General features: G+C 35.2%; 5 protein-coding genes across 5 annotated transcripts; 4 read left to right on the plus strand and 1 right to left on the minus strand.

The window, feature by feature from the left end:
* Positions 1 to 12,206: 12,206 nt before the first annotated feature.
* On the plus strand, positions 12,207 to 14,019 carry OR8J1 (olfactory receptor family 8 subfamily J member 1). Its single transcript, XM_002755340.7, has one exon. It carries the CDS (start codon positions 12,227 to 12,229, stop codon positions 13,190 to 13,192), a length of 966 nt encoding a protein of 321 aa, XP_002755386.3. The 5' UTR covers positions 12,207 to 12,226; the 3' UTR covers positions 13,193 to 14,019.
* Positions 14,020 to 23,252: 9,233 nt separating this feature from the next.
* On the plus strand, positions 23,253 to 24,253 carry LOC100407358 (olfactory receptor 8U8). The gene has a single exon (XM_002755263.7). The coding sequence runs from the start codon at positions 23,253 to 23,255 to the stop codon at positions 24,210 to 24,212; it is 960 nt and encodes a 319-aa protein (XP_002755309.6). The 3' UTR covers positions 24,213 to 24,253.
* Positions 24,254 to 32,516: 8,263 nt separating this feature from the next.
* LOC100412995 (olfactory receptor 8U9) lies at positions 32,517 to 34,360 on the plus strand. The gene is made up of 2 exons (XM_009008121.6): positions 32,517 to 32,632; positions 33,142 to 34,360. Exons 1-2 carry the CDS (start codon positions 32,630 to 32,632, stop codon positions 34,114 to 34,116), a joined length of 978 nt encoding a protein of 325 aa, XP_009006369.4. The 5' UTR covers positions 32,517 to 32,629; the 3' UTR covers positions 34,117 to 34,360.
* Positions 34,361 to 38,355: 3,995 nt separating this feature from the next.
* LOC100896532 (olfactory receptor 5AL1) lies at positions 38,356 to 42,585 on the plus strand. The gene is made up of 2 exons (XM_009008199.5): positions 38,356 to 38,562; positions 41,313 to 42,585. Exon 2 carries the CDS (start codon positions 41,366 to 41,368, stop codon positions 42,317 to 42,319), a length of 954 nt encoding a protein of 317 aa, XP_009006447.4. The 5' UTR covers positions 38,356 to 38,562; positions 41,313 to 41,365; the 3' UTR covers positions 42,320 to 42,585.
* Positions 42,586 to 49,275: 6,690 nt separating this feature from the next.
* LOC100407718 (olfactory receptor 8U3) lies at positions 49,276 to 50,479 on the minus strand. The gene has a single exon (XM_002755264.6). The coding sequence runs from the start codon at positions 50,268 to 50,270 to the stop codon at positions 49,311 to 49,313; it is 960 nt and encodes a 319-aa protein (XP_002755310.3). The 5' UTR covers positions 50,271 to 50,479; the 3' UTR covers positions 49,276 to 49,310.
* Between the last annotated feature and the right edge of the window lie 18,049 nt (positions 50,480 to 68,528).

The raw sequence follows: 68,528 nt of genomic DNA on the forward strand, positions 1-68,528 counted from the left end.
TTGTAGCAATTGTGAATGGGATTGAGCTAATCGTTTGTCTCTCCATTTGTCTGTTATTGGTGTATAGGAATGCTTGTGATTTCTGCACATTGATTTTGTATCCTAAGACTTTGCTGAAGTTGCTTATAGCTTAAGGAGATTTGGTGATGAGACAATGGGGTCTTCTAAATGTGCCATCATGTTGTCAGCAAATAGAGACAATTTGACTTCCTCTTTTCCTAATTCAATACCATTTATTTCTTTTTCTTACCTGATTGCTCTGGCTAGAACTTCCAATACTATATTGAATAGGAATGGTGACAGAGGACATCCTTGTCTAGTGCCAGTTTTCAAAGGAAATGCTTCCATTGTTTGCCTGTTCAATATGAAATTCACTTCAGGTTTGTCATAAATACTTTTTATTTATCAAGGAGAACTACAAACCACTGCTGAATGAAATAAGAGAGGACACAACAGATGGAAAAATATTCCATGCTCATGGTTAGGAAGAATCAACATCATAAAAATTGCCATACTGCCAAAAGTAATTTATAGATTCAATGCTATCCCTATCAAGCTACTATTGACCTTCTTCACAGAACTGGAAAAAAACACTTTAAATTTCATACAGAACCAAAAGAGAGCCCACATAGCCAAGACAATCCTAAGCAAAAAGAACAAAGCTGGAGGCATCATGCTACCTAACTTCAAACTATACTACAAGGCTACAATAATAAAAACAGCACGATACTAGTACCAAAACAGTGATATAGACCAATGGAACAGAACAGAGGCCTCAGAAGAAACGCTGCACATCTACAGCCATCTGATTTTTGATGAACCTGACAAAAACAAGCAATGGGAAAAGGATTCCCTGTTTAATAAATGGTGTTGGAAAAACTGGCTAGCCATTTGCAGAAAGCTGAAATAGGACCCCTTCCTTACACCTTACGCTAAAATTAACTCCAGATGGATTAAACATTTAAACATAAGATCTAACACCATAAAAACCCTAGAAAAAATCCTAGACAATACCATTCAGGACATAGGCATAGACAAGGACTTCATAATTAAAACACCAAAAGCAATGGCAATAAAAGCCAAAATAGACAAATGGGATCTAATTAAACTTAAGAGTTTCTGCACAGCACAAAAAACAGTCTTTAGAGTGAACTGGCAACCAACAGAATTGGAAAAAACTTTTGCAATCTACCTATCTGACAAAGGGCTAGTAGCCATATCTACAAAGAATTAAAACAGATTTATAAGAAAAAAAAACAAACAAACCCATTCAAAAGTGGGCAAAGAATAAGAACAGACACTTTTCAAGATATTTATGAGGCCAAAACACATGAAACAATGCTCATCATCACTGGTTATTAGAGAAATGCAAATCAAAACCACATTGAGATACCATCTCATGCCAGTTAGAAGGGTGATCATTAAAAAATCTGGAGACAACAGATGCTGGAGAGGGTGTGGAGAAATAGGAACACTTTTACACTGTTGATGGGAGTGTAAATTAGTTCAACCATTGTGGAAGATAGTGTGGCAATTCCTCAAGGATCTAGAAATAGAAATAAATTTGACCAGCAATCCCATTACTGGGTGTATGCCCAAAAGATTATAAACCATTTTATTATAAAAACACATGCATACATATGTTCATTGTGACACTGTTTACAATAGCAAAGACCTGGAACCAACCCAAATGTCCATTAATGATAGACAGGATAATGAAAATGTGGCACATATATACCATAGCATATCATGCAGCCATAGAAAAGGGTGAGCTCATGCCCTTTGCAGGAATATGGATGAAGCTGGAAACCAGCATTCTCAGCAAACTTACACAAGAACAGAAAACCAAACACTGCATTTTCTCACTCATACGCAGGTGTTGAACAATGAGAACATGTGGGCACAGGGAAGGGAATATCACGCCCTGGGGTTTGTAGGGTGGTGGTGGGGCTAGGGGAGGGACAGCGGGGGGTGGGGAGGTTGGGGAGGGATAACACTGGGAGAAATGCCTGATGTAGGTGATCGGGGGATGGAGGCAACAAACCACCATGGCATGTGTGTACCTATGTAACAATCCTGCAAGATCTGCGCATGTACCCCAGAACTTAAAGTACAGTTACAAAAAGAAGAAAAAGGAAATCTTAACTTCTTAAAGTCGACATTCCTCTCAAGGCTAAGGAACCCACTTGATCAAATGCACTGTAATATGGGAGGAGCAGAAACATGTCCTGGTCTCTTCACCAAACTGATCTCCACATAACCACATTGCTAGATTAACACAGCCTGTTCATTTGTCTATAAAATGCACTGATGGATGCCCCAATGTGGTAGGCTAATATTACCATTACTGCTCTCTCATCAGTTCAATTATTTGCTAATTAAGCTTTATTTGTGGTTGTTCTCAAAACAATATATTCCATTTTTATTTTTATTGTAATTCTATGATATAATTAATATTATATAAACCAGTGATACATGAATGCAAAATTAAAAATTATTTATTTGATTAAAATCACATTAAAAGGCTTGAAAGATTCAATAAAGTCAACTCTCAAAAAAAAAAAGAGTGGACAGTTGTAGACCTACTCTCATGGCATAAAAGCAAGGTTCCCCATACCTGGCTTTAGATCTGCTTCTATATGCTGCAGAAAAAATTCAGAATAGCCAAAATAATCTTGAAAACAACAATGTTAGAGAACTCACGATACCTACTCAATGCCTGCCTATAAACCTACAGTACTGGGGATAATGCAGCACTTTATAAAGATAGATAAATAGATTTGTGGTACAGAATAGAGTACAAAGCACATGTACACATGGACATTTGGTTGATTATCTACTAAAATGCCCACTTAACTTATATGGGATCTTATACAAATAGGATAAAAAATACTCCACATAGTTAAGTATTAATGGTTAATATGCACATGATAAAGATGCCCAACATCCTCAGCTATCAGGGAAATGGAATTACAGTAATAGCGGGATACTATTTTCCATCAACTCATTTGAGTGAAATTTAAAATATTTTATTACCAAGTACCAAGTGTCAACATGATGAAGAGTATTAACTCCTAAAATTATCATACTTGCTGATTACCATGTAAAATGTACTTCAGTTTTTTGGAGAATAGTTTAGTGATTATAAATAAGGTTAAATGCATTACTACCACATGTTCACGAGTTCATCTTCTAAATGTTTTCCAAAGGGGAATGAAAACATGTCTAAAAAACATGTACATTCATGTTATTGATAACTGTATTCGAAGTAGTACAAAATGGAAATATATCAACTATTCATAAGCAAATAAAAATTATGCTGTATTCCTAAAATAGAATACTACTCAATAGTAGAATGGAATGAGCTATTGTTATATGCAGCAGCACAAATGAATTTCAATAGCATTAACCAGACACAACCTACTGTATTTTTCCTTTTACATGAAGTTCTAGAACAGACAAACTAATATGTGGTGATAGAAATCATAGCAATTTTAGGCATGTCAATTCCAATAAACTAAGGTTTTGCTACCAATGTCAGCCATTTACTCTCCCACTAATTGGGATTATTTTTTAAAAGAGGTCTTTTCCCCTGACATACAAATTTTAGAAAATCTTAGAAGAGGGGTAGTTGCAAGACTTAATGGGAAGTGGCAACTTTGGGATGGAATTTACTGGAATGGATTAAAAATTTTGCATTGCTTCAGAGCTAGAAAAATTTTATGTATCAAAAATGACAGTAGCCTTACATTGAGTATAAATAATATTTAAAAGCATGTGAATATGTGACCATTTGTGATGTTATTTGTAAAAAAACAGAATATACACTTATCTTTTGAAGTGATAAACTAGTACTTTATATTCTTTATCATATCACTTTTTGTAAGCGTTGAATATATTCCATTTGTTTTTCTGTGTTCTATTGTATAGCCTTAAGAAGTGTATTAAACATATATGAATGTATAAAATAGAAGCAAATGCCCCCTATGGTGTAATGCTGCCTTATATATAAAACTGTGTAGATACGTTAAAAAGAAATCATAACAATTGTATCCTGAGATATAGTATGGAGAAATTTGCTGCAAAGTGACATTGGGGAACATTTGGGGATGATTAAAATATATTTTTAAAATGTCAACTACATTTAGTTGGCATTTTATTGTATGTAAGTTGTTGCTCTTTTAACAGAAACCAATATAGTATGACCCTTTTATTTATTTTTCCAGGTTTATTGAGTTATAATAAGCAAATAAAAATTATATATATGTAAGGTATACAACATGACAATTTTTTATTTTGTTTTATTTATTTATTTATTGTAGAGATAGGGCCTTGCCATGTTGACCAAGATGGTCTTGAACTCCTGGGCTTCAATCTTCTGCCTCAGGTTCCCAAAGTGCTGAGATTACAGGCATGAGCCACCACATTCATCATCATGATGTTTTCATAAAAGTATATATTGTGAAACAATTACCAAGGGATGAAACCAATTTACATACCCATTATCTCATACGGTTTTGTGTGTGGAGGGCAAGGACATTTAAGATCTATTGTGTCAGCAATTTTCAAGTGTACAATACAGTCTTATTAATATTAATCACCATGCTGGACGTTAGCTATCCAGAACTTACTTATCTTCCATAATTTATATTTTATACTTAACTTACATAATTTATATTGCACACTTACATTTAACATACTACATTACATAACTTACCCTTTATACTCTTTGATCAACATCTTCAAGTTGCTTCTACTCCTCAGCCCCAGCAACCACTTTTACTTTCTGCCTCTATTAGGTTGGTTTTTTTAGATATCACATAAGAGTGTGATCATGAAGTAAAATGTTACCCTTTTAATAGCATCTTTAACTTGCCTCTCAGCTTTCCTCAAATTTCTATATAATACATATAAATGAAATTTAAAATATATATATAATTATATACTAAACATATCCCATAATTTACTTAACAAACTTCTTAACTGTGTATTTCATTTTCAATACTTTATCTTACTGAAAAAAAATCTGATGAAGATTTTATTTATATATTTAAGTAACTTGTATTACTTGTGTAGAACAGATTTCTAGAAGCAGTTTTCTTCTCAATGAAGATTCCATCTTTTCAGCTGTTTTGGGCCTAACCTGAGAGGTTTAGAATAATTACGTTTCTCTGTTCATGACAAATAATTGGGTTTTAGTTTAGATCGTGAGGTCTGGCTCCAGCCAATGGAGATCAGACACAGCAGTAAGGACAACCCCAAATGCATAAATTTGCATGTTTTCCTTTGTTCTTTGTACTCTCATGGCACGATGGCTATCAAGGTTAACCTTCCTGCAGTCCAGGAAGTAAAAATTGTGTTTCTGAAAGATCCTTTGTCTCAGTGCTGATTTTTCTTTGCCACACCATGCATCTATTTCTGACATCTATTTCCAATAGTTAGAAGCTGATGGTATCACAGTCAAATTAAAAAAAAAAACTGTATCTATAAATAATATATTTATTGTATCACTATCTCCATTGTCTCTCTTTACCTCTTATTTCAAAGTATAAAACATAAATTCCCTGATGCACGAAGGCATTTTTAAAAACACTAGACATTTGGAATATATGCATTTTTCTGCATGTAATACACAGACCAAGAAACAACTCTGTGAGGACACACTGAAAAGGTGGTCCCCTGCAAGCCCCGGTGAGCCACCCCAGAAGAATCCAGACCTGCTGAGACCTTGAACTTGAACTTCTATCCTTCAGTGCTGTAAGAAAACAAATTTCCATTGTTAAAACTACTCAGGCTGTGGCATTTTGTTATAGTCTTCAATATACCTTTCATCCTAATTTCTTTACCCAGTTCCAACCACCACCATTGGGAAATCACCACAGAATGGCTTAATGTGAATTTTTTTGTTTTCTTTTGTTCTTACAAAGCATACAACAGTTTTCTCTGTACATGGGTTTATATTGTACATAAATGTGATCATGCTATATGTCTCCATTTTCTGCTTTAATTTGAGGCCTGTGGGAGCAGATCTTTGTATATACAAAAAGGACTTAATTCTTAAATAAGATAATTTCCCCAAGGCATATTTCTTTCTAAACAATTCCATTAGTCATTACATGCATAAAAATGCATATGTCCTACATGTTAGGTGTCTTTAAAAATGACTTCGTGAGTCAGGGACTTTATGTTTTATACTTTGAAAGAAAAAGTAGAGGGAGAAAACAGAGATAATGACACAATTAACATATCATTTATAGATACAAGTTTTTTTTAAACTTTTGCTGTGATACCATCAGCTTCTAGCTCTTACATAGCTCATCTTGCAATAATGAGTCTCTGAATGGAAATGAGTTACTTTATTTTTTTTTTTTAATTTTTTATTTGATTATAGGTTTTGGGGTACATGAGCAGAGCATGCGAGACAGTTGCATAGGTACACACATGGCAGTGTGCTTTGCTTTTCTTCTCCCCTTCACCCACATTTGGCAGGAAATGAGTTACTTTAAAAGACACAGTTTAATCACCATGTCCCTTAGCTTAATAATAAACTTAAACTCACTTCAATAATACAGAATAAACACAGACAGCCAGAAGGACTCACAGGGTGTCTGATTGACTTTCTAGGGGGAGACCTTGTTAAGGAACCAGTCCCAGGTGGCATCTTCCCCAAAGACGTAAAAGGCAATGTGTATGTACAAGAGTTGCCTGTGCTTCAGAGTTAAGGTCTCAAAGGTTTTTAAAGCCCCACAACTCTCATTGTCACAGCCACGTATAAACTCTAAGAACCTGAAGCAGATTCTCCAGTAGAGGTGGGTGGAAAATACTTATTTTTTTTTTTTGTATAATGATCTTTAAAAGATCCAAAACCATATCTTAAAATGAGCCACTTCACTTTCATTTGGGAAGGCTCATTTCGTTTATGTATAATCAAATAATACAACGCTTAAACTTAAGTTTGGTTTTAGGATTTATAACTGTTTTTAGGAATACAGGGCATTAATTAGGATCAAGCTATTTATGTTTCCAAGTTAGAAATAGCATCATTATGTATAATTAAATAATACAATAATTAAGCAAATTATGTCACTACTGAAACAATGAATTTTTGCTCATGGAGACTGTTTACATCATGGTTTTAGTTTGTAATATTACTTACAATGAAAATTGCATGTTGTACAGTATAACTTATGAAAGAAAAAACTGGATATACAACTACCCGAAGTCAAAATGATGCCTTTTTTTTTTTTGAGAATACAAGTATAGAATGCAAGTGTCCTCAGAAAAATTATCCTCTCAATGTGATAGCATACAAGCAAATACACATAGATGTATAGTATGTAATCCAGTGCAATAATGGAAAATGTTTAAACCCTCTATCTTGTCATAAAAGGAATCTGTCAGTATTTTAGTTCAGAAGAAATAGCAAGGAAGAACTTCCATTCGATAACAAAAAGTAGGACTTCAATTTGCGGGAAGACATTTCCAAAAGCAGAAGTAAGACTTTAAGAAAAACTGCACAACCCTAGATTCATGGTGTGATGGGACAAAACCTCTATAACATTATCAAGAGAAATATAGAAAAAAAAACTCATTGCCTGTGTTGTCCTTAGTTAAACTAACCTAAAATAGAATGTTCAAAAATAACTTTACATTCTTTTCATTCCCTCTCAGATGGTCTAACAAAAGCAAATCTTAAGTACATGGAAAGTATTTTGAAAAAACACTTTTTAAAAGGCTATTACTGTTGACTAAAACTAGTAATAGGGTATAAATAATAATTATTTTGTTAAAAAGTTAAAGGCTATTATGGTTACAAATTAACCACTGTACAAATTTAAAGACAACTAACTGGTGTCCAAGAGTGGGAACAGTGGCTCACAACTGTAATCCCAGCATTTTGGGAGGCTGAGGCAGGTGGATCACCTGAGATCAGGAATTCAAGACCAGCCTGGCCACCACCCCATTTCTACTAAAAATAAAAAAATAGGCAGGCATGGTGGTGTATGCCTTGTAGTCCTAGCTACCTGGGAGGCTGAAGCTTAAACCTGGGAGCAGAAGTTGCAGTGAGCAGAAATCGCACAGCCACACTCCAGCTGCCTGGGTGACAGTGTGAGACTCCATCTCACAAGAAAAAGACAACTCATCTATCTTTCTACTCTTTCAATTCAATAGTAGTTTTGAAAAGACTGAACATGCCTAGAGAGTGATCACAAATGACATCTTTAAATACTACAAAATTAAAGTTCATTAGCCTCATTTGATGCTACCCTCATTTCCGGTTTTTAAATATATGGACACACTGCTACAAATGGTGGACAAACTTTTTTCAGAGAAGATTGTATCTCTCACACACACATAAAAAAAAGAAAGAAAGAAAAAGAAACCAGTCTCTGAAGAATCAATACCAGTGAGGACATGAAGGATCAGAAATAAAAAAAAGCCTTTAATGCATGTTTGTTAGGGTAGATGACCAGAAAAGTCAAGGGTATCTGATGGTAAATGAGGCAAACGCGTATTTAAATTATTCTAAAAAATAACTTGGATAACATAACTTAATTGTACGAAATGCCTTAACGGCTGTCATTCCTACCAGTCAATCTAAAAGAATCATAACATGGTTAACCAGGAAGGATACGATAATTAATACAAGTGCTTGCTCTAAGGAAGTTGAAGAGTGAGATGCATAGAATGGGAAAGTATTCACAGAAATTTGCACATAGTGTAATCTTGAGATCTGAAAGAGAAAATTATAGAATGAATATGGTTTTTGTGATTTAAAATGATTACTTTTAAGAATTAACTTTTGGATTTTTAAATAAATCATAAAGCCAGTAAAGCAGCAGATGTCATCAGAAACAGTAGCTAGTACAGTCTGCAAGCATTCATACTGGCTGATGTCTGGCATGTTTGCTAAGGGGGACAACAAAGTGGCTGAAGGCTGCAGACGGAATACTAAAATTGCAAACCCAGAGAAAGTCAGATAAGAAAGGGGCACTGGAGGGGACACAGAAGCACGACTACCTATTGTGTAGTGTTTGGAAATGAAAGGAAAACGAGAGAGTCAAAAACAGGATTGATCTTGAGTCAGAAATGATGCAAACTGAATAAAATACAAATTAGGAATTGGGGTTATACATTTTTATAAAATCTTGTAATATAACAAAAAACTTTATCATTATCTAGATTGATGTTTCCCAAGCCTAATCACATCAATATCATCCGGATTTAAATATTAGCCTACTTAAATGGTTATTTAAGTGTTTCCTAAGCAACTAAAACTGAATATATTCAAAATATCACTTTGTTTACTCCATCTTAAAACATATTGTCTCATACTCAAAAATGTGATGGCTGTTGCCCTAATCAAAATAAATCCCCCATCTGTCATTCTGTCATATATAACTTACATAACTTATTATGTAAATTACGTTGAGGAGATCATCTTGTTTCTGCTCCAGACTACCAATGTTACCATCTTTTCATCTTGAGTTTCTCCATTTTAGCCGAGGCCCACATTATTTTATACCAGAAGTCCCATTTCAACCTCTAAACTCATTTTTTATTGTTATTTTTAAATTTCTATTGCTGCCCTGCCTCGGGCTTTTTCAATCCTATAGTACATTATCTTTATAACAACAAGAGTAATCTTTTAAAATAAAGCTAATAATGGTATCACCTATTTTAAAATGTTGTCATGGTTTACAATTCAAGGCCTGTAGGTCTCTGTTGAGCTGCGGACATGGGCCTCTCTTCTGCAGGATGGGGTTTGTTAAAGTTGTTAAGAATAAGGCCTACCTTAAAAGACAACAAGTGAAATTTAGATGATGAGAGGGTGAAATGGATTACTATGCTCTGAAATGCTTGGTGATACAGGATAAAAATAAATACAACATGCCCAAATACAGGATGATAGTTTGTGTAACAAACAGAGATATCATTTGTCAGATTGCTTTTGCCTGTATAGAGGAGGATACGATATTCTGCACAGCATATGCACACAAACTGCCAAAATGTGATGTGAATGCTGGCCTGACAAATTCTGCTGCAGTGTATTGTACTGGCTTGCTGCCGGACTGCAGGCTTCTCAATAGGTTTGGCATGGACAAGATCTATAAAGGCCAAGTGGTAGTGACTGGCGATGATTACCATGTGGAAAGCATTGATGGTCAACCGTGCCTTTACCTGCTATTTGGATGCAGGCCTTGCCAGAACTACCACTGGCAATAAAGCTTTGGTGCCCCAAAAGGAGCTGTGAATGGAGGCTTGCCGATGCCTCACAGTACCAAACAATTCCCTGGTCATGATTCTGAAAGCAAGGAATTCAATGCAGAAGTACACTGTAAGTGTATCATGGGCCAGAATTTTGCAGACGACATGTGCTACTTAATGAAGAAGATGAAGATGCTTACAAGAAACAATTCTCTCTATACATAAAGAACAGCCTAACTCCAGACATGATGGAGGAGATATAAGAAAGCTTATGCAGCTATACAAGAGAATCCAGCCTATGAAACGAAGCCCAAGAAAGAAGTTAAAAAGAAGGGGTGGAAACTGCTAAAATTTAAAAAAGACCTCCCCTTAACACACCCTGTGAAAATATTCTCCCAAGTTATTATAATGTATCTTCTTGTTTAATTTATTTATTATACTTATTGCAGTGTGCAATAATCTTGCTTATATGTTTGTTTACCAGATTTTCATATGTTTCCTGTCATTGGACTAGCAGGTCTGTAAGAAGAGAGATAAGCAATTTATCTGAAGTTTGCATGTCACCACAGTAAGGTATTTAATAAACAGGTGTAAATAAATAAATGAGATGATTATTTTTAAAAGCAAGAGAAATTGTGATGTTTGGTTTCAGAATCAAACTGAGAGTAGATATTAACAAGGTTAGGAATTATTTTGGTTCATTTCATTCTTTTTTCACACTACAGAATAGTTTTCTATTTTTCTTTCTATTTATCTTTTTTTCAGAAGGAGAAAACAATGTAAACAGCTCTGGGATTTTAAAATTCAGGCATTTTTAATGATATTGTGTTAACCCACTGAAACTTAACTCCACATTTTTAGATAAGGGACTATGACAGCATTTCTTTGGGTCAGGTGCCCACACCAGTGGAACTATAAATTATGGCAGAGAAGGCACTCTAGTTGCCTCAGTTAGGGGTAGGTGATCATCCTAAATTTATAATGAACTCAAGGGAAATATTTAGACATATTAAAGTAGCATTTAAATTCCATGTCAAATATAAGTATTGTAGTTTTCACAGAAAATCTCTAAAATAATACTTATGCTTATTACAGTAATGAAAATATTAAAAATATTAAGATGAATAAAAAATCAACTAAAAAACAGATATACTTTATAAGTTGTAAAAAATATATAATTATAATATATGCTCAACATAAATGCTCAACATAAATAATATATAAATAGAAATTGTGATTAAACATAAAATACAATGTGAAAACTCTGAGGAGTGGTCCAAACTTGTGAAACAACAACCAAAAAAAAAAAGAAACGAGAAAGAAGGAACAGAAAGTAGTATTCAGTAAAGCATAATGTCATGAAATTACAAAAATGAAATTTTCACCAATATGATGTTATTTAAAACTAAAAAGAAAATGTGTCACCTGAAAAACAGATCTGAGGACATAGCTCTATGTATTTTAGAATTAATTTTAAAAAGATAGAAAAAGCAAACAGATGTGGATGGTAAAACGTATGAGTTACGTGTGCATAATCCAGATTATACTTATGGAATAAAGAAAATGGGACAAGACAGTATCTAGAATCATCCATACTTAAGAAAAAGCAAGAAGTCTCAGATTAGAAATTGGATTATTTGCAGATATAAAATGCCTCAAGCCTTTCTCATGCTCAACATAAATGATATAAAATATTAATTGTGGCTTCAAATGTTTGCAAACTAAGAATACACTCATAATTCAATAAGGTTGTAAGGAAGTAAATCCTCAAAATGTTTCATGATCATGTATTTAATTTATTATACTTTTCGATACTTGCTTTTTCTCTCTCCCAAATTATACTAAGTTCACTTATTAGACTTAGAAGCTTGAGTTTAATAATTGAGTTAGATTAATACGTAATTCACAGAAATGTTACCAAGAAATTGTCTTAGCCATATAATGGCAGTCTTACAAATAATTCTTTAAAGTTTTTAACCTCTCTTTTCCCCAAACAGATGAATTTCCCAACTCTTACATGGCTCCTGAAAATTTCACCAGGGTCACTGAGTTTATTCTCACAGGTGTCTCTGACTCTCCAAAGCTCCAGTTGCCCCTCTTCCTGGTCTTCCTGGTGCTCTATGTGCTGACCATGGCCGGGAACCTGGGCATCATCACCCTCGCCAGTGTTGACTCTCGACTTCAGACCCCCATGTACTTTTTCCTGCGACATCTGGCTATCATCAATCTTGGCAACTCTACTGTCATTGCCCCTAAGATGCTGATTAACTTTTTAGTTAAAAAGAAAACTACCTCATTCTATGAATGTGCCACCCAACTGGGAGGGTTCTTGTTCTTTATTGTATCGGAGGTAATCATGCTGGCTTTGATGGCCTATGACCGCTATGTGGCCATTTGTAACCCTCTGCTCTACTTGGTGGTAGTGTCTCGGCGGCTCTGCTTCCTGCTGGTCTCCCTCACGTACCTCTATGGCTTTTCTACAGCTATTGTGGTGTCATCTTGTGTATTTTCCATGTCTTACTGTTCTTCCAATGTAATCAATCATTTTTACTGTGATAATGTGCCTCTGTTAGCATTATCTTGCTCTGATACTTACTTACCAGAAACAGTCGTCTTTGTATCTGCAGCTACAAATGTGGTTGGTTCTTTGATTATAGTTCTAGTATCTTATTTCAACATTGCTCTGTCCATTCTAAAAATAGGTTCATCAGAAGGAAGAAAAAAAGCCTTTTCTACCTGTGCTTCACATATGATGGCAGTCACAATTTTTTATGGGACCTTGCTATTCATGTATGTGCAGCCTCGAAGTAACCATTCATTAGATACTGATAAGATGGCTTCTGTGTTTTACACATTGGTCATTCCTATGCTGAATCCCTTGATCTACAGCCTAAGGAATAAGGATGTGAAGTCTGCTCTACAGAGATTCATGACAAATCAGTGCTATCCTTTAAAACAATGTCATTTTAAACTCTACAGATAAATAAGGAGAGAGTTAATATAAGCTGCCATTATGGGAGAGAAAATGTAGGAAAAAGAAAAGGTAGGTATCTGACTTACAGGTTCATAAGCAATCATAGGAATTAACAAGATAGAATTTAGGAGGCTTGAATTAAAAACAAAACTGAAACTCTTTGAGTTGTGAGGTTAATGTAGAAAAAAAATGTTATTCACCAATTCTGCCTGGGATTAAGCAGGTAGAGAGTTTGAAATAAAAATGGTTTCCAGCAGTTAGAAAAAATATAAATTAAAAAATGTAAATAAGTTTGAATGAAGCAAAATAATACAATGAGAGAAGTAAAGTTGACTTTCTTATACTTTGGCTTCATTCATTGCCCTCCAGGTATAGCTGGGTATGATAAATTAATTCATCTTGAAAAATTGTAATTACAGATGATTAAGATCCTTTTCTTCAGCTAAGTTATTAAAATTGAACTAACAATCATATTTAAAATAAAACTTTCTAATGATTTCGTAATTTTGCTCAAATAATGAAATTCACACTAATAGTGAATTTAAATTTTGAGTGCTAACCAGAATAAGATTAAAATAATTTTATTCCACTTAATATAATTTATACAATTTTTAAATGACAGACACAAAGTATCATATTTAATATACTTTCCTGCTGGATTATTTATAAACTTTATGGATTCTGTAAAAATGTCTCTTTCTCCTTACTCCAAGTATTGTTCTTCTTTAATGTACAAAATGAATGCCTTGTGTTGTGATATGATTAAATTAAGTGAATGTTAATGAAAGGTTCTTAACATAATTGGAATGAAATAAATTTATTTTATAAAAATTTTATTCTGCTTTCTGATAGCTCTTGTTCACTGACTGTACATTTAAATCTCTTGTACTGCTTTGAATACAAGAGGGAATCCAGCTTTATCTCAGAATTATCAAATCAGAATCATAAGATAAAGGTCAATAAATTTATATGGAAATAAGTTTCATGGGGGATTTTTGATATAGAATCTTAAGAATGAATCTTGGGGTTGGGTGCAGTGGCTCATGCCTGTAATCCCAGCACTTTGGGAGACTGAGGCAGGTGGATCATTTGAGGTCAGGAGTTCGAGACCAGTCTTGGCAACATGGTGAAACCCCATTTCTACAAAAAATACAAAATTGGCAAGGCATGGTGACGCATGCCTGTAATCCTGGCCACTCAGGAGGCTGGTTCAGGAGAATTGCCGGAACCTGAAAGGCAAAGGTTGCAGTGAGCTGGGATACTTCCACTGCACTGCATCCTGGGGGACAGAGTGAGACTCCATCTAAAGAAAAATGAATGAATACTGACAAAGAACTGTACTGAACAAGATATATTACATTCTATGTGTATGTTCACTTTATTTATAAGTGTGTTTCAGTGTAGAAGAGTTTCTTCAAGTATAGGGAGTAAATCTTAAGTCAGGATAATTATAATACATCAAAAGAAATGTAAGAGGGTGGAGCTAGATGTTGGAATAGGATTCTCCAAGGATCACTCTCCACAGAACAATCAATTTGAACAAAATCCATGCAAAAAACATCTTCACAAGAGCTAAGAAAACAGGTGGAGTCTGCAGCACCTGCTTAGAGCATAGTAATAAGAAAAGATGCATTGAAGAGAGTAAGAAAAACAGTTTTACATCACCCACATCTCCCCTCCAAACCCAGGAAGCACATCATAGACAGAAACACCATCTGCTTTGAAAAAAGAAAAGAAAGTGAGCATAGGGTATGTTTTTGTCCCCAACACTGGGACTGCTATAATTAAATCTAGCACCTGGCAGTCCCTCATGGATCCAGGCTGGTAACTCCTGACTGAGATGTTAGCATCCTGCAGACTGAATCTCCTGGCCTATCCTGGTACCAGTCATGAACCTATAGCCATGGCAAAATGCACCTGATATCTTGCCTCTATCACAGATGGCCGACTACATTGACCTTGGGTTTTGGTCAAATCAGGCCTTGGTGGTAGCGGACTTTGATTGTACTCCAGTGCTGCATCAGGCTCAACAACCACCAGGATTCCAGCCCCGAGATGCAGTGACCACAGCAGTCTTGGATTTAGGGTACCACCTAGTACTGCAGCAACTACTGTGGTCACAGGATTAAGGACAATGACATACAACCTGCCCCAAATTTGTAAGCAGTCCTACAGTTTAAGAGAGTTCTCAGAAAAGAATTTTCCCAGACTGTGAAAACCAGAATAAATAATAAAAAGTCTCCCATCAAAACAAAGCCCAGGACTCAATGTCCTCATTGCCTAATTTTATCAAACATTAAAAAAAAAACTAATACCAATTCTCAAACTCTTCCAAAAGTTTAAAGATGAGGGAATATTTCCAAACTCATTTCGCAAGGCCAGCATTAATACCCTGATGCCAAAACCAGAAAAATGACACAAGAAGAAAAGAAAACTACAGATCACTATCCTTGAGAAACATACATGCAAAAATCCTCAACAAAGTACCAGTAAACTGAGTTCAATAGCATACGAAAAAGACCATCTACTATGGTCAAGTGGAATTCGTCCCAGGAATGCAAAGATGGTCCTACATATGCAACTCAATAAATGTGATACATCATGTTACCAGAAAGAAGAACAAAACCATATGATCGATTCAATATAAACAGAAAACACGTATGACAAAATTCAATATCACTTCATGATAAAACTCTAAACATATTAGTATAAAAGAAATGCAACTGAATACAGTAAGAATCTGCAGCTACTATCAGACCCAGAAAATGCTAGATCTTATTTATTCTTTCTATTTTTTGTACCTATTAACTATCCTCACCTTCCCACTTGCCCCTCAGTACCCTTCCCAGCCTTTGATAATCATCGTTCTACTCAATACCTTGGTGAGTTCAATTACTTAATTTTTAGCTCCCACAATTAATTGAGAGCATGCAAAGTTTGCCTTTCTGTGCCTGGCTTATTTCACTTAGCATAATGATCTCCAGTTCCATTCATGTTGATGCAAATGACAGGACCTCATTATTTTTTTTATGAAGAAATAGTACTTTCTTCATTAAATACAGTAGCTACTTATCAATTTAAAATTATTATTTAACCTAGTGTGAAGTTAAATTAATGGAATATTATTTTTATATGTTCATGTAACCACACTGGGCATTTCTTTTTTTAAATTTTTTATTTATTTTTATTTTTTATTTTTTCTAACAGAGTTTTTTTTATTGCATTTTAGGTTTTGGGGTACACATGCAGAATATGCAAGACAGTTGCATAGGTACACACATGGCAGTGTGTTTTGCTGCCTTCCTCCCCTTCACCCACATTTGGCATTTCTCCCCAGGCTATCCCTCCCCAGCTCCCCCACCCCGCTGTCCCTCCTCTATTCCCCCAATAGACCCCTGTGTTTAGTACTCCCTTCCCTGTGTCCATGTGTTCTCATTTTTCATCACCCGCCTATGATTGAGAATGTGCGGTATTTCATTTTCTGTTCTTGTGTCAGTTTGCTGAGAATGATGTTCTCCAGATTCATCCATGTCCCTACAAACGACACAAACTCATCATTTTTGATTGCTGCATAATATTCCATGGTGTATATGTGCCACATTTTAGTGAAGGAGAACAAGTATCCTTTGAAATTAATTTACAAAAAATATTTGGACCTCTGCACTAGCTATATACCCAGTGCTATAAAGAATGTCCTAGAAAATGCTTGATTTTATTTGGACCCTGAAGTTGAGAGTGAATGTTAAACCACTCTTTGTGTAATAATAAAGTTGTATCCATGTTCCTTTCAAGCAAAATGTGTTGAACAAACTAACAATACTATGAGTACAACTTTTTGGGAAGAAATTTCTGAATATCTTTTACTATTTTATTTGAGACAGGAACTTGCTCTGTCACCAGGCTTGAGTGTGATGATGTGATCATACCTTGCTGTAACTTCAAATTCCCACACTCAAGAGATCCTCCTGCCTCACCTCCCAAATAGTTAAGATGGCAGATATGCATCACCCACCATGTTTTTTGTTCTTGTTGTTTGTTTATTTATTTATTTTTGTGGAAACGGGATCTCACCATGTTGCCCAAGCTGGTCTCAAACTCCTGATCTCAAGCAGTCCTCCCACTTCAGTTTCCCAAAGTGCTGGGATTACAGGCATTAGCTGTCATGCTCTGCCTGAGTATTTTTCTTAATCTTCAGAAGTTTCTTCATAAAAGCATTAAGTAGATACTTTCCAATCCTGTTTGTTTTATACTTTCCTCTCTCTTATGAAATACTTTACATGGGTTTCATCTATTACTTTCATTTATTGCTCACCTTAAAAAATATAAAAAATAACAAGATAGTGCCTACAGCAATTAAACTAGACGCTATGAATTTACCATAGTATCTGTGAATATTTGGACACCATCATTACTTTTTTAAATAGAAAAAAATGGCTGTGTAAAATAATTGTTTATTAAAAGAAATGAGAAAACTTGCTTGAAAAGAGGGATAAAAGGGCAGAGTTAAGTAGGTAAAACACATGGAATTATTTCCTGTAGTCAAACCATTCAGTATGATATAATACCATAATGGTGGATAAATGACACCATCCATTTTTCAAATACCCATAGAATAGGTCTGAGGAATACTCATTTAGTAGGTTTCAGGAACCTGAAAAGGAATGCAGAATGTGACAAAACAATATATTGTATTAAAAATGCACAAAACTTGCCAGGCATAGCAGTTCATGTCTGTAATCCCAGCACTTTGGGAAGCCGAGGTGGACAGATCATTTGAAACCAGGAGTTCGAGTCCAGCCTGATGTGGTAAAACACTGTCTCTCCTAACAGTACAAAAATGAGTAGGAGCGGTGGCCTATGCCGGTAATACCAGCTACTCAGGTGGCTGAGGCAGGAAAATCACTTGAACCCAGGAGGCAGAGGTTTTAGTGAGCCGAGATTGTGCCACTGCACTCCAGCCTGAAAGACAGAAAAAGATTCTGTTAATAAAAAAATCATGAAGCAATTTCCCTGTAAAGGATGGGGTACATGTGCTGACCTAAGTAACATCTAAAAGTGTGTGAAAATTAAAGGCAGAATGAACTATACATTACTCTGTAATTATAAAGTTGTTTCTTATAGGGATCTGTTTCAATAATTCTGAAACCAGTATGGTTGTATACTAGAACTGAACAGTGAAATAAATGAATGGCAGGTAGTTAATCCCACATTTCACATTATTGGAGTAGGAGGTTACAGATTAGCATGGAGAGTATTCTAGAGTGATCCATGTGATAATCAATTAGTGTTAACGATGAAATGAACTTATTCTCAGCTTAATATATATACTAGATAGAAATAGTTACAAGTAGGTATATACAACATATATGAGTGGATATCCACATTTCTACCTCCTTGATCTGTCAGCTGAGAAGGCCTAAAGGCATGTGAACGATTCAGTGCAGCAGATTTAGAACCCAAATAATAGTTTCTAATAACATTATTCCAAAAAAGGAGGCAAGGAACCTTTGAGACTTAACTAGAAAAGAGGAGGAAATATATTTGATGAATTCAGAGCATATTATAGTTCCAGAATTTAAGGAAGCACTGAAAGAAAGTGAGAGAGAGAAAGCTAGGGAGGGAGGAAGGAAGGAAGGAAGCAAAAGAGAAACACGATGATAGAGCTATGTCAAAGTAACACAGGAGCAAAGTGAAAGGGTTTTCAATGATTAAAGCCAGAATAATTGATGTAACAAAAATAAATAATGTAGAATGTTAAAATTATTATCTCAAGTATAAAATAATTTTTTTAAAAAATTTTTTATTGCATTTTCGGTTTTGGGGTACATTAGCAGAACATGCAAGACAGTTGCATAGGTACACACATGGCAGTGTGTTTTGCTTCCTTTCTCTCCTTCACCCACATTTGGCATTTCTCCCCAGGCTATCCCTCCCCACCTCCCCCTCCCACTGGCCCTCCCCTTTTCCCCCCAATAGACCACAGTGTTTAGTACTCCCCTCCCTGTGTCCATGTGTTCTCATTTTTCATCACCCGCCTATGAGTGAGAATATGTGGTGTTTCATTTTCTGTTCTTGTGTCAGTTTGCTGAGGATGATGTTCTCCAGATTCATCCATGTCCCTACAAACGACACGAACTCATCATTTCTGATTGCTGCATAATATTCCATGGTGTATATGTGCCACATTTTTCCAATCCAGTCTATTATCAATGGGCATTTGGGTTGATTCCAGGTCTTTGCTATTGTAAACAGTGCTGCAATGAACATTCGTGTACATGTGTCCTTACAGTAGAACGATTTATAGTCCTTTGGATATATACCCAGTAAGGGGATTGCTGGGTCAAATGGAATTTCTATTTCTAAGGCCTTGAGGAATCGCCACACTGTCTTCCACAATGGTTGAACTAATTTACACTCCCACCAACAGTGTAAAAGTGTTCCTATTTCTCCACATCCTCTCCAGCATCTGTTGTCTCCAGATTTTTTAATGATAGCCATTCTAACTGGCGTGAGATGGTATCTCAATGTGGTTTTGATTTGTATCTCTCTGATGACCAGTGACAATGAACATTTTTTCATATGATTGTTGGCCTCATAATATGTCTTCTTTCGTAAAGTGTCTGTTCATATCCTTTGCCCACTTTTGAATGGGCTTTGTTTTTTTCCTGTAAATCTGTTTGAGTTCTTTGTAAATTCTGGATATCAGCCCTTTGTCAGATGGGTAAACTGCAAAAATTTTTTCCCATTCTGTTGGTTGCTGATTCACTCTAGTGACTGTTTCTTTTGCCGTGCAGAAGCTGTGGAGTTTCATTTGGTCCCGTTTGCCTATTTTGGCTTTTGTTAATTTTTATAACATATTGGTAGAAATACATAATTGAACAAATTAGAAATGGAAGAAAAGAAACAAATAAGTTCTCACAAATTTGTGTAGCTATTCTGCCCTCAAGGAGGGGAAGCATAACTCCCCACTCCCTAAGTGTGAGTTGCACCTACTGACTTCCTTCTGAAGAGCACAATATGAAAAAAAGAGAAGAGGAACTTTCAGTGGAGAAACCTGACAAGCACTATTTCAACCAGATGACCAAAGCTGACATGAGCAGTGATAAGTCATATTGATAGTACACAGAAATAGATATATATGGATAATGTGTATTTTGATATACACACCAATATATATTTTATATCTATTTCTCTAACCTATCTACAACCTACTTCACTATTGTATCTATCTAGATAAGCTTAAGCACATAGTGATAACACAGCTTTTAATCCAGCATCACAGTGCTCATTCCAGTCATCTCCATTGATTATTTTCAACTTCTTTATCTGAGAGTGGAGTACATGGTTTTCTTATCTCTAATCTAATTGCTTATTTATCTGTTCAAGCTTAGCATAGTTTTAGAAATGTCAGCCAATGCTCATCTCCATAGAATTCAAGTGCATCTCAAAAAGCTGTCTGAAGCTGTGACAATGTAATTCACACTCCCACCAAGTTTAGTAGTTTTCTAACATTAATTCTCCAAGATGCATCTATAAGTTCTGCTTTGCCAATAAAGTTTTTATCACTAATATTGCCCTTTGACCATGAATGAGTCTCACCTTAAAACATTTAGAACCATATATACTTCAAATGTAGAGCCACATTATTGACTACAGCATCACTCAAAGAAAAAAAAAAACCCAAGTTCACTAGGGTTCATCTGTCAATTATAAGTCATCTATTGGAAAAGAAAATTTTGTTGGCTGGCAAAATTCAAAATCTAGAAAGTGCAGATGTCTTAGATAAATGTTTATTCTTCTTAGATTAGAAAGACCTATTTTATCTTTAATGATTTTCCTAGAGGAAAATTAGATAGTGGGAGTCATTTTGTGTGCCTTAACTAAAATACGATTTCCTCAATTATTAAAATGACATTTCAATGACAGACTTGAGATTCTAGAAATTGCATATTTATTAGCGGTATTATGATTTTTCTTAAATATGAAAAAGTCACTAAACTAATGTTTTTCCTTTGTTTATACTGGCTCTATGTTCTCACATCATAATCTCCCATGACTCAAGAGAAAAGGTGAGATTAATAGCAATGTCCCCGTAGAGGCTTCTCTGAGGACATTGGAAGAAAAGTACACCTTATTTTAAACCCTCTAGAGCCTGAAAATGAGGATTAAAACAAATAAACCTTCCAGTCTCTACCTACACAAGTCAAAGTGTAAAATAACAATGTTGAGAAAACACAGTGTTTTCATTAGAGGAGTGGAGAGAACACTGGACTTTGCTTACAAGGATTAATGAGAACTACACTGTGGTGATGCGGGTACTCACATCCATACATTAGGCAGACCCATCTTCCATTTCTGTCAACCAATGGCACTGATGTAAGCACAGGTATCTCTATTTGACTGCTTACTTTTTGTTTGATTGCTTGTTGCAAGAGTCAAATCTATGTTACGGTCACTGAAAAAATATCCCATACTGTAAAAAAATTAGTTATAAGTTTAGCTTATTGATGAAAAAAAAAAACCCTGGAGTTTCACCTTTTCAAAAATAAAAACTTAATAGACAAAACAGAGGAAACAATTGAATTGAAACTACAAAAAATTTATTTGTAGTTTTTGTACAAAATTTTTGTACAAAATTTTGTGGTGACAGGTGCCTATAATCACAGTTACTCAGGAAGCTGGGGCAGGAGAATTGCCTGAACCTGGGAGGGAGAGTTTGCAGTGAGCCACTGTACCCCAGTCTAGATGTCAGAGTAAGACTCTGTCTCAAAAAAAAAAGTTATTTAGTAGAAATTTCATACATAATGAAATTTGACGGTTTTTGAAAGCATGTGTCATAGTGCCTCACATATATAATGTGCCTACTGAATGAATATTGCTGCTACTGAATAATTACAAAAGTAATAATAATGAGGTTTAGTTCCTTATGGTAAAATTAAATTCAGCCATGAGAATTCACCTACTTTTGAATATTATTAAAAGGTGAGGAATGACATTTTCAATAACTCCATCAAATATCAATCTGTGAGTGAACATTTGTTTTTAATATGCAGAACTCAGAATTCAGAAACCGACCCAGAACCGCACAGCTTCATGGAAACTGAACAACTGGCTCTTGAATGTTGACTGGGTAAACAACGAAATGAAGGCAGAAATAAAGAAGTTCTTCGAAACCAATGAGAATGAAGACACAACGTGCCAGAACCTCTGGGACACATTTAAAGCAGTCTCTAGAGGAAAGTATATAGCAGTTAGAATAAGTATTTCTTGAAAGTTATTATTTACCACATAATGTTGCTCAAAAAATATGTTTATTAATACAAACCACAAATAACTGAAATGGATTCTTTGATAAACTGAGCAAAAGCAAATACACAGAGCTATTAGTAAAGTCTGAAGAACAGTGAAGAAACACAGGCTCTTAGATTATTTATATATTTATTTGCATAGTAATTTTCAGGGCATGTAATTTATAAGTTTTCAAGGAAAGCTCTGTTCTCAATTACTAGATATAAAGATGGGAGAGAGAAGAAAAGGGAATCGAAGAGACATAGACATTTGCTAATATTTGGATATTCAATAATTCAATTATAAAGATTGGTCAAAATGAACAAGAAAAAGAGAATGACACACAACTTTAAATAGAGTAGGAAAACAAAAATCAATGCATAAAATGTAATTAAATCAGTTTTTAAAAGGTAAAAAAGAAATATAAACTGAATTGTAAAGAAACATAAATTTTCAAATCTCTTGGAAAGCAAATATCAAATTTACTCTAATTTACAGGATAAAATTATGTGAGGCTTATTCCCTACATTCATGTAGGTTCATGCATTAGATATAATGATGTTTATATGGTGTTACATTATTTTTACTCTCCATCACATTTCCAGAATTCTAGTATGTTAACAATCCCCATATTAGTTAAATATATTAATAAATAAATCTAATTAATTAAACTCTTTACAATAAAATAAATATAAAAACACCACATATAGGATTTACAGTTTTAAAATAACTTAGACTTAACTCTTTTCTCTACTTCCACATTTAGATGACCAGAAAAGACATGGCTCACATCAATTGCACCCAGGTAGCAGAGTTTATTCTTGCAGGCCTCACAGATCATCAGGAGTTGAAGATGCCCCTCTTTGTGCTATTTTTATCCATCTACTTCTTCACAGTAGTAGGCAACTTGGGTTTGATCCTACTCATTAGAGCAGATTCAAGGCTCAACACACCAATGTACTTCTTTCTTAGCAACCTAGCCTTTGTAGATTTCTGTTACTCTTCCGTCATTATACCCAAAATGCTTGGGACTTTCTTGTACAAACAAAATGTGATATCCTTCAATGCATGTGCTGCTCAACTGTGCTGCTTTCTCACCTTCATGATATCGGAGTGCTTGCTACTGGCTTCCATGGCCTATGACCGGTATGTGGCCATTTGTAACCCTCTATTGTATATGGTTGTAATGTCTCCAGGAATCTGCATTCAACTTGTAGCAGTTCCTTATAGCTACAGCTTCCTGATGGCACTGTTTCACACCATCCTCACCTTCCGCCTCTCCTATTGCCACTCCAACATTGTCAACCATTTCTATTGTGATGACGTGCCTCTCCTCAGACTAACCTGCTCAGACACTCACTTAAAACAGCTATGGATTTTGGCCTGTGCTGGTATCACATTCATCTGCTCTGTTCTGGTTGTCTTTGTCTCCTACATGTTCATTATTTTTGCCATCCTGAGGATGAGCTCAGCTGAGGGAAGACACAAAGCCTTCTCCACGTGTAGCTCTCACATGCTAGCAGTCACCATATTCTACGGCACCTTGATCTTTATGTATTTACAACCAAGCTCAAGCCATTCTCTTGACACCGACAAGATGGCCTCTGTCTTCTACACAGTGATCATTCCCATGCTGAACCCATTCATTTACAGTCTCAGGAACAAAGATGTAAAAGATGCCCTGAAGAAAGTCATCATCAATAGAAACTACGCTTTTATGTTTCTGAAACTGAGAAAATGAGTTCAATAAACAAAAATGGGCATTCCTTCATAACTGGTTTTCCTCCCATATTAATAAAATTATTGGAGTACCTTGCTCTTAATTGGTAAGAAATAAAGATCTGTTTACTGAAATAACATTCTTTGCATTTTGTAAGTCCTTTTAACATAAAATCATATTTCATAAGAATTTACATCATTGCTCACAGAAAAAAATGTATTTTAAAAATGTATCGTCTCATCTAATAGTTATACAACTAGGTGCTGCCAAGAACAGAAAAAAATGAAGGCACTCTGAATGCCTAGTTTAGGATTATATGAATTCTTTAATACATTCCTAAGAGTGTTTTATAGTATATCTAAAATTAATTTTATAAATTAATTTATAAATTAATGATATTTAATTAAATTGCCTGCAACTGTAAAACAGTGGCTTTCCATAGAGGTAATTTTTCTCCCAGGGGAACATTTGGCAATGCCTAGACTTATTATTGATTTTCACCATGACAGGATATCATGAAGGAATGCTATTGCCCGAACCCAGGAGGCGGAGGTTGTGGTGAGCCGAGATCGCACCATTGCACTCCAGCCTGGGTAACAAGAGCAAAACTCCGTCTCAAAAAAAAAAATTTTTTTAGTTAGAAATTTAATTTCTGCTAAGTTAAATATATACATACACAAATGCACACACACAGACATGCATTAGTGATGATTGCTCTAAGGATTTATTTATTTTAACTTACAATCTACTTCAGATTAACACTAGCATAGCACTATGTAAATACATACGTACATACACACATATGCAATGTCTACTTATAAACCTCAGAACAGTATTATCATAATTGAATATGATATGTATGCGATTTTGTATCATTAAGATAAATTAAGGGGAGACAAGAAATATTCAATTGCATGTCATTTATATAAATGAAGAAGAGAATATGTATATACACTCTATATATACACAGATGTATAAGACTATGTCAGTAATATGACTTGATATGTCAATAAATATAAACATTGATTGACATATCTGCCATTTCCACTGTGCTTTATGTACTTCTGTGATTGAAATTCTCCTACAGAAGAATTTCCTGTCCTCTGAAAGACATTCTTTTGTACTTATTATAAGGCAGATTTGCTAGCAATGAATTATCTTAATCTAATTTACCCAGGTCAGTCTTTAAGTCACCTTTATTTCTGAAATATAATTTGGTGGGATATAGTAGTCCCTGTGTACAATTGTTTTCTTATAGCAGTTTGGACATGTCATCTCATCACATTCCACCTTTTCCTTGTAAGAAATCATCTGTTAAACTTATTGTGGTTTTCTATGGAATTCATCAACAACTTCCAAGATTTTTTGCTCTCGTTGCCTCTCAACACTTCGATTTTGATTAGCCTAAGGATTTCTTAGTGTTAATCTAACTTATGGCTGGTTGAGTTCCTTAGATCCACATGTTAATTTTTTTCTTCTCAAATTGGAGTTCTCAATAATTTATTATTCAAGTATTTTCCCCTTTTTCTCCCTTCCTTTCTTCTGAGAGTCCCACTTTTTTTTAACTGGTACATTTGATGTGGCACACTTTATTGGTAACACTTTCTGGTGCCCTAGAAGTCTCCAGAGCTTTCTTTGTTTTTTCTGTAATATTCTTCTCTATTTTGTAGACTAGACAAATTTCGTTTACCTATTTTTAATTTTACTAATTCTGTCTTCAACGTTATCACTATTCTGTTTGGTCTAACACGTTTTATTTCAGTTATTGTATTTTCATCTCCAAATTTTCTACCTAGTTCTTTAAAAAAGTATATATTTTAAAAATTTCCCCATTTGGTAAGATATTGTTTTCATACTTTAACTTCATATGCATGGTCTCTTTTGTTTTCTTTAACACTTTTATAACAGAGATTTTGCAGTTTTTTTATAGAAAGACCAACAGCTAGAATTCCCTTGGTGAAAGTTTCTGTTGATTATTTTCTTTTCTCCATCAATGGAACTGAATTTCCTAATTCTTTGTTCCTAATTTTTGTCAAAATTGGACGTTTTACATTAGTATCAACTACAGCAGTCATACTACACACACACACACACACACACACACACACGCACACATTCTCACACACATACATACATACACCATGGGTTTGTTGGTTTTGCCCAGTCCTTTTTATATCGTTATAATTTTTATTGATGGCATTTGTTTTCTTAGTGACTTTTTAAACTAATTCTGTAAAATCTGTATTTCCTGTAGTGTGTGGTCACTGGGCTGTTCTGCTAAGTTAGCTAAGGAACCAGCTAATGGTTGGATCCCAGGGTTTGTATCGAATGTCTTATTGGGCTTCTCATTTATGTCTTTTCAGCTGACTGTGTGTAAACTCAGTTGTGATTTTATGTTCTGTCTATAAAAGACATATTTGGGGAATCTTGTCCATTTTCATTTTCAGATAGCAGAAAATATACTATATTTGGAGAAAAAAGTGATTTTATGATTGCTTTCCACCCCTTGTCTTCCCTATCACACTCCCCCAACAAAGCCTTTTGGATTGTAGAGGATTATTTTGTTTTTGCTTTCTCAGAGACGCTCTCTTATTCAACTCATGCTACAGTAAAATAAACAACAAAAACCACAACAACAAAAACCTCACAACTTAGACAGGGTGGCCTAAATGACAGAAATTTATTTTCTGACAGTTCTGAAGAAGTCCAAGATCAAGATTCTTTCTGATTCAGTTCCTAGTTAGATCTCTCTTCATGACTTGCAGTCAGTCACCATCTTGCTGTGTGCTCACATAACCTTTTGTTTGTGAGCTTACGAGAGAGAGAGAGAGAGAGAGAGAGAGAGTGATCAAGCATACACTTTAGTGTCTCTTCTTATAAAGGCACTAACCCCATCATGAGGACCCCTCCCTCATAAAGTTATCTAATCTTAATTTCCTCCCAAAGGTGTTGTCTCCAAATATCATCACAATGGGAGTTTGGAGCTTCAACATATTAATTCTGAGAGATACAATTCAGTTCCTAGCAGATGCATTGTTCTGTAGTAAGTATTAAAACAATGTTCTTCTCTTGCTATGGCCACAGATTGGCTAATAAAATAATTTGGAAGACTACTCTGTAGACCAGGGAACTACAAAATTAAGTAATAACAGAGAACAACATCCTTAAAAAAGACAAAAATATTTCATGAGCATTTCAAAGAATAAGCCAAAGAGAGAGTATCATGTATTAAGTTATTGTGGAATAGGTTACTGGAGTTGTATATTAGTTCTTTGAAAGATATGTTGTAAAAATTTTTGCAAGTTGATTTTTATCTTTCTTTTAAAGATAAATCTAAACCCTATCACTGAGCAACAACAACAAAAGGAAAATAATACAAATAAATAAATAAGCAATAAGAACAACAATATGAACAATTAAAACATGAATAGATAGCATTATAAAGTATATTATACGTTATATAATAGCATTGTTATTAACTATTAAATAGCATTGTTAATAATAAAATTATTGATAAATGTCATTCCAAAAATAAGAACATTGAAGCAATAATGTCATGCTAAAATAGAGCTATAGATCTTTGGTCCTCAAAGCCAGATAATAATGTTAATTTATCTCTAGCCTGCTTTGGAATCCCTTGGGTTATTAACTATTTTTCTGATACTTTTACTTGCATCATTCTTCTGAGATCCTATGGGACAGAGTCACTCTATATTCTGTTGCTGCCCAAACCCACTTGGAGAAGAAATAGGAACACCCTTTATGCAAGTAAGTTTAAATAATTTATTTCAAAATGAAGATCAAGATAAGCATTTAAAAAATGAAGTACCATAGAATATAATGAACTTTAGAATATAACATTTGAGATGGTATTTTCTGAAATAAGGCTACTGTTTCCTATAATCTTATTTCAGTTATATATGTATGTGTTATATAAAATATATTTCTTATTGGTGTGAGATGGAAAGAAATGGTTTGGGAATACCAAGATAAAATTTATTAGGCTGCTTGGAAAATTTGGAGAGTTAATTGACTGGATTGCAATTTATGTCAACCATGTCCTTCCTGTTTTTGCCCAAATGAAAAGTGAGCATATCAAAACGAAGCCATCAATATATCACTTAATATGTTTGTTATAAGCAAAGAACATTATTTGTGAACCAGTGAAATAAATATTGAAAGGTTATTGTAAAATTTTAATTATTAATTTCCCATTACCAAACATCCAGAAGGGGCTAGCAAAAGCGCATATAAAGACTGGGGAACATGTTAGGACGTGCTGTATTTGAGGACTGCAAAATAATTTTTCTAATTGATCACTGGGTGTTGGTAGTGGCAGAGGGAAGAGATGTACCTGGAATTTTGATGGCAAACATCATGGGCTATATTGTAAAAGGTCATGCATAATTTCTTTTCAAATATAATGTATACTCTATCTTTAAGATGATAAAGTGGTAATTTTAGGTGAGATAATAAACTTCTTATAGTTGTCAAACAGCGCAGGCTTACCTGAAATCTCTGGAAGTAGAAACTAAATTTTCAATCAAATTGTTGCTTATCTCAAAACAAAATGTGTATATTTGTATGAAAACCAAAAAGTCTTTAAAAACTTTGATAATACACCTACATCATGTAACAGTAAGCAGCAGCAGCAGCAATGATCAATATTATCTGTGGTTATCTTCTTCAGAGAAAGGGGTAGAAACATACATGCATACATACTCAAAAATTTTTTATTTTTTATTCCCACGTCCATAATTTATAAAGAACATTTAACATTTCCTGATATATTCACCTTCTGTTTCCTGAGATGATAAAATATATAAATTATTTTGTTAATTTATTATTTGCTGAGATTATGTTTCAGGAACTAAAATTTTAGGACACTTTTCTCTCTATATTCAATTTAAAAGACACATAACATGTAAAGGTTTAACTATACCTATCTACTTCCATCAGTTAAGGATTTTCCATGTGTTTTTACTATTTTTGTTTTTTATTTCCTCAGACTTCTCTACGTACAAGTACTAGAGGTATATTACCTTGACCCATAGCACTACCTACCCAGCTGTCAATGAATTTTAAAATGGATTATGCTAACTTCTACATGCATATAACTTTTAATATATCAGGGAAGCAAGTTTTATGGTTTAACATTTTTTCACTTGATCTTAGCCAAAAGGCTGAGAAGGGATGGTTTAACATTGTTTCAAATTTAAAATATATTTATACTTGTTATGGGCTGGAGATAACTTTCTTTTGATAGTAACAAGATCATTTTAGATAGAAAAATAACACCTTTTATAGATTAGAAACTTAAAGAAAAAACTGAATTTTTGATGTGCCAATGTTTATGTAACTAGAGAATGACAGAAAAAATTCTAGGTCTCCCAATTTTATCTAGAGTTCTTTCTCCTGCTTGACTGAAATGTCAATAAAATGCCATTTTCAATAGTTATCTGCCATTAATGTGCAATTATTTATTACAAAGTTGCCAAGTTCATCAAAATTCAGTAATTTACTTTCTCATAGCCATAATGACAAATTCACATTTACTCTTTAAGGGTAATTGAATACTATTCAGCCATACACACACAAAAAAATGAAATTGTATCTTTTGCAGCAACATGGATGAAAATGGATGCCACTATCTTAAGTGAGGTAGCTCAGAAAGTAAAATATCACATGTTCTCACTTATAAGTGGGAGCTAAATAATATGTACACAGGGACATAGTGTGTAAAGTAAGATTGGGAGGGGAGTGACAATGAAAAATTACTGACGGGGTAAAATGTATGTCATTTAAGTGATGGTTACACTAAAAGCTCAGACTTCATAGCTGTGCAATAGAGCCATTTACAAAACCACACTAGAACCCCTTAAACTCACATACACGGAAAAATGGAAGGAGATTTAACTCTTATATTTCAGCAAAAAGCCAAAAAAAAGCTTGAATAACTTGACTAAGAGGTGCAATGACTATTGCATGACATTGCTATAATTAAAAATATAATCTCATATTTTAATACTGTATCATATTGCCTCTTTACTATGAAAGGTCATTATCAATACTATGAAATATTATGAAATAATGTAGCACTAGGAGAAAAAAATCAGTATGCATCAGCCAACTGTCATGTAAGACTATAATTGATGATGAAAAGAAAGCCTATTGGTTTAAAGAGTTAGGATGGAGGATTCATCTAACTGAGCAAGTATTTACTGAGGACGTACTGAATGCTTAGCACTGTGCTAGAAGCTCTAGAGGGAGAAAAGGCAGTAATATATATTTCTCCAAAAAAATCAAAATCCTTATGATTTTGATTTAATGTTAACAGACACTTAATTTGCAAACATATGTCTGTGTACACCTATTTGTTTTTATATATGTATGTTATAAACACAAATACACACAGATATATATCTATACACATATATATTTCCTTTTAATTGGAATACAGAATAAAAATGATTAGTCTAGGTACTAAGTACAAGGAAAAAGTGACACTTTATATCAGAAAAGTACTGAAAGAATTGTTCTGAAAATCCAGAGATATTGCCACTAGGAAATGTTGTTAAGTAAGCAGTGTATGTTTTCATTTTGGGTTGTTAACCTTCAGGTGGGGAAGGGCACTGAGCTAAACTGTCCTTATGAAACATTATCCAAATACTGAAAACGGTTAACTTTACACTCTAGGTATGTTCATACTAGATGGTGAATACAGTGCATATTTTAATGAAATATACAATCGTTAAAAAGATATTAATGCATTTTGGTAATCATTGTGGATCTGCGTGTCCACGTATCTACTTATGAGAGTATTGTTTTGAGTACATGATTTATGACATTTCACCACACCTTTCTCATAGTAAATTATGGCCAATAAATGATAAATAACATTATATATTGAAACACTATGCCAAGAGGTACTAAAACACTAAATAATGTAACACATGTGATCTATGTGTCAGGATTCCAAGAGGGAATATAACCTTTTTATTTAGCATAAGCTAAAAGTGAATTAGCATACTTTGAAAGTAATTACTTTAAAAATAGTTGCTCAATAAAAATCTTAAATTAATGCAAATAAATAAATAGATCCATAATCTGAAGTTGCTTTAAAGTAATTTAAGGAAGAGCTGTAGTACATAAGAGCCATTAGTTGAAAAGAAAATTAGAAAATATGAGTTCTTACTTTATTTGTATATGTATACCAAGTCTAATTTCCAGTGTGGATAATAAAATTTATGTATTTCTCAGAGTTGTTTTAAATTTTTTATATAAAGGGAAAGAGAGCAAGAGAGATCACATGTTACATTTGAGATTTAGTAGCAAAAATATTTATATATGTTATGCTGTCCCAATCCAAACTTTATAATGATGTTTACATTTCAATTATGAACAAAGTCCAAAATAATAGGCAATTAATTAAATAATAGGTAAACATTATGATATCATATTAAAAACGTAAAAAATATAAAAATATGCCACTTAAAATGGTTTAATAACAAAATATAGTTAATATAAAAATAATTCAAATTATACAGCTATCCCTTGGTATCCATGGGGGATTGATTCCAGGACTCCCAGAGATACCAAAAATCATAGATGCTTATTAAGTCCCTTATATAAAATGACATAGCATGCATATAAACTAAACATATTTCCTGTATACTTTAAATTATCTTTAGAACACTTACAATGCTTGATACAATGTAAATGTTATGGAAACTGTTATACTGAATCCCTTAGGAAGATATGACAAGCAAAAAACTCAGTACTTGTTCAAACACACACACACGCACGCACACACACACACACACACAGTATACATATATATAAATACATATACTTTTATACATATACATATATACATATGTGTGTGTATATATATATATATATTACTATATACTTTTGATCTTAGGTTGGTTGAAGCCACAGATGTGAAACACAAAAATATGAAGGGCTGATTGTATATGTTTTAAAATATATGACAAAGAGGCAGGACCCAGATAAATTGATGTAAATCGTTTGAAAAGCAAATGCCTCTTTATTTTAATTAGGCAAAAATTTTTTTTAAACGTGTAAGTATTCATTGTATTTGGTCAGGTAAGTTAATGCTTTACATATAAAAATCTTTCTGCAACTATATATCAAGAAACACTTGAGAGATAATTTAGGCATGCAATGATGGAATAAATTTAACATATTACAAACATAATAGTGAGGTTCATGGACTCCTGTGTCAGAAAAACACATTTACATTCTACTTACTTCAGGTACTTAACCTCTCTGTGACTTATTTCCCTAATTTTTAAGATGGGCACAACAAAAAATGAAATAAACAAACACCTATGAAGCATACTGTTGTGGCTCTTCAGTATTTGGATTATTAAAACAATTATGAAGCTTGTGTAGAAAGCTACAGCAATCTCTCTATGGTAAGTAATGAATGAACAATAAAATAATAGAGCATTATATATGTCAGTATTGCAGCAATGTGTAGTTTCTGTTGTGGAGATACAATGACAAATATGTCAGAGTGACGTCATTAGACAAGATTTGTTTTCCTTTATGCTTGATGTTAGCATTTTCCAATAAATGTTAAATGTCAATAATTGTTTTAAACATTTAAAAATTACTGCTAAATTTTAAATAAAATAGTGTACAGAACTTCAAACAGATTTTGAGCCAATGTGGATCAAAGCTATACTACTACTATAGCTCTTAGCTTTATAAATATAACTTCTTTGTGCAGAGAGAAATATGTGTTCCCACAAAATATCTTCTTTTCCTTTCATCCTATTTCATCCCCACACCCCAAGTGAGATAATAATTTTAATACTAAATTCCCACTTACATATTAACAATAAAATTGATTGTAAGGATATTAAGGTGTTAAAACAATTTGCACTAATGTTAAGCTTGAGTAAACTCTCTTTTTATCCAGACCACCTCAAGAGATATGACTCAGATCAATTGCACCCAGGTGACAGAGTTTATTCTTGTGGGCCTCACAGATCGTCAGGAGTTGAAGATGCCCCTCTTTGTGCTATTCTTATTCATCTACTTCTTCACGGTAGTAGGCAACCTAGGTTTGATCCTACTCATTAGAGCAGATGAAAAACTCAACACACCAATGTACTTTTTTCTTAGTAACCTAGCCTTTGTTGATTTCTGTTACTCTTCTGTCATTACACCCAAAATGCTTGGGAATTTCTTGTACAAACAAAATATTATTTCGTTCAATGCATGTGCTGCTCAGTTGGGCTGTTTCCTGACCTTCATGACAGCTGAGTGCTTGCTACTGGCTTCCATGGCCTATGACCGGTATGTGGCCATTTGTAACCCTCTGACATATACACTGCTAATGTCCCCAGGAATCTGCATTCAGCTTGTGGCTGCTCCCTATAGCTACAGCATCTTGGTTGCACTGTTTCATACCATCCTCACCTTCCGCCTCTCCTATTGCCACTCCAATATTGTCAACCATTTCTATTGTGATGACATGCCTCTCCTCAGGCTAACTTGCTCAGACACTAGCTCCAAACAGCTATGGATCTTTGTCTGTGCTGGTATCATGTTCATTTCCTCCCTTCTGATTGTCTTTGTCTCTTATATGTTCATCATTTCTGCCATCCTGAGAATGCGCTCAGCTGAGGGAAGACAGAAGGCTTTCTCAACGTGTGGCTCCCACATGCTGGCAGTCACCGTATTCTATGGGACCCTGATTTTTATGTACTTACAGCCTAACTCTAACCATGCCCTGGACACAGACAAGATGGCCTCTGTCTTCTACACAGTGATCATTCCCATGTTGAATCCTCTGATCTACAGCCTTCGGAATAAGGAGGTGAAAGAAGCTCTGAAGAAAGTCATCATTAATAAAAACCAGAATTTTGTGTTTATTAAATTAGGAAAGTGACTTGAATAAGTAAAAATGGACTTTTGTTATGGTATGATTTTTTTTCCATAAAATCATATATTAGCAGAATGGCTATTTCTCAATATGTGATCTATCTATATATACATATTTTTGGTGTGTAATACAATTTTCTAGAGAATTTCTCTTAGAATGTCTGGTGTAAAAGTAACTATAATAATTTACACTGCTTCTTTTATTTTTCAAATGAAAAATATATTAAAATTGTTAATTGTGTTGCATAATATTTTATACCAATTTTCTCATTTCTCAAATGAAGGGTCCATAAAAAGTCATCATCAATATACATAATTAGTTATTACATCTTGTTCAGAGCACAGACAAAAGTTAACTCTTCTCATCCATCTCCGGTTCAGGATTCTGAAGCTATATTTACAATATCCCAATATTAGATGATGTGAAGGATAAAGACACATCATCTAAAAATTTTCTTTCTCAATTCCTAAAAGATATGACAATATAAAAATGTCCCATATTTATACATTTAATATATTATCTTTATTATACAGAGTACTGTTTTCTAACCTCCCCTATGGCACTGATCGAACATGCCTTCTAGTTCCTGGAAGTCTTGTTCTGTCTCTGAAGACTAATTCTCTAAGATAATGCTTTTCTTATGCCTACAAGATCCCATTATACTTTTTCCCAAAATGTGAAAAGTGTAACTCAGGGATAGAATTCTGGAGGGAGTAGGGGAGGGCATTATAATTCAAACAAACATATTCACAGTAATTGAATCATCATAAATCATTTTACCAGTAACAAGGATTATATGAAGTTGTGTTTGGCAAAGCTCAGGTAAGCTGGTCATTATTTATTAAGGTATAGCTTATAACACAATGAACCCAGTAGGCAATACAGCTAAGTGAATAAGCACATGGCTTATAGTCAAAGAACATGGTTAGATTCCAAGCATGGCATTGTGCTCCATATGTGCTCTTACCAGTTTATTCATCAGATAAATGAGAATACTGTTACTCAGTTTAGAGACTTTTTGAGGACTAAGCAACATGGAAAGGGGTAATAGCTCATGGTAGACGCTTGTATATCATTTCCCTTCCTTCTATAAACCTGCTAACTTGAATGCTAGCCTACTAATTATAACTCACATGAACTTGAGGGAGCAATTTATAAGTGAGGATTATTAACAACTCAGCTGATAAATTGATAAATGTGATAGAGGGAGTATGTGTAAAAATCTTAAAGTATTTTTTTAATTTTTATTTAAAGTCATGGGTAGAAGTGCAGGTTTGTTATATATGTAAACTGTGTCATGGAGGTTTGTTGAATAGATTTTTTCATCACCTAGGTATTCAGCCTAGTACCCATTAGTTATTTTTCCTGATTGAGTCCTTCCTCCAGCTTCCAGCCTCCGAAGGGCCCCAATATGTTTCGTTCTCCTCTGTGTGTTTATGTGTTCCCATCATTTAGCTTAAGAAACGTTTGATTTTGTGACTCATGCCTATCATTTAATATTTTTGCTTCACTCTTTTTCATCTATACCCTATTTCAATACTTAATGTCAGAAGACTAGAAAGATACTATTAATGCCCACTGAGAAGTCATCTTTTGGCCTGGTGTTCCCTTCCTCAGATACCTGTTGCCTCCTTCACTCCTGTGCCACAGTTAGTTCTGTACAGAAACAGAAAAAGGGCTTGTTATAAGAATAAGGGCTAATAAGAATGATGGAGCATCTTAGGAAATAAAGATTAGGGAAAGATTAATAAGGAAATCAAGATTAGGGAAATCATTGAAGGGCTAGGTAAGCTACAGCTCAAAGATGAGCAGAACAGATCATGAAGATCTTAGCCCTAAACAGCAATGCAAATGCCCCCAGGAAACTTGGCATAAATAAGAATCCCTGAGAAAACTCCTGTCCTAAGTATCAGGGAAGGGAGCACTGCAGTTTGTCACTGTTTCGGAGCTCCCATATCTTCTCTGTGTGCATTCACAACTGGCATTACATAAATGTTTTCTATTGACACAAAAATTATGAATTTAAAATTGAAAAACATAATGGCTTAAACAAACGCAATTTGTTATCTACCACGTGTTGTAGGACAGTTTCTGTACTGGGCTGTGCTTGGCTAATCTTGTCTGCATCCACTCATGAGTTTGTACTCAGCTTGTGTGTTACCTGGAAACAAGCTGACCTAAGATGTCCCCACCTGTGAAAACTGCTTTAGCAGCACATGACTTCTCATCTACCAACAGGTTAGCATGCATCTGTGGTCCTGGCAAAGGCAGAAGAGCAAGACAGGACGTTGAAATACACTACGCCTTTCTCAGGCCTACATTTGTGTCAAGTCTGTTATCAAAACATCAGCTATAAACAAGTCACATGACTGAGGTCAGAAGCAGAATACAGAAGTACTACACATTTATAGAAGAAGAGCATGATTACAGAGAAGCCTTTAACTGGGGCTGTTAATTCTACTAATTAGTCTACTGTGCCTGAAAAATGAGCTAGAGCAGCATTCCCAATTATGACGTATTAAGTCTCCGACATTCTTGTATGTTCATATTCAAAGCACTGGGTATATTCCTTTGGAAAAAAATCTGAAAAGGAGCTATTGCATTAACATGCTGTAGTTTAGGAAGGGCCTGCTTCAAGGAAATTCAGTTCTCATTTCAATAAAATGTTTTATTATTATAAGTTCTGAGGTACATGTGCAGAACGTGCAGGTTTGTTACATAGGTATACACGTGCCATGGTGGTTGACTGCATCAATCACCCTGTCATCTACATTAGGTATTTCTCCTAATGCTATCCCTCCCCTAAAACCCACCCCCTGCTATCCCTCCCCTATCTCCCCACTCCTCAACAGGAACTGGTGTGTGATGGTTCTCTCCCTGTGTCCATGTGTTCTCTTTAATCTATGTTTGGACTTAGTTATGAAAAAATCCTAAGGAAAAAAATGTTCATTGTGACTTGTGTTATTAGTTTTTTTTTTCTCGCTAGCTCTGTATTTTGTCTAAATACACAAATGGAAAAAACATTTTTAAATACTATGCTTTATGTGTCCTCTACAACTATAGAATTATATACAATTATTAAACAACATCAACTGCCCACTCATCTAAACCCAGGAACACCACGACCCATAACCCATTATCGTAGAAACTGGGTTAAGTACCTCAGTTACAGCCTAACAAAGTATTGTAACCCAATACCAGTATTGCATCCACCTTGTTGTGGCCATTTCAGAATAACAACATTCCTACTGTTATTAGAGAACACAGGTCTGTAGGTCCACTCCATTCATACAGCCGCTACTGAGCCCCTAAAACACATACCAGTTCCCTCTATGCTAGTGCATTCCTTATTGCCCAAGCAAAGACACTGACTTCTGTGACTTCCTAAAAATATAGACAGGTAAGGAGTTTTTATTTCTACATAATAAATTCATCATCACACTCCTACATTTCTCAATTTTTTTCCTGTGTCTTCATTACTATGTGAGAGTATTTCTAGTTATCTGTTTCGTGTAATGTCAGGCATCTTTCAATATAGACTTTAAGGAGCCATCTTAGAGAATTTCTAGAACAAGCTTCAGCTATTATTAGCAAACGTTCTTTTAGATGAAGGAGTTCATCTATTTCTGTTGAATGACAGAAGCTAGGTGCCAATTAACTGTGGTTTGTATGCATTCTTCTCCTAGGGAGGACAACAAAATTTTTTTTTAAAAATTAATCCTTGCTGTTGAACTACAATGCCAATTATAACAATACATTGTGATATTAATCTCAGAAGGCAGATTTAAGTGTTATTAACTGGAAAAGTTATCTTTCACCTAAAACTTTATAAAATCTGTTGCTATATATGAGGCCCACAGCTCAACATTTATTTTAAATAAATTCATAATTGTAATCAAAAGCCGATGTAACAAAATTAAAGCAAGAGTAAGAAATAATCAAAGCAGATATAGCCATTAATCAAATTGTTTTCCCAAAAGAGATCATTAAAATATTTCTCGATTCCCTACTCATTTATTGACTAATCGCTGAAAGAGTACTCTACCATTTCAAGGGAAATAGTTTTGTCCCCAAACACTAAACATCAAATAATTGCCTGTTACTGAATAATCATTATGCTGTTTTACAATGTTTGTTTAACAAAAGTAACAATAAATAAAAAGTTTCCAGAGGGACCATAAAGAAAAAATAATACAAAGCTGTCTCATGTCCAGGTTATTTTAAATGTTACTGGCTTCACAAAGGTTGCTTTCCAGTGCAATGTACTATTTGGAGATTTATTGTTGAACTGAAAGACAGCGTTTTGAATATAGAAAGACATTAGGGAGTAGAAAAAACAGAAAACTCAAACTGTGTTGTGGGAAAGGCATCAAACATATGACTACTACTTCTATTCGCTTAATGTTTAACAGATAATTATTGATGATTTATTTATACTAGATACTACTAGAGGTAAGTAATTAAAATGGGTATAATTTAGGAATTAAAACTTGCTTGAAAAGAAGAGTTTCAAGTTTAGGGTGTGTTACAGAAATGTTAACAGTTGGTTGCAATATAGTGTGGTAAGTGCTATCTTAAAGCAATCAGTGGATGCAGAATAGTGTATATGAGAAGCACCAATTTTGGCCTAGAAGGTCATGAAAGCCTCTAGGAGGAAACGTTTAACAGAATAATTTAAAGTTAAGTAGAAGACAAATCAGGGATAGGTAATAATAGCCGAAGAAAAGTGTTCTGGGCACAGAAGGAAACCCATATAGATATGCAGATCATGTTTGAATAACTGCGATAGTTGATCATATCTGGAATGTGAAGGCCACATGCAGAATCCCGCAAGAGATGATTCTGGTCTGAGACTCATGGCCTAGGTTTTCCCTTTCCTTCCTTCCTTCCTTCCTTCCTTCCTTCCTTCCTTCCTTCCTTCCTTCCTTCCTTCCTTCCTCCCTCCCTCCCTCCCTCCCTCCCTCCCTTTCTTCCTTCCTCTCTCTCTCTCTCTTTCTTTCTTCTTTCTTTCTTTCTTTCTTTCTTTCTTTCTTTCTTTCTTTCTTTCTTTCTTTCTTTCTTTCTATTTCTTTCTTTCTTCTTTCTTTCTTCTTTCTTTCTCTCTCTCATTCTGTCACCAGGCTGGAGTGCAGTGGCTTGATCTTGGCTCACTGCAACTTCCACCTCCCAGGTTCTAGCAATTCTCGGCTTCAGCCTCCCAAGTAGCTGAGACTACAGGTGTGCACAAAGATGCCCAACTAATTTTTGTATTTTTTTTTTTTTGTAGAGATGGGTTTCACCATGTTGGCCAGGATGGTCTCGATCTCTTGACCTCGTTGTCTGCCAGCCTCGGCCTCCCAGAGTGCTGGGATTACAGGTGTGAGCCACTGTGTCTGGCCAGGGCCTAAGTTTTCAAGAAGTATGGTAGCCATGTTAAAAAAAAAAGAGAGAGAGAGAGAGAAAAGAAAAGAAGCCTCGGACTTTATCTTAAGGGCAATGGAGAAGGCATTAAGAGATTTAACCAGGAGAGCATTGGAATAAAGTTTGTATCTGTAAAGTTTATTTCAGCTGCGATGTAAGGAAGAGAGAGAAGGAGGAAAGACTGAGGGCAAGAATATGAGTCAGTTGTCAGTTACAATAAAGCAAAAAAACTAATTATTGTTGCATCAAGAGAAAAATGTAAGTTAACAGATTTTAAAAGCATGTTAGATATAACATTGTTAGTAACTGGAAACATGAAATATTGGTATAAGAAACAGGAATGCATAGTAAAAAATGATTGGTCCCTGATTTGAAAAACTGAGTGAATAATGTCACTATTCACTTAGAGAAAATATATACTCCAGGTCTTGAATATTAGGTTTAACATGCAGAGATGCCAAATAGAGAAAATAAATCTGAAATAGAAATATATGTGTCCATAGCCAGAATATAGATGCTTACTGGAGACATAGGCTTGAATAAAATCACTGAACAAGAAAAGTGTAAAGAAGAGAGCACGGGGGTTTAGAATCTGAAGTACATGTCACCTAAAGCATATATAATAGAAGCAGCACCTCCAAGGTACAAAATCAAAATAAACAACCTAGAGACTACTTTGTTTTGGAAATCTAAGGTGTATTAACAGAATCCAGTGTTGCTACTCTGCCAAAGAAAACTAGGCTGGATTGAATTTGGGGATAGTGAGGTCAATAGTGAAGTTGGTGAGGAGATTTGGTTTAATGGGAAAGGAAGGCAAATTGCACTTGATTAAGTTATGAGTATGATTGATAAACTAGAGGCCTGCTCTAAGATGTTTAACTGAGAAGTGAAAGTGACAGAAAAGAGTATTTTACCTGCCTTGAAGATCTGCAAGATACATGTAAAGCAACCTGAGACAATATAATTATGAAGGAGAACGGAGTTAACTTATCCTGTGCTCTGCTTGAGAAATGCAGGGAGCAATTTAATTCTGCCAGTTTTCAAGCAGTCAGAGACCAGTTTGGGTTTGAGAAAACGGTCTGTAGAATTGAGCTCTTCAAAACGCTGCCCAAATGCTATACACTTTGGACCATTTAGATATCTAAAGTTAAATCATGTTTTTCAGTCAGCTAATGCTTTTTATAATCTGTAAAATTGTTCAGAGGTGTGTACTCTTCCAGAAAGACAAAGCTAGAATATTTAAAAATCCTGTTATTCTTTAATATTAATATTAAATGTCAATTAAACAAAAAAACAGAGATAAGGAAAAAAATAAAATTTAAAAATTACTCCAACCTGGATGTCCAAAAAGATAAAGAGTGTTAATATTTTGATTTTGACTCTTTATATTAGATTGTCCTCATTTAATTTTGTTAATTTGTGATATCCTTGTGAACAAATATATCTGTGTATGATTTCATAAAATAAACTTATAATTTAGGAAATAATTTTATATATATTGTCACTATTACATTCTTAGCATTGCAATGTGTGCGATTTTTTGGGGGGTGGTTTCAAGAAAAGTACAACATAGATTTTGCTGTTGTATTAATTACAGTGTTTTATTTAAAATTCTTTTATTTTAAACTCCTTAATGAATTACATATCTTAGAATTTCTGTCTGAATCAAATTATGTGACTCTGAAAGCGTAAGGAAAATTTATGTATAATTCAAAGTACTTATCAGAACTTTAATTAAATTTAATATAATATCCTGGTAAGTCATGGCTATCTTCTCACATTTAATTGATCATTTCTTATAGCATCAAGATTATTCAGAAGGTGTGCTCTGGAGTTCATTTTAGAGGAATCCTGTATGTATTACATGGCAAAAGGCAATCATTCATCAGTGACTGACTTCATTCTCCTAGGGCTCACAGATAATCCGAAACTTCAAGTCCTTCTCTTTGGTGTATTCCTACTGATTTACTTAGTTACTGTTATGGGTAATCTTGGTTTAATTGTGCTAATCCAAATCAGTCCTCAGTTTCACACACCAATGTATTTTTTCCTTAGCCATCTGGCTTTTGTGGATTTTTATGGTACCTCTGCTATCACTCCAAACACCCTTGTCAACTCTTTGCGTGAAATTAAAAGCATGTCATTTTATGCATGTGCCACTCAAGTGTGTTGCTTTATCACATTTTCAGTTTGGGAATTACTGTTGCTCTCTGTCATGGCATATGATCGGTATGTTGCCATCTGCAACCCTTTACTCTACATAGTTCTCATGCCTAGGGGGCTCTGCATTAAAATGGTCACTAGCTCATATATTTACGGATTCACTGTGGGACTCATACAAGCAATGGCCACATTCCACATGTCTTTTTGTGACTCTAATGTGGTTAACCAGTTCTACTGTGATGATGTTCCTCTGATTGCTCTGGCTTGTTCAGATACACAAGTCAAGGAGTTAATGTTGTTCATTATTGCTGGGTTCAATGTTTTTTGTTCTCTTATCGTTGTTCTCGTCTCCTATGTTTTTATTGTCTTTGCTATCCTAAGGATCCACTCTGCTGCAGGAAGACAGAAAGCCTTTTCTACCTGTGCTTCTCACGTGTTTTCTATTTCCATATATTATGGGACCCTCAGTTTTATGTACCTACAGCCTAAGTCAAGCCATGCACTAGATAAAGACAAATTTGCCTCAGTATTCTATACAGTGGTGATTCCCATGCTAAATCCATTGATCTATAGCTTGAGGAATCAAGAGGTAAAAAATGCTATGAAAAAGATTATTAAAAAGATGTATTCTAGTAATCAACAGTAAAATCTGTTGGTACTAAAAGAAATGTTACATACAGAGTCAGGATATTTTGAATCAAGTCTTGTAAAATGCTAGTATATGTAGAAGTCTTTGTCCTATGGGGCTTATTTTCCTTGAAAATATGTATTTTTATTGCTTTGTCTTACAAATGATAAGCACTTTATAAATGTTCATTTTACTGTTGAACTGTAAAAGAGAGATAAGAATAATCTCTCTTTAACCATGAGATGTTTCAACATTAAATAGAAATAAAAAAGAAATTACCTTGAGATTTCAACTTTACCTTATTTCACTACAATATTGAGAATTTTAGGTTATCTTGAGAGACATGTACCATTATTATTATTGCATGTAATATTGCAAATACCAGGTAAGGTTTTCTTCCATAGCTGAACTGGGAGAAAAATAGCAAGATGCTTGGTTGAAAGATTTTGGTTTGAATATCCCTTACGAGTTAGATTATCCTTCACTTTACAATACCTTACAGATTTGATTGAATAGTTTTATGTGATCACTTAAGCATGATCCCTCACTGTTACCCTCACATTCAGCCAGCACATTTGCTGAACTGATGCATAAGCTATTTGTCCTGGTTGCTCTCCCTCCCCTCGTCCCCCACCCCACAACAAGTTCCATTGTGTGTTGTTCTTTTCCCTGTGTCCATGTGTTCTCATTGTTCAACTCCCACTTATGAGTGAAAACATGACATGTTTGGTTTTCTGTTCCTGCCTTAGTTAGCTGAGGATAATGGCTTCCAGCTTCATCCATGTCCCTGCAAGACATGATCTCATTTCTTTTTATGGCTACATAGTACACCATGGTGTACCACATTCTTTTTTATCCAGTCTATCATTGATGGTCATTTGGGTTGGTTCCATGTCTTTCATATTGTAAACAGCACTGCAATAAACATACGTATGCATGTGTCTTTATAGTAGAATAATTTATATTCCTTTGGGTAAATACCCAGTAATGGGATTGCTGGTTTTTCATGAGTTCATGATTACCACTGAACTTACGTCTTCTTAAAGACCAGTTGTTTATCCAGTATAGGTGCATAGCACTGATACCTAATGGGTTATCATAAATAATTTGACTTAGACTGTGGAGTTCATTTAAATTGTATATTTAAACAATTTAATGTTGGCTGATTTAGCATGATAATACAGAACTTGATTTTGAAAGGTTTGTTCAATACCAAAAGTTTAAAATGTTGGATATTACAAAATAGAATCTTATGGTACATAATTCATTCATTTAGCTCAAATGATAACTCAAAGATTTTTAAAGGAAAAAACATTATTCTGTTTTTTCTTGTTTTTGTTTTTGTTTTGAGACAGAGTTTCGCTCTTGTTACCCAGGCTGGAGTGCAATGGCACAATCCCGGCTCACCGCAACCTCTGCCTCCTGGGTTCAGGCAATTCTCTTGCCGCAGCCTCCCAAGTAGCTGGGACCACAGGCACGTGCCACCGTGCCCAGCTAATTTTTTGTATTTTTAGTAGAGACGGGGTCTCACCAGGTTGACCAGGATGGTCTCAATCTCCTGACCTCATGATCCTCCCACCTTGACCTCCCAAAGTGCTGGGATTACAGGCTTGAGCCACCGCGCCCAGCCAAAAACATTATCCTGATAGGGAGGAGACTCAGCTTTCCAAACAAGACCCAATGAAGACAACATGAGGATGACTGACTCTGTCTCCCTTCTTTCCTATCGCCTCTTTTCTCTTTTGTAATGTCCTTAGAAAGCAAACAAAAACATTTAATTATCTTTTAATATTACATAAAAATCCTTTTGAAAAGAGAAAAACAAATTTTATGTTTCCATTAATGTATTTAATGTTAAAGTTAGTTTTTAATAACATTTAATAAATCTATTCAGTTTTAATTATTTTGACCATAAGATTTTTATAAACCTTTTACATTCCTTTACATTGTTTTTCCCTCAGAGCAGAACAATGATCTAAGAAAACTCTGTTGTGCTTCTATTCCAATGTCCAGTTTATAGTGAACAAAACCTGAATAATGCCATCTTAACTTTAGTCACTATTTTCACACATAGAATCTCTTATAATTAATTTCTATAAACTTTTCACAACTTATCCAAACCTTTATGTAAACAATCCTTCAACCCTCTAACCTAGTCAAAGATTTACATTCCTATACTTTTTTATAATCTCTTACAAAAACACATTTTATTGTCCTTACAAATACCGTTGTAAACTTATTTTTTCAGTAGTCTCAATTAATATATTAAAATTTTAACTCTAAGCAACTTTTACCTTTGGTGAAGGCCTTGGTCTGTAAGGAATTTTAACTATGTACTAGATGTGGAGCCTTGGACCCAGACAGAAATGCAGATAAGGCGTGAGTCTTTCCAGCATCTAACTCCATGTGTCCCAGGCCTTATCTAGCTGTAAAGCAGAGAAGCTGTACAGTTAAGAGTCATAGTAGCATTTTCTGAAGCATTTAGGAGGTCCAATCACCTTTAAATTTTACACCATTTTTGGCATAAATTTGTTTTAATAAATTCTTTCACAACTTACATCGACCATGTAACAACATATTGAGACTTTCTGACTTTTCTAAATATTCCTCATTTTACACAACCAGTCATTTTACTTCAGGACAAGAATTTACCATGCAACCTCATTTCTTATATAGAATCTATTTTCTCTATAACCTTCTTTACATAGCTGGGGGTCACGCCTAATTCCATATATCCCCAGGCGTTACTTAGAATTTAATGTCTTCAAAATACATTGAATAATTTTCAAAGTCAAAGCAGTTTATGACCTTAAAGCATTTAGCAAACCTAATATCTGACTTGCCTAATTTAGTCAAAATGTCTTTATCAATAGTCTTTCAAACTGTTTTCATTTCCCAAAGATTACTAAAGTTGCATATACTAAAAGGCATTACAGTTTTTATTTTGCTTTCAAAATATTTGATTTAAGCACTTATTTTTATGTCAATTAATTAGAACTCTTCTATATAAACATTACAGGCAACACATCTGTAATTACACAGACAGACAGAGGAAGAGTACTACAGTAGTTCTTAAGACTTTTCATTTGCCAATTTTTAAATTTATTCATTGGTGATTGACTTTAGGGTGGAGCCTTCAGAATAGGGTAGAAAAGGGGTCTCTGGTGCCTCTTGTTTTTCCCAAGGAGTGTAGGTTGTTAAAGCTTGCATATCCACTTTTAATTAAGCTGACTTTTAACAACAGTTCTCTTTAATAAAGTGCTTTTAAGTTTCTTTATTAGCCAATTTTCACCAGGCCAAATGGCCAATCATTCTGGCCTTTAAATATTACCAAAGGTAACCTCCCGGGTGCTCAGAGAAAGGAAAAGTTAACATAGTCCGTGGAGGAGAAGACTCTAGACAAGTTAATGCAGATATTAAAACAGAAAGGACTTACCTCATAAGCATAGAATTGAACCCAGACCACCAGTGTGAAAGGCCAAAACCTCAGCTACTGAGCTACAGCACAGGGAAATTTCCATTGCTTTTCCCAGGAGGAGTCAAGAATAGTTAATTTCAAGCTTCCAGAGGCTTTTAGTAGTCAAGGTAATTTTTAGAGCTATTACATAAACCCTAAAATTTCTGTTCCCTGAAAGGCAGAGACTAAGAGAAAGTACTGCCATGTGATTGCAAAGTTAAGTTCCCAAGGACATAAAACAAGATGGAGATGGAGACTACATCCAATTTGTTTGTTTGTTTGTTTGTTTGTTTGTTTCAGAGACCTGCAGGAAAGTTTGATATTGACCAGCTTGCTGGGCTATCCTGAGCAGCAAGCTTACATAGTCCTAAGCCCATGTTTTATACTGAGGTACCCCTCGACACAGAAAAACAAGTTCATAGCACAAATACATCATTTTAAGATGGAGTCTTATGGGGTCCTAAGCCCATGTTTTATCCCGAGGTACCCCTCAACACAGAAAACAAATTCATAGCACGAATATATCAGTTTTAGACTAGTCTCAGAATTCTCTTTTGCATTAATCAAAACTTTACAGAAGAGATAAACAGTGATTTTTACCATTCATTCAACTGTTTGCACACAGAGAGAGAAGCCAGAAATCTAAATGATTTCACCAATAATAATAAAGCTGCTATTTACTAAGTTCTTTTAGGTGTCAGCTATCATGCCAATGTCTCCATACATGTTTCAACTACATACTCAGACCGCAGCTTGTGAAATTTGCATTTCTTATTTTATAAGTAAGTTGAGCTTTACATACAATGTATTAGGAGTATCAAAACTCAAATCTGGGGCTAAATCTTTCTGGAATCAAGCACGTTCTTCACTGACCTTTGGCACTGCTAAAGTCATATTTTTTGTCACTCTCTGTATTCTTTACTCAGATACATAAACATCATAGAGATCACAAACAGAGGGGTGACAAATACAAATATTTATTTAAATATACCCGGAGATAGAATAGTGTTTATTTCAATGTTTTGACTGAAGGACTGGTGTTTTAGGAGATGAACCCAGTGACCCAGAGCAATTTTCAGTAGACAGTTTTAGAGGCTGCACAGAACTGCCTGTGTCTGCTCCAAAATAAACAGAAATACACATCTATTGAGTATACTTGAATTTCTTAGCTCATTTCCTTTAGAACATCTAGGCATATCTCAATATGTGATTGTTAATAGTAGGGAGTTATAACTGTAAGACATGAAAAATTCAATTAATGTTTAAACATTGCTACTGTAAATAATTGGATAAAGTAGACAGGTACAGTGAAACTACAGAAGATCATTGTCCTCCAGGTGAGCTTTCAGGATTTGTAGACCTGAATCCCACTACCTGTAAAAAGAGAGACCATCTATTTCATTCCTATTTGTCATGTCTCTGATATGTGAGAAAATTGTGTGTGTCCATCAATAAATATACACTCACCAGACCAAGTGTGGAAAGTAGAAAAACCAGGTTTCTCTGTTAAACCTGTTTTAAAAATCAGATAATTCACTCCACTTACAAGGTTCTAAAAGCATCTTCTGGTAGCATGCTGAGTCATTTACAAAGAAAGTACAGAAGAAGAAATAATCACAGTATATTGCAAACCTCACATTGTATCTTATATAATGGCTGCAAGTATCATCATCTCTTTGTAAAATGGAAAAAATACAGGATAACTTTAAACTACTACTTTTTCTGATTTGTCAAAATAATAAAAATATATCATATCACTATTTTTTAATCATATTCCATCACCCACAAGGGTGAGTGAATAAATAGCAGGCATGGATAAATTACATAATAACCCAAGGTAATTTCTAATTGAACAGATATGCAAATACAATAAAGGTGTTTATTTTTGTTAATTTCTTTTTTTAATATACATATTTTTATTGTACTTTAGATTCCGGGGTACAAGTGCAGATCATGCAGAATTGTTGCATAGGTACATACATGGCAATATGGTTTGCCTCTATCCCCCTGTCACCTATATCTGGCATTTCTCCCCATGTTATCCCTCCCCAACCTCCTACCCGCCCTGTCCCTCCCCTAGTCCCCTCAACAGACCCCAGTATGTGATGTTCCCCTCCCTGTGTCCATGTGTTCTCATTGTTCAACACTGCCTATAAGTGAAAACATGTGGTGTTTGATTTTCTGTTCTTGTGTCAGTTTGCTAAGAATGATGGTTTCCAGATTCGTCCGTGTCCCTACAAAGGACACAAACTCATTGTTTTCTATGGCTGCATAGTATTCCATGGTGTATATGTGCCACATTTTCCTTGGAAACATGTTCTTCCAATTACATTTTTAAAAACCTGATAATGACACATTTAAATCAAATTAACCTATATTATAAAAGCCTTCTTTCTTAACACCCAAGTGTTAAAAAATATTAGATAGATCTAAATTTGCATTTAGAATTTTTATATTGCTAGTTATACGACTTTCAATTTAGAGATGAAACTTCACACATATCTTTTTTTTTAATGCATTTTAGTTTTGGGGGTACATGTGCAGAACATGCAAGACAGTTGCATAGGTACACACATGGCAGTGTGTTTTGCTGCCTTCCTCCCCTTCACCCACATTTGGCATTTCTCCCCAGGCTATCCCTCCCCAGCTCCCCCCCCCACTGTGCCTCCCCTATTCCCCCCAATAGACCCCAGTGTGTAGTGCTCCCTTCCCTGTGTCCATGTGTTCTCATTTTTCTTGATTGTAGAAGTAGGACTACTTGATTAACTGTCTAGAAGGCAATAGAAAATCTAACCAGGGTTTGTTTCTCCTACTTAATGACTAATAAGACTTGGAGACCTTAAAAAATTTTATTTTTTAATTGTTTTTATTTTTGTTTGTTTTTAAGAGAGAGATAAGGTCTCTCTTTGTTGCCCAGGTTGGTCTCAAACTCCTAGACTCAAGCAATCCTCCCACCCTGGACTCCCAAAGTGCTGGTACTACAGGTATGAGTCACTGTGCCAGGCCAAATAAATTAATTTCTAACTTTATGTAACAAACATTTATATACCTAAGCCTTCCAAAACACTTATTATCACTGGATATTTTTCTAAGCATTTCATAAACATTGACCTGTACAATCCTTAATAAAAAAGAGCAATGAGTTAGGTCCTATTATTTCCCAGACTTGGAAACAAAGTTACACATAATTTAGCTCAATTTTCCAAGGTTACAGAGCTAATATGAAGGAAATTGTGTTCAAACCCAGTCTTGTTTCAGAATTCCAAACTCTTAACAACAATATGCTGCTGTCTTTGCTTGGAATAAACCTACGAGTGTTTGCACATATGAGTGTATCTGTGTTTGTATTTGAGCATGATTTCAGTGGTCTGCCAAGACTATGATGGCCTGAATTGGGTGCTTTAATTCATACTTATCTTTTATGATCTGCCTGGACCCCTGCAGAAAATGTCAAGGTCTACTAAAGTAACAGCTACGTTTTCAGTTCATTGGGAAATAATTACAAGAAAAAGTCTGATTGATTTTCTGCTTCTGTTTAATAAAGTTTTATTACTATTTTCTTAATTTTAAGATCTGTAAGTTTTCACGACCTTTATTGAAGGCTTTCTTTGAGGCATCTTTCACTTCTTTGTTCCTTAGACTATAGATTAGGGGATTTAACATGGGGATCACCACAGTGTAAAATACAGAAGCCATCTTGTCTGTGTCCAGAGAGTGGTTTGATTTGGGCTGTAGGTACATAAAGATCAACGTACTGTAGAAGATAGTAACAGTCACCATATGCGAGCTGCAGGTGGAAATGGCCTTGTGTCGCCCCTGAGTAGAGCGGATCCTTAGGATGGCGGCAATAATAAAGATGTAGGAGGTGAGGACAATGGAAGAGGAACAGATCATATCAAAGCCAGCAAAGGCAAAAATCAGAATTTCTTTCATGTGTGTGTCTGAGCAGGACAGAGCTAAAAGGGGGAGGTCATCACAGTAGAAATGATTAATTACATTGGGACCACAGTAAGTTAAACGGAAAGTGATAATGGTGTGGAAGAGGGCAACTAGGAAGCTGTACATATATGGAACTGCCACCAATTGAATGCAGACTTTTCTTGACATAAGTGTTGAATAATACAGGGGACTACAGATGGCGACATAGCGATCGTAGGCCATGGAGGCTAAAAGGAAACACTCTGTGATCATAAAGGTGAGAAAACAACCCAGTTGGGTTGCACAGGCATGGAAAAGAATGATGTTGCGTTCCACGACAAAATTCACCATCATCTTCGGTGTAATAGCAGAGGAGTAACAAAAGTCAACAAAGGCCAGGTGGCTGAGAAAATAGTACATAGGAGTGTGGAGTCGAGCATCAATCCTGATTAAGGTAATCAACCCAAGATTGCCCAGCACTGTGACCAGATAGATAACTAAAAACACCCCAAAGCACGGGGCCTGAAGCTCTGGCCGGTCAGTAATTCCTTTCAGAATGAATTCAGTGACATAAGTGGTATTAACTTCAGCCATTTATCCATTTATCCTAACAAGTTTTGTAGATTTTGTTGCAGGTAAAGAATGAAAATGATACTTCTCATGTTCCCTGTCAGTGTTGGGTAAAGGTGATCATTGTTATCTTCTTGCCTTGAATGGTATCATCATGTGGACAAAAACATATATCTTACCTTTCTAATGACAGAGACCAATCTTGCCTGAGGGAGGGGAGTCTTTTACTTGCAGAATAGTCTTCTTAAGAATTATTTTGCTTTGTAATTTTAGAAAATAAGAGAGAATGTTGGTTAAAATTATGTAGAATGACACCGCTTGAGACAACTGACACTAATATTTCAGTGTTTTTGCTGAGAATTTATAGAAGTGACCACATTTATATTTCCTTATTTTTGCTTTGTGCATGCTTCCATAAAATATATTAAAAATATATCAAAATAATATATTGTGCTGCCATCAACTATTCACTTTGCTATATCCCTTCCCACATTTATATAGAATAAGTAATTAGTGATATAGAAGCTGAAAGAAATTTGATTAGAAATATGAGAAAACATACAATTATATTTACATATGAATTAAATGGACATTTTTCCAATTCAAAATTTAACATATTTGGAAATGTGTTGCCCAAATAGTTAACACAAATCAAGTAGTTTATCAAAATCTAACATATTTGGAAGTGTATTGCTCAAAGAGTTAACGCAATCAAGTAGTTTATCATAGTTAAATCCCACGTAGAAAAAGAATTTCCTCCACAAATGTGTCAGTATCTTTCCAGGGCTTAAAAAATCCAAGGTGCTTAGGGTAGTTGGTTGTACTTTTAGAAACATATTCTAGGAAAATACTCAGTTGTAAAAAGTTTTATGGAAACATTTACTGGTGGGTGAAGTTTTTGATGCATCTTTTAGAATAATTATGCTGATTTATATTTATACCAGCCCTGAAAAAGAGGATTCATCTCGTTAAGCCCAATATTAGCCTATTTAAACTTTAGTTTTGCTCCTGGCTTTATTTTTCACAAAGTAGAATCATGAAATATTAACTAGAAAATGCCTTGAGAGATCATCGTATCTAACCACTTTGTCTTTCACCTCCCATTGATTAGTACTATTATTATTTTATCTATTGCAATTGAGTGATGTCCTTATCAGATATTCTGAGAGCACTATATGAATTAACTTGAGATCGTCTCTTGCTTACCCCATGAGGAAGGCTCTCATCCATCATTCCTTATAAACATTGGAAAAATCCGAATTTCGGATGATGGTCACAGACTATTAGTGTGACTGTATGGAACTGACAACGGAGCCCATATTTCTAATCATCCTTATGCTGCTCAAACGTAGGATTTTGTTCCTCAAGCTTTAATCAACGGGATGGAAGAACAAGGCTAAAGTGTCAAACTAAACGTTTAAAGCTGAGAGAAGGCAAACATGAAAACTATAGTTAAAAATAAGACTTTTATGTATATATACATAAATCTAGTATATGTATTTTATATATATATATTTTATGTATGTATTTATGTATGTATTGCATATGTATATATATTGTATGCATGTATTTTTTGTATATATACATAAATATACAGAAAATACTACCGAAAATATTTTCAGAATTTTTTTTTCTTTGTAATCATTTAATTGATATATTTCTTTTTTTTGATTTTTTTGATTTTTTATTTTTTATTGCATTTTAGGTTTTGGTACATGTGCAGAGCATGCAATACAGTTGCATAGGTACACACATGGCAGTGTGTTTTGTTTGCTTTCTTAGGATTTGTTGGCCTAACCTATGAATTAGTTTGAGCACAACACTCCACTGTGCCAGTGGAATCCCAACTGAAGTACGCCTATTTCTGTTTATTTATATCTTTATATATATCTTTATATACATAAAACATATATACATAAAACTTGTATATGTAATAAAATTATTTTTATATATTGCTATTCTCAGTAAATAACTGTTTCACTCATGAATATTCAGAAGTGAGGATTATGGGACTTATTTGTGGAATTTGAACATGCACAATTTTTTTCGCAAAGGCTTTTATGTCAATTCTAGCTGTGAAGTTATAATTTGAACCCTAATTGAGGATAATGATATGGCTATCCCACAATGTAAAAGTAAATAGATCACTTACACTGCAAAATAGTGTCAGGGAAAGAGTTTTATCTGTCATTTATTTCATTTTATTTTTTAAGTAACAAAGTCCATCAATACGTTAGCACTTCTTGTGTTATTGTTTTTATATAACTTCAAGATTTGTGGTGGTTCTAAGTTACATGTCATACCAAATGACAGAGAGCCAAGTGAGAAAATAGATGTATCAATAAGAACATTAACTATGGTGGACATGTGCTATTAAGTAACATGGAATATTTAACACCACATTATGGTAGAAAAAACGAAGTCCACAGCAAAGTTGCATATTAAGCTGGAGTTTGAATTCCAAATTCAATAAACTTAAAAATCACATAGAAATAAAATTACTTGGGCTGGGCGCAGTGGCTCACGCCTATTATCCTAGTACTTTGGGAGGCGGAGGCAGGTGAATCACGAGGTTAAGAGATCGAGATCATCCTGGTCAACATGGTGAAACCCCTTCTCTACTAAAAATACAAAAAATTAGCTGGGCATGGTGGCGCGTGCCTGTAATCCCAGCTACTCGGGAGGCTGAGGCAGGAGAATTGCCTGAACCCAGGAGGCGGAGGTTGCAGTGAACCATTGCACTCCAGCCTGGGTAACAAGAGCGAAACTCTGTCTCAAAAAAAAAAAGAAAGAAAATTACTTAAAAATATGTTACAGTGCTCATAAAATACAGCATTTATGATTTCCCATCTACCTTACAACCCTCTACATTATTTTATTAGTTCCTCTAAGTTTTTAAAAGCAGTTTCTCTTCATAGCCTCCAATTAGTTTCTCTGGGCTTTTCTGAAATAATCGTCTTCCCAAAGTGTCATCATCCATTTAGTCATTTTCATATTTTTATCAGTTTGTAGTGGAAATCTAAAATCGTTGCCGCATTTCAACCACAGAGTTCTTTCATAAGCACTAATGTTTCTTCCTTCACTTCATCTTTCCTAAAGCGAGTTTTGCCTCAAACTTTACTGCACATTGAAATCAATTAGAGCTCTTAGCATACCAATTCTAAGGCACCCAATACCAGGTAGTCAGAACATCATGGGGCACTGAGGCTCAAGTGGTTCTAATATAAAACCATGTTTGAAAACCAGTAATCTAAAGAACAAATTTGCTTTTTGGAATGGCAACCTGAGTTCAGATATATTTTCAAATTTTTTTTAAAATTTTCAAAAATATTATTGAAAATGTTTTCAAAATTTCTTTTTAGGATTTGTTGGCCTCCCTGTGAATTAGTTTGAGTACAACACTCCACTGTGCCAGTGGAATTCCAACTGAAGTATGCCTATTTCTGTTTATATGAAAAGATTAATCAAAGATTATGTGAACAAAAATAGTCTTTAAAAAAGTCCCTTTTGGGAGGCCAAAGCGGGTGGATCACGAGGTCAAGAGATCGAGATCATCCTAGTCAACATGGTGAAACTCCGTCTCTACTAAAAATACAAAAAATTAGCTGGGCATGGTGGCGTGTGCCTGTAATCCCAGCCACTCAGGAGGCTGAGGCAGGAGAATTGCCTGAACCCGGGAGGCGGAGGTTGCGGTGAGCTGAGATTGCGCCATTGCACTCCAGCCTGGGTAACAAGAGCGAAACTCTGTCTCAAAAAATAGTCAATTTCAGTTCCTCTATTTCTATATTTTCCTTTTTCTTAAAATGATTTGACTGAGAAAGTACCTGTGCTCTTGGTTCTTTTTTCTCTTCTATTTTCAAAATCATTCCTTCTCCCATGTTACAAACAAAAGGCATACTTGTCATCCATCTGGAATCTTATTATGATCTCTTGCTCCCAGGTTTAAAAAATATCCTGGATTCTAAAAGACTTCAGCATTTGGATAATTCTTTCAATCAAGACATCATTAATATGATCCCCATCTCATTAATAAGACAACTTTCCACCATAAGTTAAATTTATATTTAATAATCACTCATCAAAATTAGAATAATATAGGTTATGTTAATTATTTTATATTAATACACATTTAACCTTAGGTATTTGTTTAAATTTATATTTAATTTTAAATGCCAATATTTATAGCATTGAAAAACTACATCTTAGTACGTAAACTATTGGTCGAAAATTTTAGATATTCACTTAACTATGCATGTGGAAGAAAATATTTGTTTTTCTAATTATTTTGGTGAGTACCAAAATTAATTAGTAATTGTTTTGTTTGTTTTTTTGGTTTTTGTTTGTTTATTTTTTGGATTTTTTTTGAGACAGAGTCTTGCTCTATCGCCAGGCTCCAGGCTGGAGTGCAACTGCTCAATCTCGGCTCACTGCAATCTCCGCTTCCTGGGTTCAAGCAATTCTCCTGTCTCAGCCTCCCAAGTAGCTGGGACTACAGGCGCACACCACCACACCCAGCTAATTTTTGTATTTTTTTAGTAGAGACGGGATTTCACCATGTTGGCCAGAATGGTCTCGATCTCTTGACCTCGTGATCCACCCTCCTTGGCCTCCCAAAGTGCTGGGATTGCAGGCATGAGCCACCGTGCCCGGCCAATTAGTAATTGGTTTTTTTTAGGCCTTTCTGATAGTTAGCTAATTCTTTAAAATTAGGCAGTTTTATTTATTGTGTTCTCTTCAAGTCTCTGTAGGTCATATTTGCCCACCTAGATTCTCAAAACTCAGTTGCAAAATAAATTAAATCTCTCTCTGAAACACAAATGCTTGAAGAGTTTGCCTTGCTTCTTAAGAATTAGGGACATCCTTTTTTTTTTTTTCCATGTCCTTTGCAGGGACATGGGTAAAACTGGAAACTATCATTCTCAGCAAACTAATACAAGAACAGAAAACCAAAAACCACATGTTCTCACTTATAAGTGAGTGTTGAACAATGAGAACACATGGACACAGGGAGGGGAGCATCACACACTGGGGCCTGTCAGAGGATGAGGGGCTAGAGGGAGGGATAGCATTAGGAGAAACACCTAATGTAGATGACAGGTTGATAGGTGCAGCAAACCACCTTGGCACGTGTATACCTATGCAACAAACCTGCATGTTCCACATATGTATCTCAGAACTTAATGTATAATAATAAAATTTTTAAAAAAGAATTAGGAACATATTTCTGATGTTTTAAACACTTTGGCACCTATTACAATGGCAATGCTTTGCACAGAAAGACGTTTTCAATAAGGGAAAAGCAAAAGCTTAACGGAGATCTCCTCTCACCTACCCCCTGCCCTATCAGTCAAGACATTTTCTGATTTACTCACTGCCTAGTGCTATTCAGGTCCTACCTTGTGCTTTATCAGGGTGTTCAGGGCTTTTTCAAGTCAAGCATTCTTCATTCTAGGGCTGCAGCCAGCTTGGTTTCTTCACCAGCTCTTAGCAACAGGCTGCAGGGGCACCCTGTGCACCAGCAGTGTGCCATAGGTGTTCAGAACTGGGGACTTCTTCAGCCATCGGTGTAACTCAACATGTAAAACTGCCATGATATGGCATGAAAAAAGGTTGGGAAGCACTGGTTTGATCTGGATTACCTTGGAGCCCTAGATAAGGCCAGATACTTAGACCTGAGAAGCAATATTAGGTAGATAATATGCCAATAGGTTTCTACTTTATTACAGCATTAGAAAATGTATAGTGAGTATTCACTTTTATTTAGGAGGAAAAATTTTACTTTATGTTCAGTGTCTGCCAAGGTTAAGGATGGATTATTGAAAAGTTCATTGCCAGAACTTAAATGGAGGAACATTCTTGGTAAATGAACTTCGAAAGAATTTGTCAGTGAATCACATCTGCACCTATCTCTCCTCCATTGTCCATAAAGTAACAACTCTTTATTTGTGGGAACTACTGCAGAAGGCATGGTATCTCCTAAGAGGTTTTCTGGTCAGCTTAGCATGTCATCGTTTTAAAAGAGAGAGCGAGACTCTGTGTGTGTGTATGTGCGCATGCACATGTGCACACGTGCACGCACATAAGGAGGGGGAGAGAGAGAGAGAGAGAGAGAACTGAGGATTAATGAAGTATTATTATTATTATTATTATTATTATTATTATTGAGACAGAGTCTCACTCTGTCGCCCAGGCTTGAGTGCAGTGGTGTGATCTCAGCTCACTGCAACCTCTGCCTCCCTGGTTCAAACAATTCTCCTTCCTCAGTCTCCAGAGTAGGTGGGACTACAGGCATATGCCACCACACCCAGCTAATTTTTTTATTATTATTTTTAGTAGAGACGGGGTTTCACCATGTTGGCTAGGATGATCTTGATCTCCTGTCCTCGTGATCCACCGGCCTCATCCTCCCAAAGTGCTGGGATTACAGGCGTGAGCCACCGCACCCGGCCAGTGAAGTATTATTTTGGATACAAATAATGAAGTATTTTAAATACAAACAGATATCCTTTAGACAGTTCTGGAAAAGCAGACAGTGTAAAGGTAGGAAACACAGTTAGGATGCAGTCTGAATCCATTTAACACCCTACACTCACCAAAGAGAGTGGCTGCTGATGAGGGTCTTGAGCATGAGTGGAGGGATGCCTGTTGGCTCCATACACAGACTCACTTACCTGCTTAGCAGTGATCTTCACTCCTAATGAGCTCATTTGGAAGTTATTCAGATTATTTATTAGTTCCTAGGTCCCATTGGATCTAAAGTTGAACCTCTAGAGGTATCTGAAAGCTTGATGTTTCCTCCTATCTTTCTCTCAGTGTGAGAGGGCCTGGACAAATTACACTGGAAAATTTTTTTAATCCTTCAAACTATCTGTATTCCTGAGACAACCATACTTCAAACATACTAATCATATAATCCATGAGGGCAAATGTGTGATCTACGACTGGAAATGATATAATAAACGGTAACAGTTCATTTTTATTAATAATCAAGTTTTGTGAAATAATGAAATGAGTACATAAATCCTGAGTAATTTACTAATGAGATCTTGGGAAAAGGTCATGACTTTTTGAGCCTCAACCTCCTCAATTTTAAAATGAAGTAAAATTATACCTTCTCTATCACGTCTTTGAGATTATTGAATGAGTTAATATACATGAGGAGTTCAGTAAACTGTTGGGTAAGCACTAAATGTTTGAAGATATCTTTTTTAATAAGTAAGATGGAATCAGAACCACAAATAAAACTAAGATACTCCAAAAGCTGACAAGAAACCCAGAACCATTTCTGTCAGTTTCAACCTCTATCTAGGAGAATCAGGAAAATTTATTAAGTCTTTCTGATGTACATTATGCTGTCTTTAATGAAAATAATTTTGTGTATTCCTCAGAATTCATTTATTTATGTATCTGTCCCTCTCCCCCCACTGCATATGTATATATACATATACAGATACATATGACTCATCATCCTAAGGTCTACATCTCATCTCATTATCATGTTTTCTCCCTGTTCATTCATTTTTGCCACAGAATCTATCTTTTCTGATTGATTTGTCTTTTTGCAACTTCTAAAAGTATCTTTCAATAGAAAGAATTATACCTTTATTTTTCTATTTTATGTCATCATGGAAGACATTGATTTTGTAGTACATTAAGAATTTTTTTCTACCATAAAAACATGCACACATATGTTCATTGCAGCACTATTCACAGTCACAAGACATGGAATCAACCCAAATGTCCATCAGTGGTAGACTGAATCAAGGAAATGTAATACATATATACCACATAATACTAGACAGCCATAAAAAAAGATAGATGGAGCTGGAGGCCATTATCCTTGGCAGACTAACACAGGGATAGAAAACCAAATATGACATGTTCTCACTTACAAGTGGGAGCTAAATTATAATAAAACAGGGACACATGGAGGGAAACAACAGACACTGGGACTTCCTTGAAGATGGAAGGTGGGAAGAGGGGGAGGATCAGAAAAATTATCTACTGGGTACTAGGCTTAGTACATGGGAGACAAAATAATCAGTACAATAAATCCCTGTGACACAAGTTTACCTATATAACAGGCCTGCACATGTACACACAAACCTAAACATTAAAAGAAAAAAAAGAAAGAAAAAAAAGTATACCTGAAAAATAACTCTTATTGACTCATTTCATGTTTTTTTAATTAATATTGAAAAATATATTATTTATTATTAATGGTAAAATTCAGTTCCTTCTCAAATTATAAACTGAAAACTATTATATATGCATTAGATATGTATATGTAAAACACAACCTGTAGCACTAGTCAGAATTCTCAAAACTTGCTGTTTATTACTTCCAATTTTTCATAATTCTTTGCACTTTCAAATCCAGCTTTCCACTTATCACTGAGGCCAATCCTTTCTAGATTAACCGATTGCCCCACTATTGGTATGTACAGTGGAAAATTGTCCATTCTTAGCCGAATTTCTTCTGAAATTTGGAAATGTTGTACAATGTCTCGCTCCTTGTCTTGTGTGATGCCATCACATTTTCTTTGCTCTTCTCTTACCTTACAAATTGCAGATTTGGCCTCCTCCGTTCAGCTGTTAGTTTTTCTAGTTCCTTGCTTTTGTAGACTGTTTTTTTACACCCACAACTTCAATTATCAATGGTTCTCACATTTATTTCTCTATTTTGCCCATTCCTATAGCTTCAGAGTGCTATCTCTAAATACCTAGTACTGAGTTTAAGTTGCATGGCTCAAAAGCAACTCAAATTCTACATTCAGAAGGCCAAGTTCCCAATAGCTTGACTTCAAATTTGTTCTTTGTCCTGAGTGCTTTATCCCTACTGTCTATCCTACTAGGCAAGTCATATACTAGTATTCATCCTTCACTTCTTTTTCTTCCTTATTTCTCTAACTTTGTATCTAATTTACCTCTTAGATGTTCACTTGATCCATGCTTTTCCTTCCCTCTCCATTGCCATCCTCCGATCCCAACTAACCTCATCTTTTCTATAATGGCTAAAATATTATTTTAATTAGTCTCTAATAAATTTATTGAAACACAAACCCCATTGAATAATCATATTGATTTTAAAAGTTTTAATGACTTCCAAACATTGTTAGAATAAAGATGAAATGTTATGCAATTGTATTCAGGCTCCTGCATGATCTAAGACTTTCTTCTCCAGCTCTGCCTTGCTCTCCCTCAAATTTACTTCTATTCTAGCCATAGTAGCTTTTCTCATTTTTTTCTGATTTTGAAAGTTTCTTCCTGCTTCGAGACTCAGAATTGTTTTCTTTCTCCTTAAATGTTGTCCCTACTCCCACCCCTTTTGCAAATCCTTGGGAATTCAAGCAAGCATCATTTACCAGGAAGACTTTTGCTGAAAGCTGAACCATTCTGGGTTTCCCTTCCCATTCTCTCAGCATCATGCATCTCTACTTCAAAGGAATAATCACAGCTGATAATTATATGTTCCTCTGTAGCCATTTATTTTAAGTCTCTCCCAGTAAATCATAAGCTCTGTGAGGTCAGGGACCATGTCCCATTTTCTCAACACTGTATCCGTGCATTCCAGCACAGGTCTTACTATAAAAAAGAAAAATAAATATTTTAAAACTGACTTGCCGATCAGTCCATTTTAAAAGTAGTTTGCTCTGTAAAATACGAGCACACACAAACACAACTGGAATCAGAGAAAACAAAAAAATGTGTTTTAAACCTTGTTTTTAATTTCTTAAGGTCTTACAACTAATTATTTGCAACATTCTCTATCTGGCCTTCTAAGATCATCTAGTTTAACATTACCATTTAAACAGATGGGGAAACCAAGACTCCTTGAGCTCTCACAACCGTCTCTCTTAATTTTATTTATGAGTGAAGAATAGAACATCAGTCTTTCATGGTAATAATATTCACTGTAGTAATAATATTCATTATAACTACGACAACAAACTCATTTATAGTCACTCATATTGTACGTATAATACTCATACTAGCACTCTTTTAAGAGGTTCATATATTAACATATTTAGTACTAGCAACCCTATAAGAAGTATTACCATCCCTATTTACCAAGGTGGAAACTGAACTCTAGGAAGGCCAGGCACTTTGCTCAAGGCCACACACCAGCAAACTGGGACTTTGACTAACTCCAGAAACATAACCACTAATTTACACATTCCTTTCTTGCTCTTCTCTAAACATGAAGATACCAATTCCCATGGACTGCATCTCTAAGGAATACTTGATGGCTGGATTCAATAGGTTGCAGCCAATTGAAACCTGTAACACGAGATCTGGAAATTTTTTAGAATTAATTAATCTCGGCCGGGCGTGGTGGCTCATGCCTATAATCCCAGCACTTTGGGAGGCCAAGATGGGTAGATCATGAAGTCGAGAGATCGAGACCATCCTGGTCAACAAGATGAAACCCTGTCTCTACTAAAAATACAAAAGTTAGCTGGGCATGGTGGTGCGCACCTGTAGTCTCAGCTACTTGGGAGGCTGAGGCAGGAGAATTGCTTGAACCTAGGAAGTGGAGGTTGCAGTGAGCCCAGATAGTGCCATTGCACTCCAGTCTGGGTAACAACAGCGAGACTCCATCTCAAAAAAAAAAAAAAAAGAATTAATATCATCTCTACGTATTTAGGTGGGGGTGGGTGCATTCTAAGACCTTTGATAAAAATGAAGCACTTAAGCCAGGACTTTATAAAAATGGACAGGATTGGCATTCTTAGAAATGAGGCAATACTTCATTAAGTTCATTGATCTCTACTATCTGCTTAAAATATTGACTTCATATTTTATTCACATGATCAAAATTATATCATTGAAGTGATGTATGCATGGAGGTACTCAACAATAAAGCATCCTCTGACAACTGTCAGTTGGGTCTGATCCAACACTAATTCCACAGAACATCAACATGAGAAAAATTTACTGGGTAACTATGACTAAACAAGACGAAATCAGGAGAACTCAGCAATAACGTTGGAGAACAGGCTAAATCAGGAAAACTGTCCAAACCAGAAATGGCCTAACATCCCTATCACCTGGCTCATATGTGGAACTGCTTCTTTTTTATTTTTTAACCAACTATAGCCTTAGCCCTTTTCCATTTAACATGCCAAGTCATAGAATTGCTGCCACATGCTAACAATACTCAACACAGAGAGAAGCCATGCTTTCTTCAATCCTCCCGTAAATAACCTAATACCGGTCCAAATTCTATAGCAAGCTCCTCCACAAACCCTCTTTTGAGATGCTCCTATTTTACATGGACTGTTGTTTCTCTCTTTGAAACAAGCACGAGTAACACAACTTTGACTACACTTTGTGCCTGGTGGTCTCTGCCTGGAGAACACCAATATACAAAAATGTTGTAAAATCTGAGATTTGTTATGTACAGTGCAGTAGTAGTTCAAAAACTTTTGCAAGGGAGACAAGAATCTTGAAGCATAGTGGCCAGCCATCAAAAGCTGACAATGACCAACTGAGAGCAATCGTAAATGCTGATCCTCTTACAACCTCATGAGAAGTTGCCGAAGAACTCAGCATGGAAGATTCCACAGTCCTTCAGCATTTGAAGCAAACTGGAAGGTGAAAAAGCTCATGAGCTGAGCAAGAAAAAAAAAATCATCATTTTGAAGTGTCATATTCCCATTCCACACATTGAACCATTTCCCAATTGGACGGTGATGTGCAATTAAAAGTGGATTTTATATGACAACCAGTGACAACCAGCTCAGTGTTTGGACTGAGGGGAAGCTCCAAAAAACTTTCCAAAGCCAAACTTGCACTAGAAAAATGTCATGGTCACTGTTTGGTGGTCTGCTGCCAGCCTGATCCACTTCTGCTTTCTGAATCCCAGCAAAATCGTTACAACTGAGAAGTATGTGCTGCAAATCAATGAGCTATACCAAAAACTGCAACACCTGCAGCCAACATTCATCAACAGAAAGTCTCCAATTTTTCTCCACAGCAATGCTCAACTGCACATCACACAACAAATGCTTCAAAAGTTGAGTGAATTGGGCTATGAAGTTTTGCCTCATCTACCATATTAGCCTGACCTCTCACCAATCCACTACCAGTTCAAGAATCTTGACAATTTTTTGCAGGGGAAGGGAGACGCTTCCACAACCAACAGGATGCAGAAAATGCTTTCCAAGAGTTCATCGAATCCCAAAGCGCAAATTTTTATGGTACAGGAATAAGCAACTTTATGTCTCATTGGCAAAAATGTGTTGACTGTAATTGTTTCTATTTTGATTAGTAAAAATGTGCTTGAGCCTAGTTACAATGATTTAAAATTCGTGGTCCAAATTTGCAATTACATTCGCACCAGTCAGATATATAAGATTGATATAATTAGAAGTAGCATTTTCAAAAGGTCCTTTAATGACATAGGGGCGTAACACAATGAAAAACCATGTGGCAACTTTGAAAGAGGCTGATACATGCCAAAATTAGTAAAAACAGAATAAAATTCAAAATATAAAAAAATCACACACATTACAGTCTGTGTGTATGAAATTGTTTAAAAATGTTACCATTTGGATATTTCTGCATTTAGATTACTGTTCCCTGGACTGTGTCACCGGGATTCATAGTTAGAAGACTGATAGTCTTATTTGAGGAATTTAATAATATATGCATAAGTGAGTGCATGTATTAAAGAAAAAACATACCTAATGACTTGTTAAAGCACAGTAAGGAAGAAATTATTCAGGACCACTGGCATAGATACAGCGATGACTGCAACAGAGTCTTGCAGCAGGGGAGAGAGTCTGAGCTCAGCTCTCAGTAGAGCACAGGCAAGTAGAAATGTAGATTAGAGCCAGTGAGTAGAGTGGGGGTCAGTGAATGGAAAATGACCAGGAGAAACATAATTGGTAAAGGAGCTTCTGGCTAAACCAACCAGGATTTTTGCAGAAAACAGGCCAGCGTGATCAGACATCACATAGGGGATGGTGGAAGATAAAGAACCTGATCAGGTATTGAAAGCGATCATATATCAGGGGTTAGGGGATTCTTGCTAAACTGACTTAGCAGGGTTATTTGCAAAAATTGAATTTTACAAACAAGTGCATAGATGGGCTTAGGAGAAGGCTCAGGAACCACACAAAAGTTTGGCCAAGCCAAGAATTTTTGTCATGTGTATGTATGTATGTATGTATGCAGGTATGTATGTGTATATCTATCTGTCTCTTATCTGTATTTTGAGTACAATGTTCATCCTGTTATTACAGATAACATGAAAATGCCAAATGCGTTAGTTTCCTGAGACACAATCGTAATGCATGCCTGAATATCTTAGAATACATTCTGAAAAAATAGAAAGAGAGAGAATAAGCACATAGTAGTTAAAAATATTCATTCTATATTCACATCTGGCTTCTAGCTAACACATTTATCAGCTGTAGCTTGAGGCAAGGTATTTAAATTATCTGATCTGAGCCTCTTATCCATAACGTGGGCTCATTTTACCTATATCTTGGTGTTTTATGAAGATTAATGATACAACACATATAAATACTTTAAGACCTTGTGTAGAATAGAATAAGCAGTGGGTAAATGTTAACACTATCATTTTCATCATCATTAGTGTTATCATTTTACTCATAATCCATATAATATTATTAATTTCTAGTTTACAAAGTAATTTTATATTCACTGTAAGTGTAAGTTTTAAAATACACCTCTGCTGTAAGTAGTATTTTCATTTCTTAATTGAGGCTCTGAGTTTATAACATTCCCAAGAGTGCATAGGTAAATAGAAGAGCCTGGTTGCAAACCTAGGTCTGGCTCCTAATGCTCTTCTCTTCCCACTAAAATATCTTGTCCCCCAAAGGAAGATGCTTCAAGGTAGAGGAAATGGCCATCCCTGAGGAAGCAGATAATTATCTCGACACTTTCAAACTAAACTGCATGTTCATTAATCTTAATGAAAAAGTTGAAACTTTGTGTTTATTGAGATTGGTTTCAGTTAATATGTCCCCATGAAAAAGCTGAGGAACCAATCATTTTAATAAGGCCCTTGGAAACTGATTAGTAATAAATCAACTTTTTATAGCAATTACAGTAAGGAATTGTGTTTGCAATGAAGAAGTTTGTAATGAGACCCAGAGAGACAGTTTCATCATCAATGCTTAAGCAAACTCTGACTTTATTTCTCTTTACCTAATGATCAGCAATTATTTAATTAAGAGCAACAGAGGAAGAATGGCAGTTACATAAAATGGCATTTTTCTTAATTTTTCCAGATACTCTGAATTTTTTTAAGCCTGGCTAGAAATATAATTGCTAAACTAACTTTTTTCGTATTGGAGCTCTTAAATTCTTTGGTGAGCTAGTACATATTAATTTGTAAAAAATTATTTGCTAATATAATCACCAATTAATATTTTTCACATTCAATGGCAAACTACAACTTTTATCACAATAAAAAATTTTGACATGCTCTATGGGAAGAATTCCCTATTAGAATGCATTAAAGGAAAGTAATTCCTGAGCAAAGAAATGCAAGACAGACAACCAGTTAAAGCCCTTCTCACAAGTAGGTAGGATATAAATATCAAATGTGGAGAAATGCACACTAATACTGTAACAAAGCATATGCCACATCTGCATAGTTTGGATGGAGTTGATGATTCATGAGCTTCAACAGTTGGGCAGATCATTGGTCACTGCATATTTGGAGAGTATAAATTATGAGCTGAAATAAGACAAAATACTTATGACTATGGTCTAATTATTTTTCTAGAAATAAGACAGGTGACAAATATTGCAAAACAAATATTGTATCAAAACCTATCAAAATAAATCACTCCTGTAAAAGCTACTGAAATAAACTTTCTTAAAAGAAAATATTGATTTTTCAGTTTAAAACATCAGGGCCATAATTGTCTCTGTGTGTACTTGCTTGCAAATTAAGGCACATGCGGAGCATTACTCATACACAGCACTATACCAGTTTATAATTAAGTAAGAAAGAGGCTAACTAGGTGCATTTGAAATTAAATTCCAAAAATTTAGAAAAGAAACAAGGCTGGTGTAAACTGAGTTGCAAATTAGAAATAAAAGAAAAAATTAATATAGAAATCTCTACAACAAATGGTTAAAAGATTGACGTGATTGATGTGGGGGAAGTGGAGGAGAAAACTATATTCCCTATTTCAAACTTAAACAACTTGTGTGACATTGAGCACCTAGTCTTGCTTCTACCTTAATTTATTCACGTGTAAATAAAGAGCAGAAAAAATATATATTATTAATATTAAAATTTGAAATCAGGGTTATTATAAAGGGTCAGTTGATAGAATTTGTGAAAAGTTATTAGAACAATGCCAGTATATTAGCCAAGCACACTGCCTATATATTAGCAATGGTCCACACTAGCAAACATGATTATATTTTCAATAATGCTCAAATATTAGCAGCAGAAAAGATATTGTTAGAGAGAAAAGATAGATATTAATAATACTATCGACTCAGGATTTTTCTAGACTACCTTGCCATCCAGGGACCTCCACAGCCCACAATGCCCCCACACTCAGGCTTTGTTCAGCCCTGGGCCTGCTGCTGGAGGCACCCCACCAACTCCTCCTTCCTGTGTTATAGCTTGTACCCATGTTCAGTTGTTCCTCAGCTCTTATCCTGTGTCCACAAAAAATAAGGATACGCTGACAATTGAAGGGTGAGGATAAATGAAGAAAAATTTTATTGAGCTGCAGAATGGCTCTCAGCAGAGAGGGGATATAGGTGTGAGGGGGTGTCTCCCACGCATGGTTTGGCTGGTTTTTCTCAGTGTGGCTGAGTCCAGGGCTTTTATGGGCTCAGAACAGGGGAGAGTGTGCTGATTGGTTTGTAAGCATGCAAAAAAAGTTAAAACAAAGGAACAACTCAAAGTTGGGCATGACAGTGTAAGACAACAATTAGGGAAGTGTAGGTATATGTAAAATAGATAATGAGTGAAGATGAATAAGAGAAAAGCATGTCAAACAGGAAGAAAGGTTCTCAATTTGGTTCATGGGTTTGACTTGTAGCTTGGCTTTCAGGCCTTAAACTGTGTTTGGCTTAGAAGAACAGTTTCACTGAGAAGCCTCCCCAATCCGCTTAGCATTAGTCTGCCTCCTGCTGCTATCTCTATCTGATGGAATTAAATATTTTAAAAAATTTATTTTTAAGACACTATATTTATTTGCCTGGTATTTATAAGGGTAAAGATTATTCTAATTAAAGATGCATTTTCATTGTTTGAACTTAGTGGTGTGATTCAAAAAATTGATGAGACAAAAGAAATAATTTCATTGTTTTCCCCATACTTTTTTTAGAAAGAGTTTGATAAAATTAATCTCTCATCATAAATAAAGCTCCAAGGAAAACAGAAATAAGAAAAACAGCATAATAATAAAGACAATCTATCACAAATTAGTAGGAGTCACTATCATATTTAATGGCAAAAAAGACATTTAATGACATCTTAATGAAAATCAGGAAATAAAGAGATTCCTTTTACCTCTATTAATTTTCTTTCAAACTCTAGCCTAAGAATTTCTGTGACAGTGGTAGGCAATAGGAAAAATAGAGACTAGGATGAAAGAAGCCAAATGCAATAAAGAAAGAAAACAACCACATTTCTACTAAAAAGACAACAACAAAAAAGCAAAAATAGCTGGCCCTTAAGTTCTTGTCCAGTGTCTAGGAAATATGAGGTCACACAAGTGAATCGAAGAATGGTAAATGCAGAAGACTTTATTACCAGTAAAAGTATCTCTCAGTGGGAAGGGGAGCTAAGAAGAGGATGGGGAGGGTAGGTAATCTTCCCCTGAAGTCCAGCCCACTCCGGCTGGATTCTTCTCCAAAGATACATCATCAAGCTGTCCCTCTGAAGATAAGCCACTTCTCTCTGACATCCAGCTATAGTCCCCAACATGCAGCTGCTTCTCCTCTCTGCCTGCTGAGTCTGGGATCTTTACAGGCACATGATGAGGAAGGGTAGGGCCATGAATGATTTAAGAAAAGGCAGCATTTGAGCAGAAAAACATGGATGTAAGTTCTCACTTCAGGCATAGTGTTGGGCTTTTCAGCTTGAGGGTGGGAATTCGCTAGGGACCTGCCCCAGCTGTCTAGAATTTCTCTACCCCCGTCCGCATCATTACTAGGTAGCATTCTAAATCCAGTTGAGATATAGAAAAACCACAATCCAAGAGTTGGATCCATTTGAAGAAGTCCCAGAAGAGAAAGAAAAGCAGCCCACCTTCCTAGGCTTTAGACAAGGAGACTGATAAAGGCTCATAAATGAGTTTCAAACTGAAGAGTAAAGTATTAATTTTCTTTAGCTGCCACAGCAAAGTACCATACACTGAATGCTTAAGACAACAACAATGTGTTCTTGTGCAGATCTAGAGGCTAGAAACCCCTAATAAAGATTTCTACAAGGCCATCCTCCTTTCTGATCTCAAGAGAATACTTTGTTTCTTCTTTTAGCTTCTGATAACTCCAGGTGTTTCTTGATTTGTGGCAGCATAATAACAATCTCTGCCTCCATATTCACATGGCTATGTGCCATGGTTTGAAAGTTGACTCCAAATTTCATGTTGAAATTTAATTTCCATTGTGATGTTATTAAGAGGCATGACAATTAAGAAGTAATTCTGTCAGGAAGGCAAAAAGAGTCCGTTTGTAAAATATTTGAAGCAATTCGTTCTGAGCCAAATATGAATGACTGTGGCCCATGACACAGCCACAGAAGGACCTGAGAACATGTGCCCTAGGTGGTCAGGATGCAGATTCAATTTAGATTTTATGCAATTTAGGGAAATATTTAGGGAAGTGTGTAACTTAAAATGAACTGTAGCAAAATGTGATAGCTACTGTATGAGCAATATGGGCTAGCGGCTGTCAAAATGCGGGAGTAAAGATTATTAATTTTACATGGGAGCCTCCGGGATGTGTTTAAGAGAAGGCACCACTTGCATAATTCAAGTAAGCAACTCTTGAGTTAAGTTACCTTATTCTGTTCTGGAGAGGACTTTAATTAGGACTAGAAGAAGAAAAGCTTACTTTCTTTGCATGTGGAATGAGTCTTATCTGGATTTCTCTGTGCTAAATAAGTGGCTCTCACAGCTTTTCACAGTAACCGATAAGCTCGTTTACAACATAAAACCCAGAAAAATCACATGAGGCTATTTAGTGTCTTGTAGAGACTGACCTAAAAAATTAAACCTAACACAATATTAGCACAGGCAAAAGTTAGTTAATTTGCAACTGAAAAGCAGCC

The sequence above is a fragment of the Callithrix jacchus genome, chromosome 10 (assembly GCF_049354715.1).
Source record: "Callithrix jacchus isolate 240 chromosome 10, calJac240_pri, whole genome shotgun sequence".
Lineage (NCBI taxonomy): Eukaryota > Metazoa > Chordata > Mammalia > Primates > Cebidae > Callithrix > Callithrix jacchus.

Coding starts and splice junctions, on each gene's coding strand:
- OR8J1 (XM_002755340.7), top strand. CDS start 12,227: ATGGCTCCTGAAAATTTCACCAGGGTCACTGAGTTTATTCTCACAGGT.
- LOC100407358 (XM_002755263.7), top strand. CDS start 23,253: ATGGCTCACATCAATTGCACCCAGGTAGCAGAGTTTATTCTTGCAGGC.
- LOC100896532 (XM_009008199.5), top strand. CDS start 41,366: ATGTATTACATGGCAAAAGGCAATCATTCATCAGTGACTGACTTCATT.
- LOC100407718 (XM_002755264.6), bottom strand. CDS start 50,270: ATGGCTGAAGTTAATACCACTTATGTCACTGAATTCATTCTGAAAGGA.